Genomic DNA, 72089 nt, shown 5'->3' with positions numbered 1-72089 from the left:
GTGGAGGTTATCAAGTTAATTAAGGATTATTTAGAAACAACAAAATAAAATTTAAAAATAAATACTGACTAAGATTAGACGTATAGGAGAAATAGGTTTGGAGAAAAGAGAGAATGGAATTGTTTCTCACGTATATTAATCATATATATAGTTACATGTAGGAAACCCTAATCCTAACTACACAAGGTAACCTATTATACAAGGTAACTAGAATAAATAGGAATAATAATAATATACGTAATATATATATAATATATACGCTAATACACCCCCGCAGTCGAAACGGGAAATGAGAGGACGTGGAGACTGGAGACAAACTATTGGAACAGTTGAGTAGGGAGTCCTTTCGTGAAGATATCGGCAAACTGGTAGGCGGATGGTACGTGAAGAACTCGAACGTGTCCCAAAGCAACTTTGTCTCGGACAAAGTGGATATCGATCTCCACATGTTTCGTACGAGAGTGTTGAATAGGATTGCTGGATAGGTAGACGGCACTGACGTTGTCACAGTAGACAATAGTGGCTTTCGAAAGTGGGCAGAGCAACTCAGAAAGTAGGTTGCGTAACCAAGTCGATTCGGCGACGGCATTTGCGACAGCTCGATATTCGGCCTCCGCACTCAATCGAGAAGTGGTGATCTGTCGTTTGGAGGACCAAGAGATGAGGTTGTTGCCGAGGAAAACACAATAGCCCGATGTCGAACGACGAGTGTCAGGGCAACCACCCCAATCGGCATCGGAGTAAGCGATAAGGGAGAGGTCCGGATTGGGGGAGAGCTGAAGTTCGTGATCGAGGGTGCCACGAATGTAGCGAAGGATACGCTTGAGAGCAGCCATATGAGGTTCCCTCGGATCATGTATGAATAGACATATTTGTTGCACAACATAGCAGATGTCGGGACGAGTAAACGTGAGGTATTGCAGTGCACCGGCAATGTTGCGATAAAGAGTAGGGTCATCAACGGGGGGTCCAGTGGTCGAAGACAACTTGCTCTTTGTTTCAGCTGACCTAAGACAAGGGTTGCAGGAAGCCATGTGTGTACGCTCTAGTATCTCGTCGGCGTACTTGCGTTGAGAGAGAAATAGCCCATTCGACGAGCGAGTAACTGAGATGCCGAGAAAGTAGTGAAGATCGCCAAGATCCTTCATTGCGAACTCTTGATTTAGGGCAGCTATGATAGAGCGGAGCCAATTTAGGTGTGGAGGCCGTAAGTACAATGTCATCGACATACAGCAGAAGGTAGGCGTATTGTTGGGTGCTAAATACCTAACACGCAAGTGCACGTATCGCAAACAAGTAGTAAAAGTGGACTCGTGAGAGTCGGATGTCGATCCCACATGGGAATACTCAAATTATCTAATCCTAAGTACCAAATTCTAACAATTATGATTTTTATCCAGCCTACGCAAAGTTGTCAAATTTAATCAATTAAACTATTAAACTAATTATGAAAGCAATTAAACACGAAATAATATCAATAAAAACGAATCTTGGATTTTATCTTCCCCTATGCAAGAATTGCTCACTCAAAACCCCTCAATTATGAAATATATGATTCATGATTATTAACCCGAGACACTAATTTACTCATAACCCGCTGTCGCGTGTATTATGAGTCTATTAATCATAAACGGTTCACTATATGTCTATGCAAACCAATTATGAATAAAGCATTAACTAACAAGTCTCGTAAATGGCTACCTAAGGTGATATCTGTATGTCTACGACACCACATGCAATTGACACACTCATCCGGTGAAAACTACTCGAAGGTTCTTATACTTACCGTCTAATTATCAAAATAGCTCCGTCGAGTCAATCCCAATAATCACAGATAAAACACATAAATTGATCAAGTTCATGCACTAACAATCATAACAAGTATAAGAAATAATCATAAAATCATAATTGCATAATCTCAAGAAAACGGGTTCACCCTCCCCACATAGGGTTCCAACAAAATCCTAGATTAAAAACTTAGCTAGTCATGTTATCTACGAATAACATCATAAAAATATAAAAAGAAATAGATTAAGAAAAGATAGATGAAAGAAGAATTGTGATGAAGATTTGTCAATTCTCCGTCTTCGATTCTTCGTTCTCACCCTCTTCTAGCTCCAAGGTTGTGTCCAAAGTCCCCTAATTCGTGCTTGGTTTGAGCTTAAATAGATGTCCCAACTTGGTAGAAAAAATTAGGTTTCCTTATGTGATTAAAAGTCCAAAATTGTCTCCAGCGTGTTTCGGCACGGCCGCGCGAAAATCAGTGCAATTCTCACACGGCCGCGCGAGAATCGCCGAAACCTTCTGCCCCAGTTCTGCAATTGGCACGGCCGTCCCACTTTTAAGTGTAAATCTGGGACGGCCGTCCCGTGCCAAATTCTTCAATTTTTTTATTATTTCACTTTTGGCCCATATTTTCTTCAAAATTGCAGTTTTGACCCCAAACTTTTCCAATTCTTCAATTTGTACCTAAAATACAATAAATCAACTTTTAAACACCATTTATCGTTAAATCACACCAAAAGCTCAAATAAAAAGATACGATAAAGTGTAAAAATATACACTTAACACACCCCCAAACTTGATCTTTTGTTTGTCCTCAAGCAAAAACTAGCAACTTTCACAGCAACACTCTCAACAACTGCCACTCATCACATAGATTAATGGTCAACTTTTAATTTTTTCAGAACTTGCAATTATCATAACAATTCTCAAAAATTTACAAGCTCGTAATTCAAAGATACGTATTCACTCACCATTGCTAAAAACCACAAACCATGCTATCGCTTCAAGTATCCCATATTTGTACATTAAAAATGGAGAAAATTTATACTTACATAATAATATTCAACTCCAAAGACTCACCAAATTTCTTTACTCGGCTAGTATCAAATAATTGAGCTATTGGGATCATTGGGACTTTTTGGCTTTCAAATGTTGGGCTTTTTGGTTCGAGGTAGGAGATATGGGTATAGGTGGCTATGCTTCTTGAATTAAGGTGATTACGCCAAATTTTGAAAGATAGGCGTTTGAAACAATGAATTCACCTCTAAGGACTTTTAATAAACTCGATTTTTAAGAGTTCAAAAGTCTCCACTTTTGCTCTTAAGACAATGGATCGAGCTTTCAAACAAAAAAAAATCAACAACTAGTCCTTTCATCTCCCTTCTAGTTTCTTCTTCTCTTCTTTTTTTTTTATTTTTTTTTATTATATTATTATTATTACTTTTCTTTTTTAGAGGAAGAAGAAGGACCTTAGCTTATAAATTTTCCAACCGAACTCCAAAGGCTAATTTTTCAAGAATCTCCATTTATTCTACCTTATACACATTGGACAAAAGAAAGAACACCGTTTCTCCAAGGCTCAATCAAGGTTCGAATGATAAAAATTTAAAGGTAGGCTTCAAAGGCTCAAACGGTTCAAAGATGGCCCAAATCACTTCCCATATTGCTCAACAATTTAATATTTCACTTTGTAAATTCGTAAGGCAAGTTCTAAAACCGAATAGCATATAATATAGCATAAATTAATTCCACGTTTTAAAACACAAAACTTTCAACCAAAGCAAGGCATAATTCGTGATTCCTAACAATGACTCCTTCCTACGACACTTTGAATCAAAAGCTCACCAAAATTCAATCACAATCAAGATAAAGCAAGCAATTTCATCATTAAACATCAACCATCTTTCATCATCATGATTCATCGAAGCATTTATCTCAACACAATTTATTGTTTTTTTCGAAAACAATAAATAAACCAAAACAACTAAACATAAAAAAAAAATCCTAAGGCATGCAAACTAAAAAATTAAGGCACATAAAAGCAAGTAATTATCCACCCCCAAACTTAAAATTTACATTGCCCTCAATGTAATTAGCACGAAGTTCAAGGATAGAAAATACCTGACTAGTCGACATGGCCATCTCCGGGCTGTTGAAAATTTCGCGTTTTATTGTGCTTATATCCATCTGGCACGGACGTGTCAGTTTTTGAACTGTTTTCCGCACGGCCGTGCGAATTACCAAAATTGGGCAGTAGCTGTCTGTTTCTCGCACGGCCGTGCGAGATTATAGTGCGTTTTTCGCGCGGCCGTGCCCCAAGCTGAAATTGGGCAGTAGCTTCCCAGATTTTCCGGACGGCCGTATGATATTTTGCATTGTTTTGGGACGGCCGTATGAGCTCTAGAGCTGCAATTTTTTTGTCCTAAAAATTAAAAATATGCTTAAATTGTTAGCTTGCATGCTTATAAAATAAATAAATAAAATAAAACAAGAAAAAGAAATAATAATAATAAAAAAAACGAAAATCTCGGGTTGCCTCCCGAGAAGCGCTAAGTTTATAGTCTTCAGCCAGACTTTGTTCTTGCTCGTCAATTCCTTAGCTTTTGAACCCATCTCCTTACTTCCTTTTTGAGAAAGTCTTGAATAAATGGGTTGATCCGATTCTTCTTTCGACTGGTTCGCTTAGGAATGCCCTTGAATTTATTCTTCTTGATGTCATGAGGCTTGCCAACATCGTCTTTTATCACGGTGTTTTGAGTAGGTGTTGTAACCAACTCAACCTTTTTCTTTTGTTCTCCGACATGCACATTAGTATCCACCAAAAAAATTAAATCATGTAATTTAATAGGAAAAAGTTTAGAATCACTTACCTCATCAAGAAGATAACATCCATTAGCCGTAATAGGCTTTTCATCCACCCGGTACACCTTGAAGATCATTGTTTCTTCCCCCACACTCATTCTTAGCTCTTTCTTTCCTACATCAATAATTGACCTACCTGTTGCTAAGAATGGGCGTCCTAAGATAAGGGGAATATTTTCATCTTCCTCTATGTCTAGTACTAGAAAATCGGCCGGGAGTATAAACTTATCTACCTTGACCAATACATCCTCCACTATACCTAAAGGGTGAGTAAAAGATCTATCGGCTAGCTGCAAGGTCACGGAAGTGGGCATAATTTCTCCTAAATATAATTTCTCATAAATTGATAAAGGCATTAAATTTACGCTCGCCCCTTGATCACACAATGCCCGCCCAAAATACCTAGTACCTATTGTGCATGGAATGGTACAACTGCCCGGATCTCTAAGCTTCGGTGGAATTTTATTTGCAAGGATAGCACTACTTTGCTCATTGAGGTCTACGATTGCTGCACACTCTGGAAGCCTCATCTTCTTCGATACAAGTTCCTTTATAAACTTAACCCAATTCGGCATATGCTTAAGTGCCTCAACAAAAGGAATATTAACATGCAACTTTTTAAGATAATCCAAAAATAACTGAAATTGCATATCAAGCTTAGAATTTTGAAAACGTTGAGGGAAAGGTACCTTGGGAGTAGGTTCACTTACTGTGATCTTTGTGTTGCTTGGCCCGACCTCGGTCTTTTCTTTGGGCTCCTCTACAATAGGCGGTGGTGCAACAGACTTTTTAGGACCTTCCTCTATTTCCTCCCATTGCGCAAACATACTGCATTGCACTGCTCAATGTTGCTCTTTCGAGGATCTTTCGTATTCGATGGCAGTGCTCCCGACGGCCTCGCGTTTTGCTGGGTTGCAAGTTGACCCATCTGTGTTTCCAAATTTCGAATGGAAGCTTGCGTTGATGTCATAAATTGAGCTAAGATGTTTGCGAGATCTCCACCTTGAGGTGGAGCTTGAGGCGGATTTTGGAATCCGGGAGCTGTCATTTGTCCTTGCTGATTTCCTCCCCATCCAAAGTTGGGGTGATCTTTCCATCCCGGATTATAAGTGTTGGAGTACGGGTTCCTCTGTTTACGGTTGGTGTCATTCACGTAATTTAGAGACTCCGTTTCTTCTAAGCATTGGTCGGTACCGTTGACTGCATGGACTTGCCCAGTTTGCAAAGCTGCTACTTGTTTTGATAGCTTCTCTAATTGGGCAGTGATTGATGTGACCCCGTCTAACTCCAAAATTCCTCCCGTCTTAACGGATCCACTATTTGACCGATCCGATGCCCTTATGTATTTGTTCCTTGCGATCCGCTCCAAAAGTTCGTAAGTTTCGTCATAGGTCAAGCTCATGAACATACCGCCAGCTGCTGAATCGAGCACCGTTCTCGAATTATCTTGCAATCCATCATAAAATATTTGAAGTTGCCGCCACTCTTGAAGTCCGTGATTCGGGCATCTCCGAATTAATTGTTTGAATCGCTCCCACGTCTCGAACAACGCTTCACCGGCTTCTTGTAAGAAGTTTTGTATTTCTCTCCGGATTCTCTCAGTTTTGGTTGGGGAGTTGTACGTATTCATGAAGAGCTGTGCTAGCTGGGACCAAGATGAGATGGAATGTGGTGCACGAGTTTGTAACCATTCTCGGGCTGCTCCTTGCAAAGAGTGCTTGAAAAGGCGGAGTTGCAGTGCTTCAGAAGATACTCCGTTCATCTTGTGCGAATCACACGTTTCGAGAAAATTGACCAAGTGGAGATGCGGATCTTCATGAGCTAATCCGCTGAACAACCCATTGTTTTGGAGCATAGTGAGGAATCCCGCTCGAATTTCGAAATTGTTGGCTTCAATGGGGGGCTGCTGGATGCTCGATTGAAACCCATTGAGTGTTGGAACGGTGTACTCATGCAATGCTCGTTGACGAGGTGGTGGATTAATTAGCTGAAGTTGCTCTTGCTCGTTGACGATATTTCCTGCCGCATTCGGTAGGCGCCCTTGGTCATCTCCCCTACGGTTATTCTCTTCTTCCATTCGCATCAAAAGTACCTAAACAAAAAGAATAAAAATAAAATAAGCAAATAAAAAAATTAAATAAAATAAATAAAACGGCTGAAGTAAGAAAAATTGCTTAAATTTGATATTATAATAAATGGATAATATAGTCGTATTCCCCGGCAACGGCGCCAAAAAACTTGTTGGGTGCTAAATACCTAAGACGCAAGTGCACGTATCGCAAACAAGTAGTAAAAGTGGACTCAAGAGAGTCGGATGTCGATCCCACAGGGAATACTCAAATTATCTAATCCTAAATACCAAATTCTAACAATTATGATTTTTATCCAGCCTACGCAAAGTTGTCAAATTTAATCAATTAAACTATTAAACTAATTATGAAAGCAATTAAACACGAAATAATATCAATAAAACGGATCTAGGATTTTATCTTCCCCCTATGCAAGAATTGCTCACCCAAAACCCCTCAATTATGAAATATATGATTCATGATTATTAACCCGAGACACTAATTTACTCATAACCCGCTCTCGCGTGTATTATGAGTCTATTAATCATAAACGGTTCACTATATGTCTATGCAAACCAATTATGAATAAAGCATTAACTAACGAGTCTCGTAAATGGCTACCTAAGGTGATATATGTATGTCTACGACACCACATGCAATTGACACACTCATCCAGTGAAAACTACTCGAAGGTTCTTATACTTACCGTCTAATTATCAAAATAGCTCTGTCGAGTCAATCCCAATAATCACAGATAAAACACATAAATTGATCAAGTTCATGCACTAACAATCATAACAAGTATAAGAAATAATCATAAAATCATAATTGCATAATCTCAAGAAAACGGGTTCACCCTCCCCACATAGGGTTCCAACAAAATCCTAGATTAAAAACTTATCTACTCATGTTATCTACGAAAAAAATCATAAAAACATAAAAAGAAATAGATTAAGAAAAGATAGATGAAAGAAGAATTGTGAAGAAGATTTGTCAATTCTCCGTCTTCGATTCTTCGTTCTCTCCCTCCTCTCGCTCCAAGGTTGTGTCCAAAGTCCCCTAATTCGTGCTTGGTTTGACTTAAATAGATGTCCCAACTTGGTAGAAAAATTTAGGTTTCCTTGTGTGATTAAAAGTCCAAAATTGTCTCCAGCCTGTTTCGGCACGGCCGCGCGAAAATCAATGCATATCTTACACGGCCGCGCGAGAACCGCCGAAACCTTCTGCCCCAGTTATGCTGTTGGCACGGCCGTCCCACTTTTAAGTTTAAATCTGGGACGGCCGTCCCGTGCCAAATTCTTCCGATTTTTGATTATTTCACTTTTGGCCCATATTTTCTCCAAAATTGCAGTTTTGACCCCAAACTTTTCCAATTCTTCAATTTGTACCTAAAATACAATAAATCAACTTTTTAAACACCAATTATCGTTAAATCACACCAAAAGCTCAAATAAAAAGATACGATAAAGTGTAAAAATATACACTTAACACGCATGAACTGTTGCGACAGTCGAGTGAACTGCTTGAGACCGTCGAGTGCTTTGTTGAGACGACACACGTGAGTGGGGCGAGATGGATTGACGAATCCGGGAGGTTGCTCGCAGTAGACAGTTTCAGAGAGATTGCCATGTAAGAAGGCATTTTTCACATCAAGCTGGTGGATTGGCCATGATCCCGAGAGAGCAATACTGAAAACTATTCGAACAGTGGCTGGTTTGACAACTGGGCTAAAAGTCTCGTCAAAATCGATGCCAGCCTGCTGGTGAAAACCACGAACAACCCACCGTGCTTTGTATCGCTCAAGGGAGCCATCAGACTTGAGTTTCTGTTTGTATATCCACTTAACAGAAATAACATTAGTGAACGGGGGGCGGGGCACAACATTCCAAGTATTGTTTTTAATTAAAGCAATACATTCCTCAATCATGGCGTTTCGCCAATTTTGGTCAAGAAGAGCTTAGCGATAGTTGGTGGGAATGGAAGAGGTAGAGGACGCAACGAGAGAGAAAGGGACTTTGGGTTTGTGGATGCCCACTTTAATGCGAGTCACCATAGGGTGAGCAGGGGGAGGTGGGGGAGTTGTGGGAGTAGGAGAAGGAGATGTGAGCTGGCCGTGGTCGAGAGGTGGTGCTGCAGGAGAAACATGTGTTGGCTGTGTTATAGGACTGTTGGACGAACTGTTGGAAGATGGTGGTTCACTGTTGGAACAGTTGGACGAACTGTTGCAACAGTTAGACGAAGTCTGAGGGAGGAGGAACAAGGAGGGTGTGTTTTCATCCAAGGCAGAAGGAGGAAGTGTGTTTTTGGGGGAAGTGGACTCAGCAAAAGGAAAGTTGGTTTCGTCGAAGGTAACATGACGAGAAGTTATGATTCGGCCAGTGGATCTATCAAGGCAACGATAGCCTTTGTGAGAGGAAGGGTGACCGAGATAGACACAAGGAGTAGAACGGGGGGCGAGTTTATGTGGTGTGGTGGCGGTGAGGTTGGGATAACAGACACAGCCGAATACTCGAAGATGAGAGTATGTAGGTTTGATGAGGTAAAGAGCTTCGTGAGGAGTCCGGTTTTGTGTGGTTTTGGTAGGTAAGATATTGAGTAGGTGTGTGGCCATATGAAGGGCTTCGACCCAATAAGTAGGAGGAAGATGAGCTTGAAAGATGAGGGATCGAATCATGGTAGTTATAGTGCGGATCATTCGTTCTGCGTGTCCGTTTTGATGGGAGGTGTGGGGACACGAAAAACGATTTAGGATGTCGTGTATAGTGAAGTAGTTTTGAAAATCCGCATTTTTTAATTCACGACCGTTATCACTTTGTAAGGCTTTTAGGGGATGTTGGAATTGAGTTTTGAGAAGTGTATGAAAATTGACAAAGGTTGTAAAAACATCAGATTTATTTCGAAGAGGAAAAGTCCATAAATAATGGGTAAAATCACCAACTAACACAAGATAATATTTGAAACCCGTAAGACTAGAGACAGGAGAAGTCCATAAATCAGCATGGATAATTTGAAATGGAGCAACAGTAGTAGATTTTTGAGAAAAAAATGGTAGTCGAAAATGTTTGCCTAATTGACAGGCATTACAAAGAGACTCCCTAGGGTCTTTATTATGGGAAAGAAACGTGCTAGAAAATAAACGAGACATGACGTGTTTGCCGGGATGGCCTGGACGCCGATGCCAAAGAGTGCGAGATGAAGGTGTTGCGACAGTGAGGAAAGCAGCGGGAGGTGAGGTGGGGGGAGGGACGCGAAATGAATATAGGTCACCAGAGCTATTGCACCTGAAAATCTCGACTCGATTCCGAAGATCCTTCACAGAAAAACCAAACGGGTCAAATTCAACTGAACATGAGTTATCGCGGGTGAACTTTCGAACAGAGATAAGGTGTTTGACGATATTGGGTGTGACATAGACATTTGTGAGGCGGAAAGGAGTGGTGGGAAGAATTGTGTGGCCTGTGTGGTTTATGGGGAGGGTGGAACCATTACCGACGACGATATGTTTGGGGAAATTACTGCCAGGATTAAAAACAAAATTGAAATAACCTGAGTGTGGTGCCATATGAGAGGTCGCCCCGCTGTCCATGAACCACTGTTACTCGGTAGGCTGCTGAAGTGTCACCGTATTCAAACGGTTTGCGAGATCCACCACGTTGGCACTGTTGCAGGAACTGAAGCAACTGTTGATAAAACTGTTAGAGCTGTGGCATGGTTGTTGCTGCGGATGAACCTGAGTAGGAGTCGAGTGGCCGATGTAGGGTTCAGGTGGTCCAGTAAAGTAGACTTGAGCCGCTGGAGTGGATGAGTGGCCCGATGTATTTGGAGCGGATCCCAGAATTGACGGTTGTCAGTAAGGTGCGCGCCAGAGTTGAGATGCGCCATGGGCACTATGGTAGCCGTAGTACTGCATGGGGTTCCGGTTAGTGCTCCAACCTCCGCGACGGTTGGATCGACCACCCCCACGCTGATAGCGCGAAGAACTACCTCCGCGGGAACTGTTGCAGGAACCGTTGCAACTGTTGGACGGACAGTTCGCGTTGGAGGCGTAGAAAACAGCAGCGGTCTGCTCCGGTTCAGCAATTCTTGTTTCTTCCATCTGAAGAAGAGATCGAGTCTGTAGAAAGGTGGGAAGGGGATTCTGAAAGGAGATGAGGTTGGCGACGGTCCCGTAATTTTTCGGAAGGCCGTGTAGGGTTTGTAGGACGAGTTGTTTATCAGAGATTGGGTTTCCGACATCAGCCAAGTTGTCCGCCGTGGTTTTGATTATTTGGCAATAATCGTGAATGGAGAGAGCGCCTTTCTTGAGGGATTTGAATTTTTCTTCAAGTTGAATGGCTCGATAATCTTTGTTATCGGTGAAGAGAGAATAGATGGTGTTCCATAGATCACTGGCGGTGGAGGTTTTTTAGAGGACCATGCTGGACAGATCGTCGGAGATGGTGCCGTAGATCCAAGATTGGAGGAGATAGTCGGCGCGCTGCCATTCGTCGGCGGAAATCGAATCCAGTCGGGGTTTTCCATGTAGAAGATCGAAGAGGCAGAAACGACCGACGGTAATCGTGAAAAAGTGGCTCTACTTTTGATAATTAGGATTTTTTAGATCTAGAGTAACGGGGATAAGAGATTTGATATTAGAGATGGCGTGAGCAAGGTGAAAAGGATTGAGAGGGGCGGTGGAGGGAGAAGAAGCTTCGCCGGCCATGGAGAAGAAGGGGGAGGGGGCGACTATGCAGAAGAAGAGAAGAAGAGGTGGTGACGGCTAGGTTAACCTAGTGTCTGATACCATATAGGAGAAATAGGTTTGGAGAAAAGAGAGAATGGAATTATCTCTCACGTATATTAATCATATATATAGTTACATGTAGGAAACCCTAATCCTAACTACACAAGGTAACCTATTATACAAGGTAACTAGAATAAATAGGAATAATAATAGTATACGTAATATATATATAATATATACGCTAATAAGATGGTTTTTCAATGAAAATTCGAATGAGATTTTAAATTAGACGGTTTTTATTTTTAATTAGCATGCACATATTTTATTTAGTTAAAGCGGAATAAATCTAATCTATGGACTTACGTTTCGAAGAGCAGACCCAAGCTATATTGGGCGCACGAAAGATGACCTCCCACAACTTCTTGTTTCTCGAAAATTGCAGAGCTTAAAACCCCTAGTTCACCCCTAATCTTCTATTGTATATCCCGAATTTATTTTTCTATTATTGTGGGATAGTGCCTAGGAAAATATCTAACTCTATAAACTTAGAAAATAATGAAAGAGAAGATAAAATATTTTTGTATATTTTTCTAGCAAAAAATCGGTTACTACTATGTTATGGAACTAGAGTGATTTTTCTCTTCCATCAAGTACTATATATCAACTTTCGTTCTTTTTATCTCTAAAGATTCTAGGAGGAATCCAAGTAGGAAAAGAGTCCAAGGAAAAATTTCTTCTCTTCCTTTCCTTCTTGCTATGGCCGAAAATCATAGGCTAAAATTAGCCAAATAATTTTCCAATTTATGTTTCACCTTATTTACTTTATTTACTTCTATTTTCTCAATTATTTAGAATTTTCCATTAGGCTACTATAGGAACTAAAGGAGAAAATACAATACGGACAACTTAACAATTAATTAAATCCAAATTCTAAAAAGAATTCATTTAATTAAATATTAAATAATTATTTATTTTCCACTACCAAATAATTATCGACTCCCGATTATATTCTCAAAATTACATTTCGAGCTCCCGTTAATCATTATTTAATTTATCCTCGCATTAAGAAGATCAAATGACCATCAGTTAATTTATTCACTGAAATGTAAATTAGCTTGGCATATTATCTTGAGTCTTTCCCGCTTAAGTTATTTGTGCATGTCGGTTACGGAATCCACTCAGCCAAGTTTCTGACATAAACAAACCTCATAAGCTACTCGTCTTATTCAATCCCATATTTGAGAGATGCGAATTCCTTTCGATAATCAGTTTTCACCTATTAATTCTTGAGATTATTTTGTAAACCCCCCTCATTTCCAAATTATATAGAACTAACTACCAAGTGGATTACACTCTAGGGGAAACCCCCCTCATTTCGAAAATATTTTGACATACCCTCCTGGGCCACCCTGAAGTCCCTATAATACCCTTTTAAAATCAGTTTTAAACCCTAGCCACTACAATCGTCTCTCTCTTCCTCTCCCAGATTCAAAATCCCGCCTCCACAAACCTCCCACAGGCGAAATTGCTTCCCGGAGTTATAACTCTCTCTCCGGTGGTCGGAATTCGATGGTTTAACTACCGTTGGATTTCTCTCGCTGAGCTCTTTATTTTGATGGTGATTTCATTCAGTTTGGAGCGCTGATCTGTTTCTGCAATTTTTTTTCATTCGACAACGGTGGTCTTGTCGGAGGTGTATTTTATGTTCCACCAGTCGAAATTTGACGGGCTACCCACCGTTGGATTCTTCTCGTTGAGATCTATATTTTGATGGTAATTTTGTTTATTTTTATGTTTTCAGATTTGTTTTTAATTTTTTTTGCATTTGTGGGCGCACGGAATCGTGGGTGGTTATTAGCGGCGGCTAGGGTTTTGGTAGGAGGCGAGGGGGTGAGGAGTTACTGTCTGTTTGATTTTAAATATGTAGCAATTCCCAGTAATAACCTGTCTCTCTATCTCTTGATCTCTTAGTGTTTGTTGATTTTTTAGTGTTTTGATGTTTCTTCAAATTTTGTTGATTTACACTAAAGGTATTTTTTTTTTTTGATTTTGCAATTGCAGCGTAGTGGAAGCCATTGATCCTCATCTTGAAGGTGTCAAAAAATTTGGTTGAAGTTATATATGCTTCAAAGTTACTGTTTTCTGCAGACTGTATACATTACTATACATATAGTGACATGTAGTTACATATGCATATATTTGTGTATTTTCGATTTGTATTTTATTGGTTCTGAGGTGATTTATAATAAAAAATATTGAACACTGTAAATTTTTGTTGGTGTTTATGAATTTCTTTTGTATAAGCCAGTATTCGTGTATGTATACAATTGATCGACTAAAAATATGATGTAAAAAAACGAACACAACTATGAATTACTATAGATACTATAGTTACATGTAGTTATTTTAAGTACAGTAAACATATTGTTTTGAAAATTAAAAAAAAAAATATGTATATATATATATAGATATATATATATATATATATATATATATATATATATATATATATATATATATATATATATATATATATATATATATATATATATATATATATATATATATTTTGACAAACATGTTTATTATTAAAAAAAAAATAATAAATAGGGTAAATTACACCCACACCCCTGAGGTATGCTTAAATAACTGTAAGGTCCCTGTGGTATCGATAATTACACTCACCCCCCTGAAAGGTACTTAAAAACTCTAACGGGATAATGTATTGGATACATTATTCCGATAGGATTCTAATGGACTATTACTTTTAGCTAGTTCTGGAGATAACATAGAGTTATAGGGAGTTATTGGGTGACATGGCTCCCCCAATATTTCTTAAATCACCCATAACTTTTTGTTGTCTTCACCACTTCCTGAAACCAATAGTCCATTAGAACCCTATCGGAATAATATATCCAATACATTATCCCGTTAGAGTTTTTAAGTACCTTTCAGGGGGTGAGTGTAATTATCGATACCACAGGGACCTTACAGTTATTTAAGCATACCTCAGGGGTGTGGGTGTAATTTACCCTAATACATAAATCAACGAAAATGATAAATGCAGGACCAGAAATGCTGAATGCAGTTTGGCCGAAAACTGCATATAAGGGTAGTATAGTACTTTCACTTCTCCAGGGGGTATGTCAAAGGATGATTTGGGCTTGGGTTTATCCCTAGTTTATTTGGTGGCTAGGGGGGGTATGTATAATAACACCTTAATTATTAGTGTCTCTACCCAACGCACTAGGGCTCATTTGACTATGAAAGAAAAAATCTCAACTTTTCTTTGACTAAATCTCCACAATAACAAATGCTACTAGATACAATCCATAAAAGAGCACACCACCATAGGGCCCCTTCAAATGGTATCCATCAAAATCTCAAAAAGAGAGGGCAACCATTCAAAAATCCATCCCTCGGTGCAGCCAGTCCCAGAAAAAATCTTTTGAATGTTGGACCCCGAGGGGTTGAAAAAGCATTGTTTTCACCATGTGCAACGTCACATTGTAGTATGATGACACTACTTAATCTGTTGCACCATCACAACATATTGATTGTGTTTTAATGCACTATTTATAATAAAGTTTCATAAACAGGTGTTGTCGCTCCCCCGAAATAAAAAAATCGTCTTCACATTCTTAGTTAAAAACTGTAAATATAATATTCACTTGTTTTAGCAATTTTTAAAGAATCGCCCCCCCGCCCCCCCTTGGGGCAGACCATGTACCAAATTTAATGGACCTGTAATTTGTTAACTAAAGTTACACTGAAGCATATGTTACCAACAAAGGTTTGGTGTGATTACTAAGTTATTGTTCATATTGCCTCCAGTCCGGTATACCATAAAACGACCGTGCACGACTCAAGGTGATTGTAACTTTATCCGTCGGCGTAGCAAGGAGGTTTTGCGCGCTTCATGTTTTTTTATTTGTAATCTTTAACTTAATTTCATATGTTACAACTCTAAATTAAGAGATAAAGTTTATGTTTTTTATTTCCTTCCATTTTGTTTTACTTGAATTGGTATTGTTATAAAGAGATAGTCATTTACATAAGTTTATTTTTCTCATTTTGAAACTCACCTCCGTGCAACACACGGGTGAAATACTAGTTTACTTGATTTAATTATATTTTCTCAATTAATTAGAATTATTCATCGGGCTACAATAGGGACTAAAGGAGAAAATACAATACAAACAACTTAACAATTAATTAAATCCAAATTCTAAAAGGAATTCATTTAATTAAATATTAAATAATTATTTATTTTCCACTACCAAATAATTATCAACTCGCGATTATATTCTCAAAATTACATTTCAAGCTCCCGTTAATCATTATTTAATTTCTCCTCGCATTAAGAAGATCAAATGACCACCAATTAATTTATTCACTGAAAAATAAATTAGCTTGGTATATTATCTTGAGTCCATCCCGCTTAACTTGTTGGTTTATGTCAGTTACGGAATCCACTCGGCCGAGTTTCTGACGTAAATAAAACTCATAAGCTACCCAATGGTCATTATTCAATCCCATATTTCAGAGATGCGAATTCCTATCGATAATCAGTTTCCACCTATTAATTCTTAGTGTCTCTACCCAACACACTGGGGCTCATTTGACTCAATATAGGAATCTCTCCCATTGTGACATCAAAGTAGAGATCACCAATTAAAATTACGTTGATTATTTAGGGATTAAGAGGCTAAGTAATTTCTCGTAAACCTAGAAATAATACAGTTTCATGTTTAATCAGTGATGAAACAAATATTTCATTTTTTCATGTTCAACACATGCCGGGTGTGCTAGCACAATAAGTCAAAACGATAACTACAAAAGTTATCATCGGTTTACCGTGATCAAGACCAATCACTAAAATATTGTGCTACAATCATTTACCAATGGTTAGTCCAATTCTATCTAGATTGTGATCTTATAATCCTTATATTCTAAACGAACTTTCGAAACGATCTTTCCGTGCGCCGTAGCACACCATTTCGAATACTATTAGAATAATAGATTGTACGTTTAATTAATTGACAATTAATCAATATCTAATTAAAGGTACTAGAAACACATGCATTGATTCTCATAAATGACTCACATGAATAAACTTTATTCAAAATTAAATAGTTCATGTAGATAAAAGCAAGGCTTTCAGTCTACTATCCTAACAGCGACCGTTGGGCATTGATCGGAACGAGGAGGCGACGCCAGACGAGAAAGATGGTCGCCGAAATCCATGGAATGCCGATCGAGAGGCGGCGGAGCTTTCGGGCTAGGTGGTGAGAATAAACAAAGGGTCGAAATAGTTGACCCGAGATAAACCCTAAATCTACTATACTTTAGTAGACCAAAAATCTAAAAAAAATCAGACAAAATTCAAACTCAAAACCCAAAGGAATTAGGCTCTAGTACCATGTAGAAAGTTAATTGATATTTGATATTATTGTATTGAGTATAAGAATACAAGGGAATATATATACATCTAACTCTAGGTTAAACTAGGATGCTAAACCAACGTGGAACATTAATATATAGGGGTAATGGCAAATAGGCCCATGACAAGGCCACTTGATTAAAAGAGGGACATCCAATTTTTTTGTCTTTCAAATAAATCCAACCCATTCAAACTTATTTGCAAATAAAGAAAATCCTTTCATATATACCAAAATTACCCCCAATTCATTGAAACTCAATTCAACTCCAATTTCATGATTTACACCCCAATTTAGCCCAATTTCATCAATTAACCAATTTTAAAAATAATTTCAATTTTGATCCCAATTTTAACCCTAATTCTTATCAATTCCACTCATTACGCTCTAACTTCCTTAATATTACACATTGACCCCGGATTTAAACAAATATATCACATTAAACCCCAAAACTTTTTTTTTGCAGAAAATAATTTTTTTTCTGAAATATTTTTTTTTTCCGGCCAGATTCCGGCGTTGACCGCAGGAGACCGCCGGTCTCCGGTGTTGACTTTTTTTTTTTTTATATAATTTTGTTTTTTCTTAAAAAAAATATTTTAATTAATTTTACTGTCTTGGCTGCTAAATTACTGTCTCCGGCAGCTATTTAACTGTCGGAGACAGTAATTTAACTGTTAACTGTTTTTTTTTTTTTTCTTCAATTTTTTTTAATTAATATTACTGTATTCGTTGCTAAATTACTGTCTCCAGTAGTTATTTAACTGTCGGAGACAGTAATTTAACTGTTAATTGACTTTTTTATTCTTAAAAAAAATATTTTTAATTAATATTACTGTATTCGTTGCTAAATTACTGTCTCCGACAGTTATTCAACTGTTGGAGACAGTGATTTAACTGTTAATTGACTTTTTTATTCTTAAAAAAAATATTTTTAATTAATATTACTGTATTTGTTTGCTAAATTACTGTCTCCAACAGTTATTTAACTGTCGGAGACAGGAATTTAACTGTTAATTGGCTTTTTTTCATTTTTTTTCTTAAATTAAAATATTTTAATTAATAGTACTGCCTTAGATGCTAAATTACTGTCTTCAACAATAATTTAACTGTCTTAGACAATAATATTAATAATATTACTGTTCGGAAAAATAATATTCATAATATTACTGTTCGGAAAAAATAATATTCATAATATTACTGTACCAAACAGTAATATTACTGTCTGAGACAGTAATTTAGTAGTTAAAACAGTAATATTAATTAAAATATTTTTATCTAAGAAAAACAATTAAAAAAAAAAAGTCAACGGTTGTTGACCGGCCGGAAAAAAAAAATCAGGAAAAAAAAATCTCAAAAAAAAAAAAAAAAAGAAAAAAGTCAACGCCGGAATCTGGCCGGAAAAAAAAACATTTCAGAAAAAAATTATTTTCTGAAAAAAAAAATTTGGGGGTTAATGTGACATATTTGTTTAAATCCGGGGTCAATGTGTAATATTAAGGAAGTAAGAGCATAATGGGTGGAATTGATAAGAATTATATTATTGAGGGTATTTTAGACTAAAGACATGGGGATGGGCTTAATTGAGAGACTGTTTTTTTTTTGTGGACTAAAATGCATTTAAGTCCCATGTGATGGACCTTTTTGCCATTTGCCCTAATATATATACACTATGTATAACAATAAGTGAATAAAATGCTCCAAATATAATTATTGTTGCTATTTAAACTATAATAAGGTGGGCTAAAAATGAATTACATAGGCTAATTAGACTAAAATGATATTAAAATAGGATTAAAAAAAATTGAGTGAAGGTGGGCTTCAGCCCACCCAACACTCAACATAGATCCGCCCCTGCTAGCTAAAAAAAATGGCATTTCCTACTCTCGTGTCTTGCAGTGTTCAACCTTTTTACTATATTATCAGGAAGAATAATTTTCCACTTGTTTCTCTTTTCTCTTCTTATTATCAACATATTCATCAATTTTGCTCTAAGACCATCTCCAATGGAGATGGGGATGTGAGGATGGATGTGGGTTGGGTATGGGTGGGGAGAAGGGAGGGGAGAGTTTGCCTTGAGCTTGCCCCTTCCAACTCACTTGCTAGAAGGGAGAGTGTAATTAACTCTCTTCCTTTTCCTTTTTTTTTTTTTTCCTTCCTTTTTCTTCTCTCTTTTACATGTAAAATTTATTTATTTTTTATTTTCTTTGTATTTTGTATTTATTTTTTATATTATATTGTATCATTATTTTATTTTATTTCATTTATTTAATTACATAATTTAATATCACATAATTTCAATAAAATCAACACTTGTAAATAAAAACTTTTAATATTTTTTTATTTCTTTTCTTTTATTTTTTTATTTCTTTTTAAATTATATCTTTATTCGTAATTTTATTATTATTTTATGTTTCTTTATTTGATTTTATTTTGTTTCTTTATTTAATTTTATTTTATTTTATTTTTTAATATATTTCTTTTATAATCGTAAAAGTTAGAAAAAAACCCAAAAAAACGATTATTTACTTTGTATTATAAATTTGAAATAACTATATAATTTTAATAAAACCAAACACTTAATTCGTAAATCAAAACTTAAGTAAAATTATTACATACTTCCATTGTGTCTTGCCCACACATGAGCTATTAAATCACTTTTTTTTTCAATTATTGAATTAGTTGAAAACTATCTATTTACTTTTATTTGAATATTGCATTATTATAATTATATTATTATTATTATTATTATTATTGTTATTATTATTATTATTATTATTATTATTATTATTATTATTATTATTATTATTATTATTATTATTATTAATTATTAGTACTAATTATTATTGTTATTCTTGTTATTGTGGTTGTTATTATTATTTTATTATTATTATTATAATGGTGAGAGTGGGGATTGGAAAAAGAGTAATAAAAGACCAAACGATTGGAAACGATGTAGGTAGAGGGAGAGGGAGGGGGAGGGGGGAGGAGAGGGGGATGGGAGGGGAAAACCCCCTCTCCATTGGAGATGCTCTAAGTCATCTAACAAATGAAGAAAGGCTTAGGACTAAGCTCAACTATCGAGTTATTGAAATACTCGGCAATGTTATTAGTCACATGATCATGCTTCAATCTCCTATCATATCCATATCTAGACTATAACTCTGGTGGAATATACAAATGTCAAAATAAGCCCTAACACTAAGTTCTTTAATTTTGTACATGGCAAAGTTAAAGTTTAGTGTATGACCTAACAACTTTCGGATACCATTTTTTAAGGGACGCTAGCAAAAGAACTTCTAAAATTTGAACAAATGTGTGATGCACATTTTCTATTAATCGCATGAGGGACTATCTTTGTTATTGCCTCCACCGGCCCGTACAATAAATTAAACAATTAATTGGATCATCAAAAATAGTACATGAAGGTTTTACAAGAAACAGTGAAAATAAAACTGACCTTTTGCATGTCGGTCATTAAGTATTATTTACTTAATGGACATATTGTGAAAGAAAAAATCTCAACTTTTCTTTGACTAAACCTCTACTATAACAAATGCTACTAGATACAATCCATTATTTGAGTTGAACCCTATTGCTGAAAGGAGCACACCACCATAGGGCCCCTTCAAATGGTATCCATCAAAATTCTCGTAAAGAGAGAGCAACCATTCAGAAATCCACCCTTTGGTGCAGCCGGTCCTAGAAAAAATCTTTTGAATGTTGGACCCCGAGGGGTTGAAGAAGCATTGTTTTCACCATGTGCAACGTCACATTGTAGTATGATGACACTACCTGGATTGCTCTGTTGCACCATCACAACATATTGATTGTGTCTTAATGCATTATTTATAATAAAGTTTCATAAACAGGTGTTGTCGCCTCCCCCTAAAAAGAAATCGTCTTCACATTCTTAGTTAAAAACTGTAAATATTCACTTACTTTAGCAATTTTTAAGGAATCGATCTAAAAAAATCGGTGATGCTGCCCTTGAAACCTCGATTTTTTAAACTTAATTTTTGTTACATTTTTTTCACGAAAAATTTGCCCGCCCTAATGTGAAGGTCTAGATCCGCCCCTGGCGCAGACCATGTACCAAATTTAATGGATCTGTAATTAGTTAACTAAAGTTACATCTATGTTACCAACAAAGCTTTGGTGTGATTACCATGTCATTGTTCATATTGCCTATATATAGTCCGATATACCATAGAACGACCGTGCACGACTCAAGGTGATTGTAACTTTATCCGTTTGAGAAGCAAGTAGGTATATTTCTTTCCTTTTTCTTTGTCTTTTTCCTTTTTGAAGGGAGTGAGTAGGTATTTTCACAGCTTACCCTTATGAAGGCTCTACTCGATGGAAATCTCAACTCTCGAAGTCATTGACAGCTGGAAAGAATTCCTCACTCAATCGGACCAAACCACCTATTGGATGGCTTAAAGTGAATTCAGATTGTTGCGTTAAAGACGGGCTTGCCACTTCATCCTTCATTGTCCACAACTCCGCTGGTTCTATTATCTACGACCACTCTAACGAGTACTTTTGCATGAACGCGCTTGTTGCTGAAGTTTTTGCTCTGAGAGATGCATGTGTCTTTTTCAACGATGCTAAGCTGAAGAATGTTATTTTTTAAGACGACTCCCTCAACGTCATAATAATATATTCTTTTTCTTATCAAAAAACGAGAGTAGGTATTTTCACTAGGGCACAATACGTTTGACAAAGACTTTATTCCGCCATTGAAGACTTTAATCTGTAGATTCACCATTGACTACTGCTCCATCGAAGCTTTTGCTTTACCGAATTGCACTACCCATCACAAAATATCATTTTGAAGCATTCTTCCAAAATTAAATCGTGATAAAATGGGTCAAGTGAAACCCGAAACTTGTGAAAGTCAGTTTTCAATTTTTCATTTTCCACTAAATTATGTACATTACAACATTAACAAAAACCCTTAAAAATAAGCAGTTAAACATTATACTCAGTTCCAAAAAAAAAAAAAAAAAAAAAAAAAAAAAAAAAAAAAAAAAAAGGAACAATGAACTCTAAATACTGTATATCTTCAATGCATAAATTCCTACATCAAGATTAATGTTACAACTGAAAATTATGTTACTTTTTTCGGTTGGGCATAGATTAAAAGATCAACAAGGGCATATCCTAAAACTAATACATAAATACATCTCTAAAAGAAAAGAAAAAAAAAGTCATCTTCCTCTTATTTCGTTTTTAGGGAATCAAGCAAGGTATTTGCAATTACCAGTACCTGAAATAGAAAACAAAGAGGAGATTAAAAGAAATACGATGGGCAGAATCTACGGCAAAACATGATAAGAGTACGTTAACTACAAACCGCCCATCAAATTTTGTCCAAGAATTCTCTACTTCGTAGATATTTTTACATTGAACAACAATAAGTAACAAAACTTCACAGGTTTTCCACAGATTTTCACCAAGGAAACATAGACGCTACGATGAATCCACATAATTGAAAATTAATTAATTATAAAATATTGGTGCATAATCGTTAAACACTAAGAAATTTTAGAGGGAAAAAAAACATTTGAGCTTAGGCATATTTATAAAAGAATCCAGCTAAACATGCAAGCTATAAACATGTAACTAGATTTGATTAAAAAAAAAAAATGTGCCTCTCTGACAAGGGTCTTGTGAAACAACAAAATTTTTCTTTCTAATTAATAAAATTCACCCTAATAAACTTAGATTTATAATGCGGCGTCATTCCAAATAAGGTGGTTAGAATTCAAGAAGCACTGAAATGATGAACGAATTCTATTCACATAACTATTGTTTTGTAATGAGTTCAAATGAATTGTCAAATTAATAACTAGTCATTTATCTCATAATAAAGAAATTAGAGAGAGAGAGACGTACTGGGATCGGTAGAGGTGATTAAGCCGGAACCAGAGAAGTTGCAATTGAAGTCGTGACGGCCCTCGCGCTGATAAAAAGCATTCATTACAAATGAAGCGTGAGACCTAACGGTGTTTGGATCGAAGCAAGCACCGCCAGGCTGGATGGGCCCACAGTCCACTCCTTGGCTGCAAACATAGTCTATATTTTTCTGTAATTCACTATCAGATGCCTCTGCTTTTGGCACACACCACTTTTTCCCGTCTTGTGCTGGTGTTGGTCTTTTAATAGGCTGCACATTTATATATATAGAGTTTAACATCTATAAATTGATACAGTTGGGACGCGCAAAATTCTATTAATTTAGCGAAATATTAAATTATCGAATTAATAATTTAGCATGTTGTCACCGAGTCGGCACCAGAAAAAAGTTATTGTTTAAGTTAGGTTATTAATTTATGGAGGTTCTACTGTAAGTAGAATATATATGATTGTGTGTTACTAATCTATGATGAAACATACTAAATGAATGTCCCTTCTAATTATACCATGCTCAGTTTATTTTCATGCTCATATTAATTACAAAATTAGTGTTATTCATAATTTTATTTTATCTGAACATTTAAAAAAAAACTCAATTTAGGAAGATTTAGTATCATATAAGACACTTAAAATTGGTTATAAGTCTGAATATATATGTCGAACAAGCCCACTAATATTTTGTACACTACAACCTTGTTTGGTTGCTAAGATTAGCCGTGATTGATTAAATAGTTTGATCTAATTAATGATCAACTCATCTAAAAGTTTAAACCTTTTAACGAGGTATATCATTTAATATTTATATTTCAAACAATGAAATCTTAGGCAATGTTTGGAACCATTTCCATTTTGTTTTCATTGTTTCCCCAAAACAAAATGAAATTTATTACACTTTTCAAATCATTTTCTCAAAATAATTTCAAAAGTTTCTCTCTCCTTCAGACACTTCAGACATGATGTGACTGCTACAATAAAATGATGTGACTGCTACAGTAAAAAAATGTCTTCACTAAAAAACAAATAAACATCACTTTATCTTTCATTTTTTTTCTTCAAAAATACCTTTTTCTAACACATTTAAACATGATTTGACTTCTACAGTGTATTTTGTCTCCTTCCAAAATACAAACAAACATTACTTTCATTCTCAAATTATTCCCCCAAAACATATTTCCTCAAAATGAAATCAAAATAAGATCCAAAACGCTTCCAAGACAAAAATAAAAATAAAAAACAAATTTAGTTTAAAGAGGGTGAAGTGATTGAAATTGGCCAACCTATTGTGCATGAATTGGATTTTATGGAAAGCACAAGGCAAAGTTTAGAATAATATTAAATAAATGCAGAGGTGGTACACTGGCACATGCCACATGGTATCGGAGTTTGGAAAGATGACACAGAATAAAGCAATCTGCATAACAACTCCAACCACACAATATTCAAACCATCTTTTTTCATCTTTTTTATTACTACTTATATTTCTTTATTCTTTTTCAATGTTATTCTCTCAATTAAAATAATAAAAACTATGCCCACTAGTTCTTAACGGCTACTTTTACATAATTTTTATAAAATATATTTAAAACCTCGAATCAATCTAAATTCATTTGTCAATTTATGTATCTACTTAACCCCGTATGCACATTTCACTTCAGATAGTGAGTTTGCAGCAGGGCTTATTATATTAATCAGTGAACTTTTGCGATTATTAAATTTTTTTATTTTCATTTAGGATAAATTACTAAAAGCCCGTGAACTTAGCTAAATAACGAAAAACACCCTCACATATCCGTTATAACCAAAATTCCCCTCTGACTAACCAAAATGGTACATTCTATTATGCCTTATGTTAAATAGGTGTAAAAGAAAATAACTCCTTGGAATAAAAAAAAAAAATCGATGAAAAGTCACACCGTAAGTGATTGGCGTTGGTGTAAGAAGGTAAAAAAACTTAGGGGGTTTTTGGTAATTACAAATAGGTGGAGGTGGTTTTCGTAATTAAATCTAAGTTCTAGGGGGGTTTTCGTAATTTACTTCAATTTATTAGGAAATTGTATGTATTGGAATTATCTAGTATAACTGCACAAATAATATACAAAGATTGTATAATTGTTAACAAAGGAGACCTTTATGCAGAAATTGAAGAGTGACAATAGAAAGAAATACCTGTACAGGAGCAGCAGTAGATCCCACGCGCATAATACCAGCGTCATAAGCAGGGGTGAAATCGGGCCGAAAAAGCCCGAAATTCTTTTCGGACAAAGGGCCCGATTTAAGATTCTCATTGAACAGCCCGAATATGTAAGTCTCCAATCTCTTTCTAGGCATCAACGGTGTGCCCCGACCCGAATTGTACTTCCTAACAAGACCACCATTGTACGCCGCCGCATTCTCGACGGAGCATCTCGGCCGCTCGAAGCTCTCCCCGAGAGACGACCACCCAGTTTCACCAATGGCGATTTCTACATCGCCGTACCCTAATTTTTTCATGGAGATGTAGACAGCGTCCATCAGCATGTCGAACATGTTTCCGTAAGTTCTTTTTGTGTATCTGTCAAACAATCCTTTGTTGGATCCGAATACCGAGAAGTTCGCGTGTTCCGGGCTGTACCCGAAATACGGGTACGGGTTCACCATGAAGGGGGATTTCGTCTCCCGGTGGAACTGCAGCACCGGGGCGAGCACCCCCTTGTCCCAGCCTGGCCGGAACTTGGCCAGGCTCGGCGGCTCCGACGATTCGAGGATGCCTAACGAGTGGGCGGTGGTGACCTTGATGTCGGTGATTCCGGCGAGGGAGAGGGCGGTGTGGAGTGACCTCATGGCGGAGACGAGGTTGTCGACGAGGTTCTGTGGGCCCCAGTGGAGGATTTCGTTGCCGACTAGGATGTAGTTGATTTTGGTTTGTGGGTGGAAGGGCTGGATGTTGGCGGCGACCCAGCGGCGGGCGTTGCCGGGGTCGGTGAGGGAGGGGATTTCGCCGTTCGGGACGGTGACGGCGACGAGTATTCCGGTGCCGGAGAAGGCGCGGAGGATGTCGGGGTTTACATCGAAGATCTTTATTCGGTCGATGGTGGTTTTGTCTTTCAGGAACTGGGCTACCTGAGCTGGGGGTGGGAGGTTGTCCCCCATGGTGCCGTAGTTCACGCCGATGGACTCTACGGCGGCGATGGCCGCTAGGAGGAAGAGGGCTGCGGCGGCGTAAGGTGAAACCGCCATGGAAAAAGTAATTTAGAGAAGATGAAATGAATTTGGGGGACAAAAGGTGGCAATAGAGAACTGGGTTTAAAACTTAAAAGAGAGGACCCTTGAGGCAGAGAAAACGCGTATTGGGATTTGGGATTGAATGCGGAATTGGAAAAAACGAAGCACAAGTACATTATAATTTAGAAGCATGTATTAAATTTAAATGACATCCTTCGAAAATATAGATTCGGTGTGAAAAGTCGACACCAAATCCCTAATTTACGCTTTTTTAGTTTTTATTTTTGAAAAAAAACCAATTAGGGTGAATTTGACCTAGCCCCAAAAATTCAAGTTTCGTTACAAATAGACTCATTATTAATACTGAAATGATGTGTGGAGGCACAATTTAATCACGCAGGCAGTTTTTTTTACCATTCTTGAAAAATCAAAAGGTTAATTTCCACAAAAACTCTCTCAAGCTTTTGGACTTCGATTTCAGATCCCAACCGAGACGATAACAGATTGGAGGTAATTCTTACATTTTTTTGATTGTTTCGTTACGTAGATTACGATTTTTGAATTTTTTTTTATTCAGTTTTTTTGTTAAATTGTAGATGGCCGGAGGTAGAGGGAAAAGTTTAAATGAGTCAAGTTATGGGAAAAGGTAAGAGTTTAATGAAAGCTTTGGGTCGGTAGTCGAACAATCCGGATGATCCGGATCGTATTGGAGATTGGGGAGTTCTTGCATCCGATCGTAGAAGGAAAGCGACGACAAGAGAAGAAGCAAAGAGAGCGAGGGAAGAAGCTACTGCAGTCAGAGTCGGGCCATCTAATGATCTTCAAGTCGGTCATGTTCGTACTCAGTTGCAGTACGCGTCCGATGATGACAAGGAGATGGTGGCTAATGATGACGGCGATGATTACGAGGAGATGGTGGATAATGATGACGGCAATGATGATCATGATGGCGGGGAGCCGACACGTAAAGGTGGTCGTGGCATAAATTTTACAATTTTGGATGGTTCGCCGTATTTGGAGGGTCCGTGCGAGGGAGGGCCGGAAAATTTGGAGTTTATGCGTTGGTTCAAGTCGCATATAGCGATCTATGTTTGGGATGGACATGTAAGTTTATTTTCAAATACGTGTTTTATATATTTTTATAATTTGTGTTTTTTCGCTATCTAATAAATTCAATTAATTAGGAATATCGTGCTACTGGACGGGTCGAGTCAAGAAATAGAGCACTGGAAACCTACCTCGGCCCGCAGGCTGACATGATGATTAGCAGGTTGGAGGCAACCGGGCTTTACCACTTACGACACTGTTGGCTCCCCAATATGAATCAACAATTAATGTTAGTGTTCGTTGAGAGGTGGCAGTCGGAGACGAACAACTTCCACATGTCGTGGGGAGAGATGACGATCACGCTCCACGACGTTGCTTTCATCATGGGGGTGCGAGTCGACGGACCGTTAGTGGCAGAAGTTTCCCAAGCATTAGAGTGTTCCCAAAGTCTTGCATCTCTGTTGGGGCTCGGGGTTATGACTACGACTGACATGTTTCAAAATAATGGAATTAATTGGACAAAGGTGCAATAGCTCTTGAGCAAGCTATCTGCCACGGACGAGAAGAAGATGCAAGGATATCTGATGTTTCTACTGGGGTCGGTTTTGTTTGTTGACAAAACATCTTCGATGGTGAAGCTGTGGTGGATACATTATACGAATGATATCGACGGAGTCGGCCAGTATTCGTGGGCTGCAGCTTTCTTAGCAAACATGTACCGACAATTGGGTATTGCTACTCGCGCTGGGATGAACGGACTTTGTTGGTGCCCGATTCTCCTTCTGGTAATTATATTACTATTTTCTAACTTTTTGTTTTTTATTTATTTTTTGTACAACATTTGGTGTTTTTAGTACGAACTGTGGTTTTTTTTTTTTTTTTTTTTTTTTTTTTTTGCAGTGTTGGATATTTGAGTATTTCCCTTGTTTTCGACCAGAGGTTTCCCCAACGTATACAGAGTTCGAGCCTCGGTGCAGAAAGTGGGCCTTTGGCGGTAGTTGTTGGCAGAAATTGCAATATTATCGAAAGATGCTCGACGAAATGTCAGAAAGAGATGTAAGTTAGTTTGTAATTTCGATAGAGCATGCGTTCGTAATATGGTTTTTCTAACTTGTGCCAAACTTGTATAGGTTCACTGGACACCATACGGGGCTGATGCACATTACCAGATTCCTCGTAGTATGTATTACGGCACTATACAATTCATGGAGATAGTGGAGCCGTACATGCCAGACCGTGTTATACGGCAATATGGTAGAGTCCAGACAATCCCGTTTCACATTATCGAATCTGCTGAGCCCCACCACCGCGGTATTTATGCTAAGGGCTACAAGGTCACATTTCACGCACCCGGCGGCATGTGGGAGAATGAAAACACCAACTTCATTAACTTATCGAACTACGAGGAATCGTGGCCTCCTGAAACAGTTCATCCGAACTATATGAAGTGGTATGCGAAACGCACGCACCAGTATTTGTGCAACCCCACAAGAGCGTGAGCTTCAGTTCAGCCCATTGTTGCCCCCCACCAGATAAGCCGTTTGCGAACGAGATAGTTCGTCTCCTATTTCCGATCGTGTACGGACATAATGAGCTTGATGCGGCAGAACAATTTAGGTCAATCCAGCCACAGTTACTTGATTTGATGATGCCCTATGCTCAGTATCTCCATCTTGTATCCGGGAGGGGAAGGGGTCGTGGGGGACCGAGGACTAGGGGTAGCGGATCGAGGGTTAGACAGTAGGATGGTTATGACAGTTGTTTTTTTTATTTTGACTATCATTTTCCATTTTCATTGGTTCTGTACTAGGATGATTGTTACTCGTTTTTCTATTTTGATTGTTTGGAACAATTACTTTTTTTTCTGTTTTTATTGTTTTGAACGATTACTTGATTTTCTATTTTGATTGTGTTGGACGATTACTCGATTTTCTATTTTTATTGTGTCAAAAAATTACTCTATTTTCTATTTTGTATTTTAAATATGATTAAAAAAAACTTGTACTCGCATAGTTTTACGCGAACAGAGACCATGTACTCGTGTAATTCTACGCGAGCAAAAGCTCTCTGTTCGCGTGAAACTACGCGAGTACAATTTTTTTTATTATTTTTTTTAATGCAATTTAATTTATTATTAATTAAAAAAAACTTACTCACGTGATTTCACACGAACATGGATGTTTTGCTCGCGTGAAATCACGCGACCAAAACTTCTCTGTTCGCGTGAAATCACGCGAGTAAGATTTTTTTTTAATAATTTTTACAACTTATTATTACTATTATTTAAAAAAAAAATTGTGCTCGCGTGATTTTACACGAGCACCGACTCAGGTCTCGCGTGATTTTACACGACCACTGAAAAGGTTCTCGCGTAAAATAACACGAACAAAAAAAAGTTTATTTATTCTTCTCGTGTGATTTTGCACAAGCACATGCCATGTGCTCGTGCAAAATCTCACGAACACAAGAAAAAAAAATAAAAAATCAAGTACTCGTGTGATATTACGCGAGTACATGGCATGTGCTCACGTAATATCACACGAGTACTTGAAGATTCGATAAAAAACGAAAATATTACTTCCGGGTCTATATAGATTTGTTGGATTCATTTTAGAAATTGTTGAATATCTTATTTTTTTGCAGTGAATGTTGAAATTCGGTTTTTAAAGGATTATAGGATTTAGAAATAAAAATGTAAAATGGTAAAAACTTAAAGTAAAAAGGTAAAAAGTTATAGTAAAAAATGCATGTTCGCCAAAATAGCGCCTGCGTATATAACCACCCTTATTAATATTTCATTTTAAATAGGCCCACTTACACTTGAGTTCCCAAAAATATCCCTGCTAATTTCATTTGATATAAGCAAAACAAAAACACGTACAATTACATCGTCCCTCCTACACCGGTTTACCCCAGCATTTTCATTCTCTGCTGCAATTTCCTCTGAGTATTTTTGTATCTTGTCACTACAATTTTTTTCTCGTTTTTCTTCTAGAACCTTCCAGTGGTCGATACGATCAGTGGAAGTGCATTCTTCACCACTTCGCTTCGTCTCTACTGCGATTAGGGTTTTTATTCGAGTTTCTGTCACTAGGGATCTATATTTTAAGGCTCCTATTATATGTCCATACAACACATACACTATAGATATTTGAACCTCCGACCTCTCACCAAACACCAATATACTAGAAGACTCTTGATAACACTAGACTAAAGCCTAATTAGTTAAAATTGTTCCGAGTGACTATTATTGAAAAAAAAAATAAAAAAAAAAAAAATCTATAAGTTTGATATTAAAGGCTCTCCAATAGAGTAAGTAAAACGGGTCTCTAAATTTCTTTTTAGAAACCCAGTTAGAGACTCAGGTCTCTAAAAAAAATGTCATCTTCAGTAAGTAGTTCTATAAAATCAATTTTATGTATTAATTTATAAAGTATATTTAGTTATAACCAGATTATAGTTTAATTTTGTACCTTAAATTTCCGATGGTTATTTTTTATTTGCATTATCTCTATGTTTTAATATATATCTCATTTGGGAAAAAAAAAAGTTTTTTTAGTTTTTGTATTTTCAATAACAAAAATAAATATTTCCACCATAAAATGAAAGTTTTAATTTTCTAAACATTTTTTATTAATTTATCGTCGGACCACTTTAAGTTAGAGCTTATGCAATCCCAAATTTAGGAAAATAGTTAGAAACTTTTAAGAAAATATTTAAAAACATAGTCTATATTTTAGATACAGTTTAAGACCTCCATTAGTTTTGAGTTTAAAATTTCTAAAATATGGTGACTCATCTGTTGTAGGGACTCATCAAAGACGCGCTAAGTTTTTAAATTTATCATTAATTTGAGACGCCTCTAAAACTTATAGATCTTATCTACATTTGATAATTTGCCAACTCTTGGAAGAAATAAATTAATGAAAAAGTTTAAGAAAGACTACTACGTTACAGCTGTCCGATACGATTCTTGAAGATGATGAATGTACTGAATGTAGGCCAAATGAGTCAAAGTGTCAGGTGGCACGCATTAAAATATTTAGACAACAAAAAGGTAAAGATATGGTCGGTGTCCGGGAGTTGTGATGCGGTGGCATTTAGATTGCGCTCGTCTCATTTTTCACTTTATGTTCCCTATAAAAGAAAATGCTCTTTACGGTTTAATAACTGCTATTTACCGTTCAAAGTAAAAAACAGTTTATCTCTCTAAAACCCCTAAAATTCTAAATTCTCTCCAAAACCACCCCATTCCAAAATTTGCAGAATTTTTTTTTTTTTTTCGAAAAATTTCGAAATCAACCAATTTCTTGCTTGGGCTTCGATTTTTTCAGGTAATTTCAACACCTACATGTGTTATATGCAATGGGTAACTCGATTTTGCAACCAATTTCATGTTTAAAAGCCCTACAAATCGATTTGTAGAGCTTTTGAAATTTTCGGAAATTGTAGCCAAACGCCCAAGTCGGGCGCCGGCTGCATGAACGGACGCCCAAAGGGGGCGTCCGTTCATGCTGCCGGCGCCCGACTTGGGCGTGGAATCACAGTTTGGACGCCCGGTTTGGGCGTTTCCCGGGCGAACCGGCGCCCGGTCCAGGCGTCGGTTCGGCCGGGAAACGCCCAAACCGGGCGTTCGGTTTAATTTTTTTTTTTCCTGATTTAAAATAAATATTTTTTTTTCTGAATTAAAATAAGTTAGTAAATTTAATATAATTTAGTTAATTCAAAGACAATTATAATAATTTTATGTTTACATGATGTCTAATTGGGCGAAAAATTTCGGACTGGGAAAAGGGAAAGGACTCCTGATTTGTCCTCCTGCAGATCCGGTGGAGGAGAATACTGCGGAACGGGAGGGAAGGACACATAATAGAAATGTTACCGGTTCTAAACGTCGTGGGGAACGCACTGGTGCTTTTGTACCCCCACGTACGATGATTGAGGAGGAGACAGAGACAGAGGCCGAGCAGGAGATGGATGCACCCATGGATGCATATATGCATCCGCAGGAGTACGAGTACGATCCACAACTACGCTTTCAGCAGAAGTATCAGTTTCCGGTGCCGGATTTTCCATCCGATGACGATTACGAGGATGTTCCGACTCCGACTCCGCCTCCTGTCCCGATGGGTGGTACTTTCGGTGGTTCTAATCCTGTCTCGAGGTCCCGCACCGCTCCGAGAAAAAAACTTCCTTCTCAACCTTGGATGTTGACCGGTGAGACACCCGGTGGACCTAAATACGCTCACTTGATTCCAAGTTTTGGAGCACATATTGCCTACAACATTTGGGAGGGAAAGGTAATACTTATTAATATTAATAAATTTTGTTTATAATATTTACACTTGCTTGTGGTATACTTATATATGAATATATCTTGAACAGGGTCGACATATGGTTAAATTACGGTCGCACGCGAAGTGTACTTGGCCGGGCCCCGACGACGATGATTGTGTCTCACTACTGGAGAGTACCGGCTTGTATCACTTGCGTGATTGTTCGCTGCCTCAGCACAATAACCCACTCATAGAGGCTTTTATTGAGAGGTGGCAGCCGGACACCAACAGTTTTCACATGCCATTCGGTGAGATGACAATTACCCTGCACGACGTGCATTACATCATGGGTTTGCGAGTTAGTGGAACTCGCCCTAACGTTTGGATGGATAAGGCCGACGCGATCCAACTTGGTGCGAGAGCTTTCGGGGTCGCACCCGCACTTATGGAGCAGTGGTGGTATGGTGGCGGACCCCGGTTAGATGATTTGGAGGTGAAGTATGGCGACAATTCTACATTTTCTTCCGCGTATCGGGTACGAGCATATATTGCATACTTGCTCGGAAAGTTGTTGTTCGTGGATAAGAGTGGATCGAAGGTCAAAGCAGATTTTTTCCCACTGTTAGAGGAAATCAATCTCATTTGCGAGTATTCTTGGGGTTCGGCTACATTGGCCTATCTGTACCGACAGTTGGGCATGGCTACGCGAGCTGAGGCGGCGCAGATTGCTGGATGTCTGACACTATTAGAGGTATTATTATTATTATTATTATTATTATTATTATTATTGTTGTTGTTGTTGTTGTTGTTGTTGTTGTTGTTGTTGTTGTTGTTGTTGTTGTTGTTGTTGTTGTTGTTGTTGTTGTTGTTGTTGTTGTTGTTGTTGTTGTTGTTGTTGTTGCTGTTGCTGTTGTTGTTGCTGCTGGTGTTGTTGTTGTTGCTGTTGGTGTTGTTGTTGTTGCTGCTGTTGTTGTTGTTGTTACTGTTGGTGTTGTTGTTGTTGTCGGTGTTGCTGTTGTTGTTGTTGTGGTTCTTGTTGTTGCTGTTGTTGTTGTTGTTGTTGTTGCTATTGTTGTTGCTGTTGTTGTTGTTGTTGTTGTTGTTGTTGTTGTTGTTGTTGTTGTTGTTGTTGTTGTTGTTGTTGTTGTTGTTGTTGTTGTTGTTGTTGTTAATTATGCCGTATTATTATTTCCCGTACTGTAGTGTTGGATATATGAGTATTTTCCGTGTTTCCGGCCTCCGATGGTTAATGCACATGTTACGGGAGAGCCATGGTGTAAACGGTGGCAGGTGATACATCATATTCCTAAGGACGAGGATATACTTGTAGATTATCGTAGACGTCTCGATTCGATGCGTCCGTCAGATGTAAGTATCTATGTGTATTATATATGTAAGTATCATTTTATATTAATTATGCTTATTAATATATGTGTATAATTAAATGAATATAGGTGAATTGGACGCCATTTGGATTGAAAGTGTCATCTGAAGTTGAAAAGACGGTTCATCACGGGACTATTCGATGGATGGATACGGTCGAGCCTTATATGCCCGATAGAGTTTTGCGTCAGTTCGGGTTTCGGCAGATTAAACCGGCGGACCCAATTCGTCCGCTAAAAGGGTCTAAGAGGGAGAGAAAAATAGCATCTTACAAGGTTAACTATGAGCCTGGCGATCAGATGTGGGATATCCCCCACACGCACATGCTTAGTCGAGCTTACTATGGTCATCCGGCGCGTCCAACTTGGGAGTCGGATCCGGAGTATATGCCGTGGTTTCTAGACCACACCCACGTCCGTGTACATCCTAGTATCGAGCCGGTTGAAAGAGCGGAACCATCTGCAGTTCCGGCTATATATGATCTCACCCGAGTGTTGCATCCGTACTTCTACGATAACTTGCCTCCGTCTACTATTCCAGGATATCGGCATATGCCCGATGACTTCTTCAGGACGATCCAGGACATGTGCGCCCCATTCGCTGAGTATCTACAGTTGGACCGTGCTGATGCTGACGATCGGGATGCAGGACCCTCTCAGGGGCGACATTCTCACCGCAGGCGTAGGACGAGGGATACTTAGGTGTTCAGGACCTGATTTCCGTTTTTAAGCTAAATTTATGTTTAATAAAATATGGTGTAACCATAACCTGATTTCCGTTTTTTAAGCTAAATCTATGTTTAATAAAATATGTTGTAACCATAACCTGATTTCCGTTTATTATTATTATTATTATTATTATTATTATTATTATTATTATTATTATTATTATTATTATTATTATTATTATTATTATTATTATTATTATTATTATTATTATTATTATTATTATTATTATTATTATTATTATTATTATTAGAACATCATAACATAGTAATATTTATTATAACATCATAACATAATAATAATAACATACAATGTCAATAGTAATACATTCATTCCAACAAAATAAACAAAACTAAATCAAACACTATTAAGAATATCCCACATTTCACGTCGACTCCGCAACGCCTCTGGTAGATATGCAACACTATTATTGCTATACCTCGCCCACTGTCTATCAAACGGAGGAAGCGGACAATTGTCATTCATCTTCACATACACAAAGTGGCTTCCTGATTCAAGAAATAGTATAGTCATCTCGTAAGATAACTGTGAAACACCTTCGGGAGCCCAAAGTGGTAAATAAGTCTGATTGCCCAAGCTGCTAGCCGACAAGACCAACGCGTTGTAATATGTTGCCACAACCACGCCCACGTCCGTGATAGTCATCCACTTCTCATAGGGTGCTGGGGCGTTGTCCCAATAAGCGACACTCGCCAACACCCGATACACTAAATTACCACCACCGAAATAATCCTTGAAGAACTCTTCGTGTGTTTTAATACAGTTATAAACATCCATTCTAACATCCATCCAATCATCCTCGTGGTTCTTCACTGCACACGCGACGCTTCGATAACCACAATTACCATCCCCTTGAACGTCCGTCCACGTCACAACCTCCGGAACAAGGCATAAATGAAGTTGTCGCATCCAAGGGGGTCGGGGAATTTGACCTATTGCGGGTCCACTCACGGTCGATGAACGAGCACGACCACGGCTAGATCTCTTAGAAGATGAACCACGCCCTCTGTTGTCTCGTGATCGTCGTCGTCCTCGTCCTCGTCCAGACTCTTCACCTTCTCCAGGAAATAATGGAAACTCATGCCCTGACCAATCCCTCTGTGTAGAGTTCGTCCGCGGTCTACCTCTCGGGCAGGCTAGTACTGCTGGCGGATTCATTTCCATGGCCCCGGGATGCATTCGTTCAAAAATGACATCTGTCACGTCCGTGATCTCAATTTCTGACCGCTCACGCAAATCATTCATTAACCCTTCTAGCCTGCCAATAGCCTGTGACCTGTGGTCGGGAACAGAACCAACACTTTCATCTAGGGAATCCCCGAATCCCGAAATAAATGTCCTCCAAAAAATGTGGACATCCTCTGCATAAAACACACCACGTCGTGCATTCATCTTTGCACGAATTTCATGTCTGCATGGGAGTCCAAGACATTTCCTCATATAACAGACGCAACCGTCTATGTCTTCATCCTTCTCATCGTCCAACATCTGCAGAGCATTATGTGTTACAATTCCACTGGACAATATTTTAAATACGGGCACGTTGATCCTCTGGGCCCGAATCCTCTTTGATTTTGCAAAATCGGCTAGTATCTCGTTAAATTGATCTTTCATCATTGAGTGATACTGTGCCCAAAATGTGTCGAAGCCACCCGTGGACGATTCCAACCATCTCTTCAATGCTCTATGGTTGCTCTCCACCCTAATATGTTTAGAATATGCTATGTTTCAATAAACTACATGACAGTAAGTTAAGTATATGTATTTAACCACTTATAAATAAATACCTGCTTGTCGATGTATTACCCAAATGGAAAATTAGATCCGTCCATGCTTTTACAAATTTCTCTTTGTATACGAGACAAGTGTATTGGAGATACTCAATCAAATCTGGATAATTCGCGTACTCGTCAATCAAAGCTGTGTAATTCCTGGCGAAATCTTCTTCAGACACTGATTTTACCAAAGTTTGCCACATACCAAGTACAAAAGCCGTGCCGCGACGCCTACTATTGCCGAGATATCTTGAAGCACGACGCCCCACATTCATGTTAATGTGCCAAAGACATAAGAGATGAGGTACGGTCGGAAATACATTCTCTAGCGCCTTTATGAGCCCTAACTCTCGATCCGTCACGATGGCACTAGGTAGAGTCTGAGGGGGGAAAAGTCTCTTCAGCTTTTGCAACACCCATGTGTAATGGTCTTCATTTTCATGGCGCAAAAATGCGACTGCAACAGTAAAATTTTTCCCGACAGGAGTAACACCAACAATCTCCAACAAAGGCAATTTGTACTGATTGGTTTTGTAAGTACTGTCAAGTAGTAATACGTACGGAAACTTACTTAACAATTCGACAGATTGAGGGTGAGCCCACATCAAATCAGTAACTGCATGTGTTGTTTCATCAGTACGGAACCACTTGTAATAGTTATGCTCCTCAAGCAACCCAATCAAATGTTGCATCAATGTACGGTCACCCCTAGATAGTCTTTTCAATTTCGCCTTCTGATTGTATATTTGTTTCGAATAAGCATCGAGACCCAAACCATTTTGTCTCAAGTTAGCCAAAATCTTCTTGGGCGGCACATGACTTTGTGACAGATCACTAATGATCTTCGCCTCCTCCTGAGACAATGCACTCATCCCATGCCCGGACTTGTATATCGGAACATGATTATGCTTCCCGTATATTACTCTGACCTCCCATCTATCACCCATCGTAGCTCTCCGACAATATAAAAACCACAGCCTATCTTTTTGCTACCGGTCCTTCTCGGGCGCGCGTCTGGATTAGTTGATGGACATTCTCGTTTTTCCCCGAATAGGTCACAAGTCAAAAAAATCTTTTTTTAGGACTGCTTCTTTTTACTATTTTCACAAAAAGACCTCTTGCAACGAACCTCAACCAAACCACTACCTCATCCTTCGAGTCAAACAACTGAGTAGTGGTAAAATAATCGGTATGATCAACTTCAAATGTAGACGTATCGTCCTGAAAAAAACGTAAAAAAATTGATTTAAAAAAAAAAAAAAAAAAGGGTTTAAAACCCAAAAGCCCAAGTCGGGCGCCCGGCAGTGCAGTGCACGCCCATGTTGGGCGTGCAGTTGGCCTACAAACGCCCATAATGGGCGTGTAACAGCCAACTGCACGCCCAACATGGGCGTGCACTGCACTGTCGGGCGCCCAAGTTGGGCTTTTGAATGTTTAGCCCATTTTTTTCGATCGAAAAGACGGAATTTTTACCTCGCTGTGTTCGCTATCCCAATCTTCATCCGATGAACTCATTTATGTTCGTATATCACACCAATAAGAATGATTTGTGAAGAAATCGTCTTGAGAGCAATTTTTTTTAGAGAGAGAGAGAGAGAGTTTTTTTGAACGGTAAATAGCAATTTTCAAACGGTAAAAAGCAAATCCCTATTTTAAAAGGTAAATTAAAACCAACCTCCGAGGTGCTTTGTACAACTTACACTTGGTGAAATATACCATATGATTTTAAACTATAGATTTATATATAATAAAACACACACTCATGTGTATGTGTACTTAGTGGGTAGTTATTTATATAGATCTACGGTTTAAAATTACATAGTGAATTTTACCCGGTGTAGGATCTCAAAAGCCCCCTGAGGTACGGTCAAATTACGAAAATTTCCATTATGTTTGGGGAATTACAACCACCCCTCAACTATAAATCTTCTTACACGTCCACCATAGCGGTTGCAAATCTAATGGAATCTTTGAGATTATATGAAATATTATCACTTTTGTACCCATTTTATCCCATTCGAACTCCACATTTTGAAGCAAGATGATCATAATATGTGTTTTTTGGCTTGTATATATCAAATTGTGGTGCATCAGAAACTCTATTTTTATAAAAAAACGTGTACAAACTAGAGCACATTTTACGAAATCTAGATGATTATGTTGAATTTAACACCATAAGGATGGAGGTGTAAGAAAAAAAACATAATTAAGGGGGATAGATCTAATTATCCAAACAAGAGGGGTTTTTTTAGTAAATTGACCATACCTCAGGGTGGTGGTAATTTACCTTATTTCAAATTTTGTTTGGTTTTCAATTAGGGTTTCTTTCTATCTGTGTTCAAATTTTTAAAAGATTTTCTTTAAACAAATACAAAATTATCTCTTATTCAATTTTTTTATCTAAAATTCTATTCATGTTATTGCACATAGATTAAGAAAACAAATAGAATGCATGGACTACGTAAAAAAATAATTAATTACTAAAATATCGTTGGATCCAATTGCTTCTTAACATATTGTCTTTCAATTAAAATAAAGAATGATAAAGAAGGGTGAACTCCAAAACGTACTGTAGACGCATAAAATTAATTAATTGGTTAATTAAATTAGCCAATTAATTTGTGTCTAAATTAAATTATAATTTATCTTGTAAAATAATTTATGGAGATAATTATCAATTAATTATTGACCAATAGGATTATTTCTTATCTTCCAAGTTATAAGAGATAAATATTAATTTAAAGATAAAGCCAATCAAATCGCGCCACGTCATCAAGCAGACTTTAAGTAGGACTCTTATTCTACCACTATAAATAGGGACCCTCCCTACACAATTCAAAACACAACTCAAGAAGGAGAAAATCCGTAGAGAAAATTCTCTCTACAATATTCAAGTCGTTCTTCAACAAATTCAAGGCGTTCTTCAACAAATTCAAGGCGTTCTTCAACAAATTCAAGGCGTTCTTCATCAAATCGAGGGCGTTCTTCATCAAATCGAGGGCGTTCTTCAAAAAATCAAGATCGAAGGAAGATTGAAGGGCCAAATCCATCAAGAACTCCACGATCTTCAAGTCAAAACCCGTCAAAGTTTAGCGTTTGATCCGAGATTCAAGTCGCAAGACCCTTGGAAGACGTTATTCAAATCCAAATCAAATCCGGAGAAGATCAAGTCAACGACCCGACTCCGAAATTCAAAGTCAAACAAAAATTGTTCTTGATAGAAGAATCAGAGGATTAAATTAGAGTTTGTAATCCGCATATATTTTATTTTAATTCAATAAAATTATTTTTGTGCACATTTTTCTTGTTGGTCTAAATTCGCAGATAAGGATTTTGTTGCTACAAATTTTGGCACGCCCGGTGGGACATCTCTACCTCTCATCTCTTCTCTCTCTCGAAGATCATCAAAGTGTTGTTGGCTAAGAAGCTGCAAGCATCCTCAAAGACTAGCTCGACGCCCCAAACCGTTTGAAAAGGCTTACCACCTCTTATCAACACAAGGGCAGACGTGGAAGGCTCAAAACAAGAGATTGCACAGCCCACGCCTCATTCAACAACAAGCTACTCAGAGATGACATCTGTCATGACAACAAACGCCACAACCATGGAAGAGCAAATTGCAAGTTTGGCCAAGGCTATTGAGGGACTCACAAAGCATGTTCAACAACGAGATTCTCAAATTGCCAGGTTGATCAAGAAGATGGACAAAGCCGATCCTAGTCAAGTTGTGGATCAGATAGAGGCTCAAGACGAAGCTGCGACACCCACAAAGCAACAGCCAGTTGAAAACGAGAAGGCTTCAGCTCAAGATTTTCAAGTTTCTCCAGAAGGGATGATTCATGTAGATCAAGTGATGACGCTGATCCGTGGAACTATCAAAGACAAGTTGGAAGGAAGCTCGAAGTCGCCATCAACCTATGTCAAGCCATACACGCAAAGGATTGATGATCTATAGATGCCAATGGGCTATGTACCTCCAAAGTTTCAGCAATTTGACGGCAAAGGCAACCCCAAGCAACATGTGGCACACTTCATTGAGACTTGCAATGACGCCGGAACGTACGGAGATCACCTCGTCAAGCAGTTCGTCCGATCTCTCAAAGACAATGCGTTTGATTGGTACATTGATTTGGGGGCAAACTCCATTGATAGTTGGAAGCACTTAGAGGAAGAATTTATCAACCGCTTTTACAGCACTCGAAGAACAGTCAGCATGATTGAGCTCACCAATTCCTGTCAATGGAAGAAGGAACCTGTCATCGACTACATCAACCGTTGGAGAAATTTGAGTCTTAATTGCAAGGATCGACTGTCTGAGACATCAGCTATTGAACTGTGCATCCAAGGAATGCAATGGGGACTCCGATATATCCTTTAAGTAATTCAAACTAAAAGTTTTGAAGAGTTGGCCACTCGAGCACATGATATGGAGTTGAGCATACTAGCAAATCAAATTGAAGAATCACCATTCCAAAAGCCGTACCAGCTCAATGAAGAACATGTCGAAGAAGAACAAGAAGATCATGAGGATGGGGGCAAGTCTTTTGAAGAAGCAACACCCCATGCAATATGACAAGTCAAATCAAACGAAGTACTCATTGACACGAGTTTAAAAGGTCTATATGTCCAAATCAAACAAAGTACTCATTGACACGAGTTTAAAAGGTCTACATGTCCAAATCAAATGAAGCACTCCTTGACACGAGTTTAAAAGGTCTACACGTCCAAATGAAGCACTCCTTGACACGAGTTTAAAAGGTCTACATGTCCAGATCAAGTTAAATACTCCTTGATACGAGTTTAAAAGGTCTACATGTCCAAATCAAATGAAGCACTCCTTGACATGAGTTTAAAAGGTCTACATGTCCAAATGAAACACTCTCTGACACGAGTTTAAAAGGTCTACAAGTCCAAATCAAGTGAAATACTCCTTGACACGAGTTTAAAAGGTCTACAAGTCCAAATCAAGTGAAATACTCCTTGGCATGAGTTTAAAAGGTCTACATGTCCAAGTCAAACGAAGTACTCCTTGACACGAGTTTAAAATGTCTACAAGTTCAAATCAAATCAAGGCTCCTTGATACGAGCATAAATTATCTATATGTCCAAGTCAAGTCAAGGCTCCTTGATATGAGCATAAACTACCTACATATCCAAATTAAGTCAAGACTCCTTGATAAGAGCATAAACTATCTACATATCCAAATCAAGTCAAGGCTCCTTAATACGAGCATAAATTATCTACATATCCAAATCAAGTCAAGGCTCCTTGATATGAGCATAAACTATCTATATATCCAATTCAAGTCAAGGCTCCTTGATACGAGCATAAACTATCTACATATCCAAATCAAGTCATGGCTCCTTGATAAGAGCATAAACTATCTACATATCTAAATCAAGCCATGGCTCCTTGATATGAGCATAAATTATGTACATATCCAAATCAAGTCAAGGCTCCTTGATACGAGTGTAAACTATCTGCAAATTCAAGTCAAATGCTTCTTCAGCATGAGTTTAAACTGCATATATTTCTCCTTGTCCACATGAGTATAAACTGTGCACGACATCCCTCAAAAGGATATATTTTGAACTACTTGATCCATTTATAGGGTACGTAGGCAACTTAGAATTTCTCTAAGTTCAGTCATGATTTCAAAGATGTATGTGCTTTGCTAGATCGAGCTGCAATTGAAGTTGAGCAATTACCGAGACTCATTCACTCCAAGATGCATTGTCCGTGAACAAGTCTCGAGGGGGCATTTGTAGACGCATAAAATTAATTAATTGGTTAATTAAATTAGCCAATTAATTTGTGTCTAAATTAAATTATAATTTATCTTGTAAAATAATTTATGGAGATAATTATCAATTAATTATTGACCAATAGGATTATTTCTTATCTTCCAAGTTATAAGAGATAAATATCAATTTAAAGAGAGCCAATCAAATCGCGCCACGTCATCAAGCAGACTTTAAGTAGGACTCTTATTCTACCACTATAAATAGGGACCCTCCCTACACAATTCAAAACACAACTCAAGAAGGAGAAAAACCGTAGAGAAAATTCTCTCTACAATATTCAAGTCGTTCTTCAACAAATTCAAGGCGTTCTTCAACAAATTCAAGGCGTTCTTCAACAAATTCAAGGCGTTCTTCAACAAATTCAAGGCGTTCTTCAACAAATTCAAGGCGTTCTTCATCAAATCGAGGGCGTTCTTCATCAAATCGAGGGCGTTCTTCAAAAAATCAAGATCGAAGGAAGATTGAAGGGCCAAATCCATCAAGAACTCCACGATCTTCAAGTCAAAACCCGTCAAAGTTTAGCGTTTGATCCGAGATTCAAGACGCAAGACCCTTGGAAGACGTTATTCAAATCCAAATCAAATCCGGAGAAGATCAAGTCAACGACCAGACTCCGAAATTCAAAGTCAAACAAAAATTGTTCTTGATAGAAGAATCAGAGGATTAAATTAGAGTTTGTAACCCGCATATATTTTATTTTAATTCAATAAAATTATTTTTGTGCACATTTTTCTTGTTGGTCTAAATTCGCAGATAAGAATTTGTTGCTACACGTACGACTAATGTATCATTCATTTGGATTCTAAAGTTATAAATAATTTGGGAGAAAAAAATATTGTAAAATGAACATAAATTTTGGGGAAAAATCATTACAAAAGAGACAAAATATTTGGGGACAGATGGATCGCCTTTTTTTTTTTTTCAAGATCTTTCCATACAATTTGACTATTATCGTGTTTTTTGACTTCTCTCAAAATAAACTAATATTATTTTCATTCTCGAATTCATTTTCTAAAAATAATTTACCAAGAAAAATTGAAATTAGCCCAAAAAAGCCTCTTCAACGTTACCTTAATATTATTTTGTTTTTCTAATACAAAATTACTTTCATTTCTATAACTTTTAATATATATATATATATATATATATATATATATATATATATATATATATATATATATATATATATATATATATATATATATATATATATATATATATCATCTCGTATAAAAGCTATAAAGTAAAATAGACAATTTGAAGCAAGTCCGTGAGATATAATATTATTTGAGGTTTGTTCAAAATTCATCACGCTCTTTTTTGTTTAAAGTATTCGTGAAAATATTGGAGTTACCTACCAAAACCCTTTACCTATTATTATTATTATCAAAATTTCGGCAGGGTCAATTTCATACAAATGCTCTACCAAATGTTTAAATTATACCGAAGATGAACTTGTCAAATACTAGGTACCACACGCACGGTATAATATTGACAATTACCAAATACTTATGGATTATTTTTTGGAACAAAATTAGACATATTTTTTTTCAAAAAAAATGAAGTCAAAATAAGATTTTGAAATTTCAATATACAAATGAGCATATAAAAAATGGAGAACGAGAGTACATGCAAAAGTAGAGATACAATCAATGACCTAAGTGCAGTGTATTGTTGAATTTTTTTTTTTCTTTTTATGGAGAAATTAAATATAATTAGGCAAAATTAAAAGAGTCAACAATGGGAAAACCCCCATCACAAAAACAAGAAAGAGGCAGAAAATTAACATCTAAACTACCAACAAAACACCGCTTAAAGCACCATTTAGCAAAGGCGTTAGCTGCAAAATTTGCGGTCCTCGGGCAGAATTTAAATCTCCAACGGGGCCACATTCCCAAAGGCTTCTGATTTCTTCGATAATGATAGAGGCAGACCAGTGCATTGAAGCAAAAGGGGGTCATGGATAAATTTTATAGCATTAAGGCAGTCCATCTCCAAAATGATGTTAGTCAAACGAGCTTTAAAGATGAAGATGCATGCATCTCTGATCGCAAGGGATTCAGCTACAAGAGCATCATGGCAATAGTAGACGTTGGCTTGAGCATGAATGATGGAACCATTTGAATTGCGGATGATAAAAGATGAGTATGATATTCCATTCACAAATGAGCAATCTGATTTCACTTTAAGCCAGTCGAAAGGTGGTTTGAACCATGTCTGGAAGGAGGAGGAACCAGCTTTGAGGGAGGAAGAGAGTTGGCTGTTTCAGTGAGCAGATGCCAGTGAGAAAATCCTTCTAAGAGTATCCTGCACAGAAGAAGGGGAAGAGCCATGAGTGATAAGATTTCGATTAAACCAAATATTCTCAAAAAACACTGCCATGAAGACTGTGAATTCTTCCATTCGGGTTTCATTAGCAACTAAACCACCATTTTTCTTAAGGATAAGACTGATCCATGATTTCAAAGACTCACTATGATAAGGAACAGTGCAGAGGTTTCACTTAGAATTAAGCCTTAATTGAGAAATCAAGGGACAAGACAAGAATAAGTGATGAGGACTCCATATGCAGCCCACAGAGAGGGCAAAGGCAACAAGTGATAGGGAAAAGAAAGGAGAGTTTAATCTTGGTGGGCAAGATGTCACGAATCAGCTTGCAAATGAGAAGTTTATGTTTGTTATGGATTTTAGAGGACCAGAGATTCTTCCAGGGAAAAGTTGAAGCAAGAAAGCATTATTAAAACGGGAAGAATTCAAAGTTTGGAGAGCACTCCCAGATGAGAATTTCCCTGACTTGGAGGGAGTCCAAAAAAGATTTTTAGGTTTGAAGACAGGAATGATGATGATTTTCCTAATCTCGTCGACCACAGAGGGTGGAAACAGCTCAATCAAGAGACTTATGTTCCATGTAGAGGAGTTATCGAACACAAGACTTTTAACCAGGTTGTAGTTGGGGGAAATATGGGGGAGAGGAGAAGGTTTGAATTTGGGCAGGGAAGGGATCCATGAATCGTGCTAAATAAGAACATCAGAATTGACGGAGATAGAATCACATGCCCCTTTAAGGATGATAAATTTAGAACGGGAGATACTTCTCCAAATCCAAGAAGCTTGTGAAGGAGTAGTGGAGTGGTTGAGGAAGTTTTGATGCCCTAAATATTTTGCTTGAAGAATTTTGGACCAGAAGTTGTCATTGGGGGAGGTAAGAGAAGTGTTGATATCATCCATACGTTTGAACCACAAACCTCCCACAGATTTTGGGAGGCAAATAGCATCCCAGGATTTCGGCATGAAGAGTTACCATTACTATTTTGACCCCACCAAAACTTCCTAAAAGCAGCATCAAATTTAGAAGTTAGGGATTTAGGAAGATAGAAGACAGACATATGGTATGAAAGAAGAGCATTTGCCACAGCAGTAACAAGGATAGATCTACCGGCCTGAGACAGAGTATTAGCTTTCCAGCCACTAAGTTTAGAGGAGATTTTTTGGGAGAGGTCATTGAAAGCTTTTTTTTTGGATTTAGGAATGCAGAAAGGGAGTCCTAAATGCTTCTTCTTATGATTACACTCTTTGAAACTGAGAAGATTCAAGATATCAATTTTGTCTTGAGGGGGAGTGTTGCTACTGAAATGAATGGATGATTTAGAGGAATTTGGGAGCTGACTAGAACAATCCGCAAATTTATCCAAAAAGTGTTTCGTGGCAGCAGCATCTTGAAAGGAAGCCCTACAAAAAATGATAAGATCATCAGCAAACAAAAGATGAGAACAAGAAGGGGCAGTTCTAGAGATCTTTATACCCTTGAAATGCCCTAGAGATTCCTCATGGATAAGGAATCGAGAGAGAATTTCTGTATAAATGACAAAAAGAAAAGGAGAAAGAGGGTCTCCCTGTCTAATTCCACGAGTTGGTGTAAGGTTGCCAGAAGGAGCTCCATTGATAAGAAATGAGAAAGAAGATGTTGAAATACACTGCATAATCCAGTTAATGAATCTTCTGCAAAAACCAAGGTTAGTTAAGATACATTCAATGAGTTTCCATTCGACCTTGTCAAATGCCTTTGCAAGATCCACCTTGATAACCATAATGCATTATTTTTCCCTTTTTTTGTGTGAAGATAATGCATGATTTCATGAGACACAATGTTATTATCATGGATATTTCTTCCAGAGACAAAAGCCATTTGAAAAGAGGATATAATATCAGACATGAAAGGTTTGAGTCTATTTACAAGAGTTTTTGAAATCACTTTATAAGAAACATTGGAAAGACTAATAGGCCTAAAATGATCAACTTTTGAAGAATGTTTTATTTTAGGAATCAAAGCAACAAAAGTGTGATTAAGAGCTTTTAAGAGAAAGCCAAATTGAAAGAAATGTTGAACATCAGCAATAAGATCTTTATGGGTGGTTTTTCAGAATGATTTATAAAAAAAGGGTGGCATGCCATCTGAACCTGGACTTTTTGATGAAGCAAAAGAGAAAAGGGTCTGCTTGATTTCTTTAAATGAGGGAATGAGACTGAGCTCCATATTATCGGAATCAGAAATCAAGGGAGGAAGTGGTTATCCAGATTCGAGGGAAACGGGGGATTAAGAGGGTGGTAGTCACTTCTAAAGTCAGAGCTGTAAAATTCAGAGAAACAATTACCAATATGATAATTAGAAGAGACAATATTATTCCTAGAATCTTTGATGGGTAGGATTCTATTGGCTCTGGAATGAATCAGGGTGGTAATGTGGAAAATTTTGGTATTAGCATCTCCCTCTTTTAACCATTTTTCCTTGAACTTTTGTTTCCAGAAAGTTTCGGTTCTAGTAAGCCAACGGTCAAGATCAGATTGGAGGCTCTTTTCAGTAGCAATGTTCTCAGTGGTTTGGTCTAAAGCCTAAATCTCATTGATTTTAAAAGTGAGGTCTTTAGAGGCTGCATGGCAGTTGCCAAAAGAGTTGAGGTTCTAATCTTTCAAGGATTTTCTCACATTTTTGAGTTTTGAGTGAATTTGGAATGGAGGGGAACCAATGACAGCAGTATTCCATGCAGAGTGCACAATATCAAAACATGAAGGGTCATCAAGCCACATGGCCTCAAACCGAAAAGGTTTAGGGACCGAGTGTGATGCATTTGAAGTATGGAGAAGGATAGGGGCATGATCAGATGCAATGGCGGGTAAATGGGAGACAAAAGAGTGAGATGCAATGGCATGATCAGATGCAATGGCACACCAAGAGAAATTTGCCACACAACGGTCAAGTATTTCTTGAACATTTCTAAGACTGGGCCTTTTGTTGTTCCATGTAAATGGATAGCCAGTGAAACCAAGGTCAATGAGAGCAAGATCATCAAGATCATTGGAGAGAGTATGAGTAGAGGAAGAGGCAAAGGAAGAGCCTCCTTTCTTTTCATTTTGGGAGAGAATATCATTAAAATCTCCCATCAGCAGCCATTGACCAGGGAAAGCAGAAGAAATAGTAGCAAGGTGATTCTAGAAGAGAGATTTTCCTATAGGATTGCAAGGGCAATAAATCCCAGAAAATTGCCAGGAGGTAGAGGGGGAATCAAGAGAGAGAATGATATTAATGCAGAGATTGTTTTGGGCAGTAATGGAGACCACAAGGTTGGAAGACTATGCAAGGCAAAGTCCACCAGAGAGACCAACAGGAGGGACAAAGACAAAGTGAGGTAAAGAATGAGAAATACGAGCTTTAGTGGTATTAGAGAATGAAGAATTTTTAATCTCGGAAAGAAAGAGAAGGTCAGGCTTATAAGAGAGGAGAAGAAGCCTGAGAGCACGAATTGCCTTAGGTTGAGCCAACCCTTGGCAATTCCAAGATAGGATTTTCATGGGAACTAGTTCCCTGACCCCATTGGGTCAGTAGAGTTTGGGAAGGAGAAAAGGTCCGAGAAAGATTGATCATCCAACATTTCAGAGATAGTAACAAAGCTCTTGTTATCTTTGTGGATGATAGGGGCACCTGAAGATGATCTCCTAAAGTGGAGAATTTTCCTTTCACCAAGTCTTGATTGTGCTGATAATACGGACATTTCTAACGAAGCATGTATAGGTTTAGAGCAGGAAAGGTTATGAACTGGTTGAAATATGAGGAGATTTCCAGGGATAGAAAGAGATGGGGGAAATTAAGTTCTTCCAAAGAGAGAAGAGGGGCAGGGATTTTAGAGGTATGTTGGGTCAATTGGTTTTCTAGGTGAAGGTGAGAGAAACATTTTCCAGAGGTAATTCGGGAATTTAGTTCATCGGGACTAATTTGGGACTTTCCTGATTGAGTTCTCAATTGGCTTGGGTCAGTTTTTTTCTTTTTTGTAGATGGGCTGGGGGAGAATCCGATTTTCTTTTTTGGGGTGAGTATAGAGGCCCATTTGTTTGATTTGAATTTCTTCCCAGAAAAGCCCATGGGTTCTTATGAATATGTTTAGGGTAAAATCCCAATTCCCCAAGTGAAGACACGTTGGGTGGTCTAACTGAGGCCTTTTTTTAATTATAGGAAGCATAGGGTAGTTTATATCCTCATAAATGTCCACTCTCATTAATGTTGGGTTAGAATTTGCATGAAAAGGGATGGTTTTTGGGGATGTGACCGTAATAACTTTTTTCAGAGCATCAGTTTTGGCTATTGGCGACTCAGAGATTGAGAGGGTAGGAAGGTCTTTTGGGTTGGACGGGTAGCTAGCGTTTCCTCCGCCTAAGAATATTTCCGGCGAAGGAAGGTTTTCTAATGGAGGATTAAAAAAAGAAGGCTTGTAAATGTGGGAATATTCTTGTTTAAGCCAGGGACCAAACATGCATTGAGATTTGTCCTTATTATCAGCCAACAAGGATGAAGAACAATTAACCATCTTATGCCCTAATAATCCACAAAAATAACAGAACTCTGCCAATCTATCATACCTTATATATGTCCGAAGATCAGCTCCTCCTGGCCTTGGAATGACAACAGAGTCAAGCAGGGGTTTGGTGATATCCAGAAGGATGTTGATACGTAAGGCCTTCTTCCATTTGTGGCTAGTGGTAATGGTGTCGGTTTTGATAAACTCTCCAATGGTGTTGCCAATAAGTTTTGCAGTGTTGATGTTCATGAGGCAGACGAGGAGGTTTGAGCGTGAATCCAAAAAGGAGTTTTACAGAAATCAAGGTCAGTAAGGGCTTTATTCGGTTGCCAAATCAAAAGGATGACCTGAGCATCACGAAAGGTCCATGACAGATTTTGGATTTTGGATAAATCAGAGCGGCATTCGAAGATAAATGCCACGAAATTCTGCTGAAGCGAGTTTGTGAGTGTTCTGTATTGGGGGTTCCATGCTTTCAGCATAGTCGCTTTGAAAGCATTTAAGTTGATGTTTTTTTTGGGTAAGGATTTTGGCAACCAATGTGTATTCTTCTTTGAAAGGTGTATTTAATGTGTCGGGATTTCCAGGGGTTTCGGTAGCATCGGGGCATTGAAGGTTAACTATGTGGGAAATGAGATTATTTATTGCAGATGATTGATCCATTGGAAAGATGGGGGGATAGAGAAGAAAAAAAGAAGGAAAAGAGAGATGAATACCAATATTCAGGATATGAACAAAGTCCAAAAATAGAGCTTTCCAGAGAGAGAGCAAAGATCTCTAATTGATATGCTTAGAAGAAGGTGCAGAGGAGTTTTTTAAATTAAGTGTACTGTTGAATTAGGGGATAGAGTTTAAGAATTCAGATTTTATATTCGAAGTTAAGAAACATAAATGAGATTTCAGAATTAATTCATGGTCTTTAAATATATTATTTTAAAGTCTTATATTATTTTATTTGATCCGGGCTATTTTGCCCAAGCCCAATAGGCTTACCAATCAGCATATTTACCTCTTCAACCCTAGCTCACTAAACACATATTTTGGGCCCAACAAGATCGGCCCATTTCCACTCTCCTCTATCTAGGGTTAGTATTAATAAGAAGATAAGGAAGGAGAAGAAAAGGAGGGATCATTACAAAGGAACCACACAGGGAAATAGGACCATTTTTTTTTTCTTTATAATATTTCGTTTTTTTTTTTTGTTTGAAAATTGGGGTGTTTTTCGGATGAATTTCATTAATGCAATAAAGTGTCATTTGAAATGACGCTCTATAAGGACCGTTGGATTGAGCTTGGATCAACGGCCAGCTCTCCAATTTTGTCCTCTTAATCGGACGGTCACGGATTGATCAGAGGATCGGACGACCCTTAAAAGGCGTCGTTTTGAACGACGCGCTTTGACCTGTCAGATGGGTTGAACGCGTCAATTCAAATCGCGCGTTTTAAGGACCGTTCGATCCTTCTCGATCATATATATATATATATATATATATATATATATATATATATATATATATATATATATATATATATATATATATATATATATATATATATATATATATATATATATATATATATATATATATATATATATATATATAGAACTAAGGTACTTCACTGAAAAGATATGTGCATAATGCACAGACCACTTGCACGTAAGTAAGAAATCCAATCATCGCAGCGTTAAATTAATTATGTAATTTTCACTACAAGAAAATGAAAAATAGGCAACGATTTCTTTATCGACGAAATTAATTTGGTTGTCAATAGTTATATTTTAGCAACGAAATATAATATTTGTGGCTAAAGAATAACGTTTTTGTAACAAGATATTTTTATTGCCTTTGAATCTCATAGGCAATGAAACATGTTGTTGTGAATAGTATCGTATGTATTTTATAACGAATTTAATGTAAGACAACAACTTTGTTGTTGCAAAATAGTATTTCTTTTTGCTACGACATAAAATTGTAGTTAATATATATATTTACAACGGCAACAAATTTATTTTTGTTGTGAATAAGTGACGGAAGACAACGAAATATGTTGTTGTAAATGCTCCAAGTGATTTGACAACAAAATATAATCGTTATAAATTTTAGAACCAACTCTTTTTCTTAATTTTAATATATATATATATATATATATATATATATATATATATATATATATATATATATATATATATATATATATATATATATATATATATATATATATATATATATATATATATATATATATATATATATATATATATATTCCTTAAACAATTGGAATTCACCTCACATTTGCTCCCTTTGCTCCCTTCTTCCCAACCGTGAGTTTTTTTCTCTCTCTTTTTTTTTGTTAATTATTATTGTTTAATTTGTATTTTGCTCATTTATATTTTAATTAATGTAGGTAATTTTAATTAATTTCAGCAGAGTACTTGTTGAGGTAAATTTTTTCACTCTTTCAATTATTATTATAGTTAAATAGAATTTTAACTATTAATATTATTTTGTTAAATTTTTATTAATGGTGGATTAATGGAATTTTTTATCTAGTAAATTATCAATTATTTGGAGATAAATTATTTCTTGTATTGTTAAAATATATATAATTTATTATGAAATTCAAATTTTTATTGTTGTTTTTACTTGTTATTATTAGGTTAAACTTTAACTTGCGGTGGATTTAAGAAGGAATGTTTGATTGTGTTTAAATAATTTCTGAAATTTAAATTTTTTAATGGTTTAAATATGATACTAGTAGAATAATTAGAAGGATAAATTAATTAATTATTAGTGAGTTAGTGGGTAAATTGTTAGAATTAGTCATGGCATTAGAATATGTGTTATCCTCAACAAGGCTACCAACATTAGAACTTAGGTTCAAATCTTACCTTATGAACTATGATGTGGTTTTGTTCGTTTGTTGTCTCTTTTTCAACAAGAGTTTTGTCTGTTTGCTTCTTCCATGTTTTATAATTTTAAGGAGACGAATTTTGTTGTGTGTTTATCTGTTCAAATTGTTGATGTTATTGGTACTAATAATCACTGTAAATGGTGTGTGCCATTTTCTTAGTACCATTAATTTATGACCAGAAATTGTCTATTTTATCATGATTAGGGTTTAGATTTCAAATTTATGATTGCAAACTATTTGAATTTATGGATATTTAGTCAAAATTCAATATCAATGACTTTAAAATTCTTATTTTTTCCTTTTTAATTTATGAAAATGGTAAAATTACACTTTTGCCCCTCAAGTTTACATCAGTTTCACTTTTGATCCCATGTTTTAATAATTTCACATTTTTTCATCTTTTTTTTTTCTTGTTTTTAAATAACGGCTGGAATTTAAATTTTGTTGTGGTTTGATTGTTATAATTAGGTGAAATATAATTTTTGGTTGATTGAGAAGGGATTTACGTTGCTAGCAAATAATAATTATTTGGAGGTATTTATTTGTTATATTGCACAAATTTTCTTGTTTTTTATTGCTGATATTTTAATTTTGTTGTTTTTTTTATTGGTATAACTAGGTGGAAGTCTAATTTGTGGTGGTTTGAGAAGGGATTTTTGTAGGTAGCAAATAATAATAATTTGAAGGTAATTATTTGTTATATTGTACAAATATAGTACAACTTGGGGTTGGAGCTGTTTTTTTTTTCTTTTTTAAATAATTGCTGAAATTTTTTTTGATGGTTTTTTTTTTTTATTTTAAGTTATAACTAGGTGGAAGTCTAACTTGTGGTGGGATTGAGAAGTGATTGTGGGTGCTAGCAAATCTTCAATTATCTTTGAGGTAAATTAAATATTTTATTGGTTAATTAAAGTATTACTTGAATGATAAGTTTGCTAATTTATACAAATTGTTTGTTTTGTAACTGGTTAGTATTATATGAATGTGTCAAAAAATTACGAGTTACACAATTTGTTTAGGATTTATAATATACAAATTAATAGTTTTCGAACTATCAAATTCTAAAAGAAATTAGAAAATATTAAATATTAATTGTTTGTTTTAACTGATTTATAATCTAACATTAGTGCTTGTAGCTATAAAAAGAATTAGAAAATATTAAATATTTCGAAATAAAAATAATTATCTCAAAATATCAAAATATAGGGTTTTAATGGCAACTTCGGGTAGGAATACTGTCAAAGTTTTCGTGTACATAGGAGGCTAGATTGTTCATGATGGATTGTCAGTGAATTATGATCAATCTCATCATAAAGTCGTACGAGTTAAACGCGATATATCTTTCTCAGACTTCTTGGCCAAAATATACTCACGTTGCCGAATAGATAGAAATGAATTCGTGTTATCGGTGTCTGGCAAAATATCAAGATGGTATCAAAATCAATGGAGAAAAATAGTTTCTGAGATAACAAGTGATGATGCTTTATAAATCTATTTGCACCCGAATGAAGGAAACGATTTCATAGATGTTTATGTTGACTCTCAACCTTTATACAATCCTTTGATGCCTTTACAATTCACTACATCAGAACCTCTCTACTCCCCTTCAAGACCTTCACAATTCAGTACATCAGAACCTCTCTACTCCCCTTCGAGACCTTCACAATTCACTACATCAGAACCTCTCTACCCCCCTTCGAGACTTTCACAACCTTTTGATTTGAATGAAACGTACAATTCCTTTATGCAAACAAATCCTGAGTTAGTTACGGTTACACAAGGGTTTTCTGATATGGGCTTTGAAGCGGGCCATTGATGCCTTCTTATCATTTTTTGGGGTATATATTGGGGAATAAAGTGGCATGAGAAATGCTCATGAAAATTTTGATCTTCATAATGAAACTAGTCATTGTATAATAATGATTACGAGGATCCTTTCGGAGACGCACATTGGCCAAATGTTCGAAGTGACTCCGAACCCTCCGACTGTGGAGACGATAATGAGAATGGTGAAGAGAACGATGATGAGAATATAGAAGTCGTTGATGACGTTGTACAAACAATATCGCAGGCAGATATTCCATCAACTCCCCATGTTCATGTCAATATTCCATTATTTGCAGAACCTCCTACTCAGTTTTATGATCCACCTTCGTTCTACTCTATGTCATTTCCTGAAATCCCAGCCGATTCCATTGATGTTACGTCGGGTATGTGGTCAAAATTTTATGATAGCAGCAAAGGTACTCTCGAAAAGGGAATGATTTTTGATAGTAAAGCACGGGTCATTTCAGCCGTTAGAGACCACTCCATTCGATTTGCCAAAAGAGAGTTTAAAGTTATCGAAAGTATAAAAAGAACTGGAAAGTTATCTGCAAACATGGCACTGAAGCAAGACCTTGCAGATGGAGGCTAAGAGAATCAAGAATTGGGGGTAGAGGACAATTTAGAATCGGGATCTACGATGGCGATCATAGTTGCTGTATGCAAGGGATGACAAACAATCATGGCAACTTGAACATCAATTATTGCGCCGCAATTCTATTGAACAGTGTTCCTGAAAATCCAGTTTGTGAGATTTCAAAGGCAAGAGAGATTATGACCGCGCAAATAGGATATGAAATATCCTACATGAAGGCATGGTACACTTTGAAGCGATGCAGAGAAAATGTATATGAAACATGGTAGAGTTCGGTCAAGAAGTTGGCAAAATTTATGAAAGCACTGCAACAAAGGAATCCAGGCACATCTGTTGAGTGGGAACATCACGCGACAAATCATCCATCGAAATACATAATCAAATACGTCTTCTGGGCCTTCAAGCCATGTATTGGTGGTTTCAAATACTGTCGTCGGGTGATCAGCGTGGATGGAACTCATTTATACACTAAGTACAAACATAAGATGTTGCTTGTTGTGTGTTTGGATGCGAATCAACAAGTTTTACCACTTGCGTATGCAATTGTTGATGAAGAGACCGCTAGTGCATGGAAGTTGTTTTTCAAATGCATCAACAAACATTTACATTCCGGCATATCAGATGGTATTTGCATAATTTCGGATCGGGGTTCTGGAATTTTTTACTGTTGTATTGTTTAACAGATATGAGCATGGATGTGAATTCCTCCATCGAGGCACATACCTACTTTGAAAAAATGGGGCACAATACTTGAGTATGGGGATATGAGTTTCCCGTACCACCTTACGGTGCACGGTAATGGTTTCAAAATTTATGTTAAATTAATTTTGCATTATTTTTTTACGGTGCACGGTAATCTGCGCATTATTTTTTTGTGCCTATAAATATAAGGGTTTGTTTGAGTCATATTCCACTATATTATTTAACATTTTCGGTCAATTTGACCTGCTCGAATTTTGATATGTTTGTTTTTTTCTTCAAAAAATTTTATTACTTAGATTTATTTTTAATTTTCTAAATAAAACCTTTTATTTTTGTCATTTTTAATTTCTTCATTTTTTCTTAAATGTCTTCTGGTAGTTCAAATTCTCAACAATAATAGGATTGTAAAGATGTTTGTAATATTATTATATGTATATGCTTCAGTAGGGGTATTATAGTCGTATTTTGAAAAAAAATGTAATGTGAGGGGGGTTTTGCATTTATGTCTAGTACGAGGGTATATGTTACAAAGTTCATAGTACTATGGTGTTTTTGCATTTAACCCTTATTTTTAGTTTAATATATAATAATACATCACAGGCGGACCAACCATGTCAGCTTCATTGAGACTGATGCACATGTTCTTCGTATTTTTAGGATGATGTTGGATCAGATGCTCCCAGATCAGTTTATATGGACGCCATATGATCTAGATGATCCAGAGTATCAGGCTGTTGTTGGTAACTCGACGATCTCCTGCTTTGATGCAGAGTATCGAGAGTCCCCCTGATATGCCACGTAATTGTAGAGATGCATCGACCAGACAGAGTAGTACGCCAATTCGGGATGGTACAACCCATACATGAACCTCCTAAAAATACCGAGGCAGATTTCCAGATGCACGTCAATGCTAACCGTACAAGTGCTACCAACCGAGATTGAAGTCTTACAAATGTTTCTTATGTTACTGCTTGGAATAATAGAGTCAATTATATTATTGATTATCCATATGCCAGTGACGGTCCTACTACCGAAGAGGGTTATTTTGAGTGGTATGAACTGCACACGCGTCGTTTCATATCACCGATTACCCCATCTGATCGTACAGGATTTCAGGTTGGAGGTAAGATTTCAATGGATACAGTAGTACGTATTCAAATTTGTTTATTATAAAATTTTGTTTGTTATATAATTTTTATTAATGTATATCTTGTAAAAATAAAATATTTCTTATTACTTATTTCAGATTCAGCGTCTTCGATCGTTGATTGTTTCTGACGATGGCGGAGACACGCCACGGGATGGCTATCGTTCGTATCTACCAACTCTCATAACATGTCTTAATGTCTTGGAGTCTCGACACGGACCTTCAGATATGCCTCAATCTGAGATGACTTATACTCAGACTCACCCTCAGACTCAGACTCAGATGCCACTGTCTCAAATGCCTCAGTCACAAACTCAGATGCACGACGGTGAGGCAGAAACTTCTTCTCGTGCATATTATCCGGCATTCGATAATTATCCAGATCCTAGATCATACTGACATCCATCCGGTATGTTTAGTACCTTTGATTTTATTTTTAATACTATCTACAAATGTGAGTATAATTATAATCCCGTTGATGCAGATCTGTACACCCCATACCCCTACTATAATCCGAATATGAATTCGGAAGACCCAGTTCATTTGGGGTCTACGCATCAGTTTTCGTCTACATCACGACTGGTAGATCGTCAGATGACACCCGATCCTTATTCTCAATCCACAGATTCTTTGAGTGATAATGAAAATGATGAGGATGAATAAGTTGGTAGAGGGCACATGACTAGAAGGCCCCTGAGATGTGGCACCGGAGGTCACCGTCATTGATGATATTATTATTATTATTGTAGTTTATGTTGGTTAATTATTAAAACTTTTTAGTATTTTAGTTATTCAATAAAAACAAGTTAAATAAACTAAAGGATTTGGAGATAAAAAATATTTCCTAATAATTAGGCATTTTATTATTTTTATTTAATAAAATATAAATTTAAAAAAAATAATGTATATAATTGACAAAATAGTTCTTTATTTATAACTTATGTAAAAAAGTTCTTCATTTGACAAAAAAATAATATAACTGACAAAATAATTCTTTATTTATAATTTATGCAAAAAAGTTCTTCATTTCACAAAAAGTAATATAATTGATAAAATAGTTCTTTATTTCTTAATTATTTTGTTAGGTTAATTAATTAACTTTGTATTATTTTATAGTAAATTATAAAATAAATTACATAAATAAATGAAGAAAAAAATTTAAATTACAATATATAATTAAATTAAAATTAAACTTCAATTAAGTATTACAATTCAATAATAAAAAAAATTAAGTAAAATTAAAAAAAATCTCAGCTCAAATCCAGCTGTTGATATAAACATAATCCGACGGCTGCTAAAAGGCGTCACTATGAATGCCGCTTTAATCCTGTGTGGCAGGTCAAATGGCGTCATTCAAAACGACGCCTTTTAAGGGCGTCGTCCTGATCAATCCCGGACCGTCCGATTAAGAAGACAAAACTGGAGAGCTGGCCGTTGATCCAAGCTCAACCCAACGATCCATATAAAGCGTAGTTTGAAATGACTTTTTATTGTATTTATGAAATCAATCCAAAAAACACCCCGATTTTCAAAAAAATAAATCCGAAATATTGTAAAAAAAAATGGCCCCAGGGAAATACACACACAACCTCAAGAACACACATTCTATACACTCTATACTCACAAAATACATTCAAATACATGAAATACGTTGAGGAGGTCCCACATCATTATTTATTTTATTTTGGTATGGTAAAATTTGAGGCAATGAAACTTCGGATATAATTTCGGTAAGATACGTTGGGGCATTTGATTAGTAGATCATTTTGATAAACAAGTCCACCGGGCCCTACATGCTCAAAGGTGTCCTTTTATATATCTAAAAATTGGTATTTTTTAATATGAAAAAATATAAAATCTTAATAAAAATATATAAACGGGTCGGATACGAGGTTGGTAAGGGTGCATATGTTCATAACCCGTACCTCCCCTGTAACTGCTACTAGTGAAATTTTTAAAATCCGTATCCACCACATTAGCTGATAGGCGAAGCTTACCCGGTAATTTCGGGGCGGGTACCGGTGGAGCGGGTTAAATTGCCATCCCTATTTTTTTCTCTCTTTATACACTCTCTTATCTCTCCTCTCTCTTCTCTTCTCTTTCTCTCTCCTCTCTCCTTCCTCACATTCTCCGTTACTTTTTTCTCTTCCCCGACGGCAAAAAAAACAACTGAAAAAATCTCACAATGGCAGCTACTGGTGAACCAACCCCTAAAATGGGAAGTCATTGGCCTGCCTTTGAGCCTTGTGTAGGGTTTTTATTGTTTTGGCTATCAACGTCATTTTATCAAGATAGCTCATGCGTTTGCAAATGAGAAGTCGAGATAGTGCCTCGTCAATGCTCATTTCGAGTTATTATGTTTAATGTAGTCAAGATAGACCTATTAAAATATTTATGCTATCGCGACTGACGAACTGGCGGCGAATCTCTGAATAATCCTCCTCTTCCAGATGTAACTGCTACAAAATGCTGTCTTGGAAGTGAAATGATTTTTCATAATCAAATTTCAAACACCTGAATCTTTTTGCTTTCATATTCCCTATATTAATTGTCATATATGTTTAGAATTTATTAATTAACAAGTCCTGCTTCAATAACAACTAGTTGGACTTCAGGACTACACCAGCTGAGGAAGTTTGCACCAATGACAAAAACAATGAAACAAAATGAAACTCATGAATCAGAAAAGTAATCTGCCACTGTGGTTCATACAAAAACAAATGCATAGAAATATTTTAAATAGTCTCTAGGATATCTAATTTGATTTTGTAATATATCATATAAGAAGAATAAAAACGAGGCAAAGAAGAGCCCTCGATACCTCAGTCATGTTCTATACCCAAAGTTTTCCGACAGAAAATAACATAAGGAAACCCACGGTACACTAACTAATCGAATTCAAAAGAGAAAAAAAGGTGTTCTTTATTTTACCCAAAATATGTTCACGTCACATGATTTCGCCCCCCACGTTCAAATAAATCATCCATCACAATTGTTATCGACAAAATCAAATAAATTGCCAAATATATATATTTCGATCTCAAAACTCAAATATGCAAATTTTTGCTAATTAAGAAAAAAAAAAAAAAAACAACTCTTTTTCTAGAAAAAATAGTAATCAACAACCACATCAGCAAATCCTCCATAGCATAGAAAACTCTCAGTTCTATTCAGTTCAAAAGAAAATATTAAAGGAGGTTCTCCACCAACTCGACCTACTACTAGATAATAAATGAGCTCCCGAAAAATGAATTGACATAACATAAATCATACATAAGCTTCTCAATGAACTCTCAAAAACTTAACAAAACAAATAAGCACCACAAAATTTTTGCTCAACTAACAAAATTCCACAAGGAGAAAACGAAGTTCAGTCCCACTCTATATTGACAATTGTTCCCGGCGAATCATCCCTAACGATCGCATATAGTTTGCAGTCCCAAAAAATACGAATGAGTGTGCGCGCAGCTTCAGATGAATTTATATTTTCCCAAATATTCTGAGTTCTAAAAAAAAATTAAAGTATGACCGAATGAATCTGCCATAGTTGAAAGAATTGGAAAGTTGGAATTTATCCCCGACTATTGGAAAGACGAACGCCTCCGCTTGTCAAGTTTCTCCCTCCTACCACGGTTAAAGGGCCGAAGGGTTCGCTCGATTTCGATCTCAGACAAAAGCGAAGAATGCAGTCTTCGAAGATGCCCAGCACAATTCTTGTGTTCAAGAGGAATGGTGGTGTTACGGTTACTGTTCTTTTCGTAAGGATAAAAATTCCTTTGATACGGAGACTGCCACTTGGCTTCCAAATAAGCGAACGATCTCCATGGAGGGAGAGGCATCGAGTTCTGTTTCAGAGAAGACCTAGCTGCTTCCACCATTACTTGAAGAAACTGTTTGAGCTTATTCAAACTTCCCACATAAATAACCGGTACCGATTTCAATATCTTATCATAAGGTTTCACGGCTCTAGCAATCTCGAAATGGCTTCTGAAGTCAACATCGACAATCACACGCTCACTACTTCCCATATCGTTACTGTGGACTACATCAATATATTCATGATCACCTGCATTGCAAGGAATACAAGTACCGTATCAGTACGCATTAATTTTCTTAGTACCTCTCTACGACAAAAAAAAAAAAAAAGAAAAAATTGGCTGGTGAAAAAAATATTCAAAGAAATATATATATATATATATATATATATATATATATATATATATATAGACGCGCACACACACACACACACATTTACAAACATATAGTTATAGAAAAGAGATATTTACCTCCTGGAACCTTGCCGATTCCTTGCCACCTGGATGTGCAGACAGCGGCATCATAACCAGATAACCTAAGAAGCTTAACTAGGGCGAACCTGATGCAGCTAGCATTGCACAAATCTGAATTTCCAGCATCAAGATCTCTTTCATTAATTGAAAGTGCAAGTGAATTGATAACCGACAATAAGTCACTTTCATATTGATTCTTCGCCAGCTTGAAATACTGAAAGACGTAAAAAACTTAGTTAGGGAATGTAATAAATTAACAACCGCAAGAACAACTAAGAAAATAGTTAATGCAATCATTATGTAGAAGAACCACGAAGTCTTACGTAGTGACATGAATTATTACACGGAAATAAGCTCCAATTGTTGGCGGCTAAATTTGCTTATATTGCGAAGATGTAATAAAGATGCAAAAGAAACACTAACAGAGAAGGTACGATGCTTTAAATAAAAAAAATGTGAATTGTTATATTCGAGAACCATTAACATTATGCCGCTAGCTAAGAACCCCCCAAAAGTCAAAAGATAAAGCTAATCTGGCTTGATCGTTCTTGGAGTTAAACCTAATTGAAATATTCTAGAACAGAGTCTTTGGTATTTCAGACAAAAGATGAAGAACCCCTGGTACTGCAATGAAAATCACAACACGATAAAGTAACCTATTACCAATGGACTCTGACAATGGTTTCATTTTAAAAACACTTGAGCAGGAAATGTACGATATTAACTCCCCATTCCCGTTGTACCAACAAACACACGCTCATGATAAGAGGTTGATTACTACCTTCGTACGCATAAGCAACAAGCTACATCGAAACCATAAAAGTAACAGTACACATCTATTTGCTTCCACCTAGTGGTGCTTTATAGTGCACTTATTACACTTCCGCGATTCAAAGTAAGACAAGAGAAACACGAAACAGAGCCATCCCATAATTCAGCCTACATACACCACAACTCCGTTATTTCTCCACCAACCCGTAAAGTAGAATCAGTTAGCCCTATCAACCATAGATGCAGTTGGAAGCTTCTATTAACCTTTTTCTACGAGTATAAAACAATGAGTTAAGCCGAGCGTACTATTGCTCAAAGCTTATGTTCAATCTTGATTCGATTAGTAATTGAACAACTTTTTATCGAACCGAATACAAATCAAGCTTGGGTAACTTGATTTAGTTTTCACATAGTTTTTGATTCATTACAATAAAGAACCTAGCTTAAATCAGATTTTAGTTCAACCTCAACCCAGTCTTATCCTTCAAATTGTTTACTATATGAGCACACGCCTAAACATACCGGGATAAATCTCCGATCAAAATGATCCAGCAAAAGCAATGGTATAACAAAAGATATTGTAAAGCCAGAGAGAGAGAGAGAGAGAGACAAACCGAAATTTTATCAGCAAGAAGAAGGAGATCAGAAAAGCTGGAATCGCTGTCGCTGCTGTATCTTGTTAGGTCAGTAGCACCACCGCTATTACCATTCTCCAAGAAATCATTGACCATCATTGCTAAATCATGCTCACTCTCATGGCTCATTGCACCTGCCCCACTCAAATGTATCCCCCTCAGCACCTCATTCGAAGACGACGACGTATAAACCCCGCCGCAGCTCATTCCACCTCCAATTCACTTACACCACCAAACTCCAATAACCGATGATACCCTTCTTTTCAACTTACAGAAACAAAAAACAAAAAGCAAAAAAAAAAAAAATATCCTCAATTTTTCGTTTATCTTAAGAATTCATGAATTAATTTACAAAAAAATCGAAACTTTGAATGGTCGATCCCAAATAAACTATAAAAAATTCGACTGCAACAAATTGTATTGAAAAATCATCATATATCAATCAGCAACAATAGACCATAAAAGAAGAAAGAAAAAAAAAAGGTGAATTTTGAAAAGAAGATAAATTGGAAGCCCCAAATTCGATGTCAATCAAATTCGAAGTTTCCGAACTTTGTGAATCGGAAAAACAATTGAATCATTTGATCTCAGTGATGATGAAAAAAATCAATTAAAAAAAATATGAATACGTACATATATGTATGTGTGTATATATGTGTGTGTGTTTTTTCCCCCAAAATCTAGAAAGAAAGGAAAAAGGGAAAAGGTTAGAGATGAAGAAGGCAACTGGGAGGCGGAGTTCATGGTAGATATAATAATGGGGGAGGTGAGACTGCCGATTTGAGTGAAATGACGAAAAAGGGCTCCGCTGGTTCCGTAATGCCCAAGTTAAACTGTTCACGGGAAATCTGTGGGAATGAAAAAATGGATGAAAGGTGAACTTGATGGGAGAAGGTGAATGTGGACGGTAAACCTGTGCTCGTGCATTTATTTTTATTTATTTTGGATATTCGCATCTCCCTCCGCTGCCTTAATTGAACCCATCAAAATAAAATATGTTTTTTTATGAGAAAATGCATAATTAATTTTATTATTCTAGATTTATGTGTTATATCTCTTTTTTAATTTAATGTTGTTATAACAGAATTGATTATGCGGTATCGGATTTTTTTTTTTTTTTTTTTAATATGTCATTATTTTATTAATTTTAATATTTTATAAATACTATTTTCTTTATATTTTTAATCTCCCACCAATTATTTTAATTTGTATCTACCTTACCCCATTTTTTACTATATTTTATATTTTTTCATTCTTCATTCTCCAAATCCGACAATCGCCCACTTCTATTTGATCAACGATGGCCATATTTGGCAATCCTTTGACTACTCATGACTAGATCTGGCCTCCCACCACTAGTTCGTGAAGGTTCACTCAAATCTAGCCACAAATAACTAAATTAATGGAGGTTTGAGATGTTTTGACCAAAAATCGAGTTCCTTAAATCACTCGTCGGGTCACGGGTTTGAGCCGGTCGAACCGGGTTTTGGTCATTTGACCCCGGTTTTAATTTTTCCGGTCTTAGAGGTCAGACCAGACCACTTCGACGTCGGGTTACGGTCGAACCGATCTGACTGGCCGGTTTGATCCGGTTCTAACAACTTTTTTGTCAATAAACTTCTCCGTTTAATATGTCTTATAAATAAAAACAAATTTAATATATATGATACAATTACCCCTAACCATTTACATATAATTCCTAGTTATAACCCAATTTAAATTCAATTTCATCAATTTTGGACCACAAAAATCCAATTTTGATTTTTTGTTTTTCAGATTGTTTTTCGGATTCCGATTTCTGACATTTTTTTTGTTTTTTTATATATATAACTCTTTTCTATTTTTTTCTCGATCGCCACTAAACGATAATAGTAATATTACTGTCGTTACGGTAAACACAATAATATTATTGTTAACCACATCAATTTTATTTATTTATCTTTTGCTTTTTTTTTAATTTGTTTTGTTGACCGGTCAACATAATAATATTATTGTCTACTATTGTAAGATTACTGTGACTGACAGTAAAATTACTATAAACATAATAATGTTTTTGTCAACGATAGTAATATTTGCCTTTGTTGACTGGTCAACATAATAAAATTATTGCATTACACAATAATTTATTATGTAACATAGTGATTTTATTGTGTTAATATTAATGTGCTAGATAGTAATTTAACAATATGACTGTGTTAAATAGTAATATAGTTAATACATTGTCAACAACAGTAATGTTACTTTTCTTACAATGGTCAAAATATGTTTAGGAAAAAAAAAGTCAACGCCGCTGGAGATCGCGTCGATCGGCGCGACATCAAGCAAAAAAAGAAGAAGTCAACGGCGGCTGACTGGTGGCGATGGTTAAAATTAGAGTCATAATTTGGGTTTGGGGTCAAAATTGCATACGTGGTGAAATTTAGGGTCGAATTGAGGTTAAATTGAGTTAAATAGATGAAATTTGAGCATATTTAAATGTGAGAGGGTATTATAGTCTTTTACACATCTTGAGACTTTGTCTAGAATTTTTTGTAAAAAGTATTTTGGTATGATACTCTTTATGAATAAATAGCTCATAATGGGTATATTTGCAATAGCCTCAAATAAAATGAGGTTATTTGACAAAACCTCCTCGTAGAATTTCTTCATAGGGATATCCGTGAATGCCAGATTCGTATTCAAGGGTTTGAGGATAACCTTTAGCAATATTGGAGCGACTTGGTGGATGATCATCTTATTGCTGAAAAAAATAGCTTGTCCAATTGGAGGAATGGGAAGCGGAGATGCTCAGATCTAAGGCTAGGATTGCATGGGTGAAAGATGGTGATCGGAATACGGCCCTTTTCCACGCGAGCATTAAAGTTCGGCGAAAACGATCATGTATCCAAGTTGCTCGTCAAGATGGCTCACTTACTACACATCCTCCAGATATTGGTCCCATTCCTGAAAAAAAATTGGCCAATTTATTTTCAGTTTCAGATTACTATATGGACGAGGACCTTTTTCACGGAGTGCCTACTTTGGTTAATGATAATCTTAATGTTGATTTTTGCCGAATTCCGAGTATGGACGAAATCTATGATGCCGTCAAAGGTTTGAATCCATCAAGCTCTCCAGGTAATGACGGATTTACAGGCCACTTTTATGTAGCCTGTTGGGAGACCATTAAGTACGACTTAAATAACATTATTGGCGACTTCTTCCGTGGAGGTTATATGCTTAAGGAGATGAATAGAACCATCATGGTTTTGCTTCCAAAGACTGAAAGTGCTCAGAATATTGCCAATTACCGTCCCATTAGCTTATGTAACTTCTCTGAAAAAATTATCTCCAAAATTCTCGCTACCAGATTGGGGAAAATTTTACCATTTCTTATTTCCGATGAACAAGTGGGATTTGTTCAGGGTCGGCAAATCACCTCTCATATTGTTTTGGCCCAAGAGCTGATTCGCGACATCAATCGTAAATGTAAAGGAGGGAATGTTTTTTTTTTTAAATTGGATATGGCCAAAGCTTATGACCGATTGGAATGGCGGTTTCTCTTACGATCCATGCGCTCCTTTGGTCTTTCACATGCAGCGTGTGACCTTATCTAGCGGAATATTTGTGGTATCTGGTACTCGTTCCGAGTCAACTAAAATATTGTGGGTAATTTTAAATTGACTCGAGGGGTCCGCCTAGGAGATCCGCTATCTCCACTCCTATTTATCCCGGCGCAGCAAATTCTAACGATCAATATCACCAAAAAAATTGAAGCTAATCAAATTCGACAGTGTAAATTGGGGAAAAATGAATTGGCGGCTTCCCACTTGCTTTATGCGGACGATATCATTGTCTTTGCTAATGTGGGGCAGCAATCTATACAAGCGCTTATGACCGTTTTTACGGCCTACGAGAAGTCCTCTGGTCAGTTAATCAACACATCAAAGAGTCATCTATATGTGGGAAAGTGGACAGAGTCTGAGTATACACGTATCGAGCAGTTAACTGGGATACGTAAGAAAGAAGACCTATCTCTACTGTACCTTGGGGCGCCAATTTACTCGGGGAGAAGTAAAATCGAGTACTTTGAATATCTTGTTCAACAAGTCCGTCGAAAACTCCAAGGATGGAAAGGCAAGCTCCTTTCTTTTGCGACCAAAATTACGCTAATTAAATCGGTGCTTTCCGATCTTCCGATTTACACATTAGCATGTTCGAAAGTCCCAATATTAGTTCTTAACCGTCTCGAATAGCTTATGGCTTTCTTTTTATGGAGCTCAGGTGGTGATGTTTGTACTTATTGGCTTAAATGGTCCATGGTTTGTACACCACTTGAGGAAGGTGGATTGGGTATTCGTCCAATTAAACAAGTTATGAGATGCTTGCATGGAAAACTTTTATGCCAAGTGATGAAAGGCGACTCGTTATGGGCTCGTTTTGCCAAAGCCAAATACTGCGATAAGAGGATTAATATTAATAAGCTGATGGCGTCTCCCCTTTGAAACTCAATTCACAGCCATGTTGATACTATGGAGGAATGCACTCAGTGGATCGTGGGTTAAGGAGCGGTCAAATTTTGGTCAGATAATTGGCTTGCTGAACAACTCACTGGACCCTTGCCATGTGATGCTCGTCTCATGTTAGCTGAAGCTCTCACACATTTAGAGGATTATTTACCGATAATCCCCACCCATTGGCATGACAAGATTCGGCAGATTATTTTAGACGTTAATTGCCCTGATCGATGGATTTTTACTCTAACGCAAAATGGTGAATTCTCAAGCAAAGCATACTGGGATCATATTAGGGTCTTAGGTCGTCAACATCTATGGGCTGATCGTATTTGGGGCAAGTCCATAACACCTGAAACTAGTGGTCTTATGTGGAAATTGATACATCATGCGTTGCCGGTGGATCAACTTATAATATCGAGGGGACTTCCTATGGTGTCCAGATGTGTTTGCTGCCAAACTCCCAAACAGGAAGACATAAATCACTCGTTCTTCAACTCCGAGGTGGCTAGGCAGGTGTGGCAGCGATTTGGCTCCCTCTTCCACCTTCAAGATCAGTTCTTGTCGGCACAACACGCATTAAATGTGTGAATCCCAATGCCCAAGAATCTGTCTTTCTACAATATGGTTCGTGCCTCAGTGGCCTGTAATATTCTTCGAGAACTTTGGGTTGCTCGACGTAAGGTGGTGTATGATAGCGATAAGATGACAAGTGCATATATTATCCGTAGATTTTTTTATCATGTCTAGAGCATGAGCATGGTACATGTGCCAAGGCAGCCTTCCACGAAAAATAACGGTTACAACTGGAGGCTGGGGGTTTTCGATTTTCTCCAACACCAGTGAAACGAGGGGCGTGGTATAAATGGGAATATCCGAGCATTGGAGAATACAAACTTAATACGGATGGTTCGGCTATGGCAGAGCACTGTACTGGTGGAGGTATTATTCGAGACTCGGGAGGACATCTTGTTGCTGGCTTTTCTACCTTCTTTGGCATGGGTTCAAATAACTATGCGGAATTTCTAGCAGTAGTTCATGGGCTGAGATTATGTAAATTGTTGGGAGTTACTTTGATTACGGTTGAATCAGACTCCTTGTTGGTCATAAACTCCATTGGGACCAATACGGTTGCTTGGGATCTTGCATACGTTCATTGACTTTGCATGCAAGAGGTCGATGCTACGTTCTGGTTTTAGCATATATTTCGTCAAAAAAATATGGCTGCTGATCGTCTTGGAAACTGGGCGTATACTCACAAATCAAGTCAAGAGTTTTTGCCGCCTTTAACCTACTGCCGGAGGTGAGGGCTGCTATACTTGTGACATATTGGGAATAGCGAATTTTCGAATTTGATGAGCGATGTAAACGAGATTGCATAGTTCAATGGAGAATCAAACACACTTCTTTCATTTACATAGCTTGTGTTTATATAGATACATACAGAGGCTAATCTATGGGAAAATAATGTACAGTAATTGAATGCTATACAATTACACAGATGCTAATATTCAGGGAATGATTTGGAGCTTAATATTTATCAATTCCAATGGCTCCTCAAATGGCTTGACATAAGCCTTGCAATCTTACGTTATTAGTTGATAGAATCCTTTCCTTTTACACGTCCCCGCAAGATGGAGGTTCCATCGGTAACTCCAATCTTGGAAAGCAGCCAATGATGTCTTAACCGACTCATCGGTTTAGTAAGTAAATCTTCCAACTGATCAATGGTGTAAACGTGGGAGACACAAAGTAAACCTCTAGTAACATAGTCACGAACAAAGTTGAGGTCAATTGCTATGTGTTTCATCCGAGAGTGATGAACTGGGTTCAGGCTTAATTGAGTAGCGCCAATATTGTCACATAATAGCAAGGCTGCATCAGGAAGAATGACTTGGAGCTCACGAAATAGGAACTGTAGCCAAGCGAGCTCAGAAGTTGCATTAGCAAGGGCTCGATATTCAGCCTCCTTGGACGAGCGGGCAATAGCTCGTTGTTTTTTTGTGCTCCATGATATAGGACTAGTACCAAGGAAGATTATATCAGCAGAGGTATAGGATCTATCATCACGATTTCGTGCCCAATCGACATCGGAGTAGGCACGAAGATTTAACGAAGTAGACGCTGATTAGAATACCATAATTGAGAGTAACTTTAAGGTAGCGAAGTAGACACTTCGTGGCTGTCCAATGTGTGGTGTTGGGTTGATGCATGAATTGTGCAAGTTTGTTGATTGAAAAGGCAATGTCAGGCCGTGTGAAGGACATATATTGGAGAGCACCAATAACACGGCGATACTCGGTGCAGTCCACAGGAGGTGTGCCATTATTAAGGTGAAAATGAGTGGAGGTACACATTGGTCTTGAAACATCCTTAGCTCCTTCTATCTTCATTTTTTGCAGCAAGTCTCGAATATATTTATGTTGGGTAAGAAAAATACCAGTAGAGGTGGGGAACACTTCAATACCAAGAAAATAATGAAGATCACCAAGGTCATTAAGAGAAAATTGACTCCCTAGTTGTTGAATAAACTGCTTCATAAATTCAGATTTGTTTCCAGTAATGATTAGATCATCAACATAGACCAAAAAATATGCAAGAACACCACCAGAATTATTGATAAATAAAGAGGAATTAGCCTCAGAATTATGAAATCCCATAAAAAGTAGAAAAATCTTGAGGGCATGATACCAAGCACACGGTGCTTGTTTGAGTCCGTATAACGATTTTCTTAACTTGCAAACAAAAGATGGGCGTGCATCATCAATAAAACCAGGTGGTTGAATCATGTAAACATCCTCTTCAAGTGTGTCGTGAAAAAAGGCATTGTTAACGTCGAGTCGGCGAATGGACCATTCTTTTGTCACGGCTAAAGCAAGAACAGTTTGAACGGTTGCATGTTTTACAAGTATACTAAAAGTCTCCTTAAAATCGAGTCCAGGGCGTTGGTGAAAGCCCTTCGCAACAAATCGAACTTTAAACCTGTCGATTGTGCCATTAGATTTATACTTGACACTGTATACCCATTTACACCGGATGAGATTGTAACTAGACTTGTGGGGAACGAGATCCCATATTCCATGTCGAACTAGGGCTGTAAATTCATCAGCCATAGGCTGACGCCAACGAGAATCTTTAAGAGCTTGAGACAGACATGTCGGTTCAATAGATTGCGACAATGGATGCTTGGTGACAAGGAATAATTGTTTTGGTTTAAACACATTATTCATTGAACGTGTGGTCATGGTGCGGACCCGAGGTGGATTTATTGGGATATGAACTGTGGGATCAATCTCATCAGTTGAGGTCTCAATATCTGATATTTGTGAAGCAGGTGTTGGTTGGGGCGAAGGGTCATCCATACTAGAAACGGTAGTAGTGGGAATAGAAGTATTAGATACAAGGAGAGACAAATCTTGAGTCGATGGAGAAACGCCTCCATTAACGCTGATGAACGTCGGTTCGGCGGGTCTTGATGCATGCTCAGTCAGTGCTTGAGTAGAAGAAATAGAATCTGGGTGATTGGTAAACCGAAATGAGCTATTTTGAGCAAAAGGAAAAATAGTTTCGTCAAATAAAACATGACGGGATATATATAGTGTTGAGATATAGGATCATAACATCGATATGCACTTTGACTAGTGGAATAACCAACAAAAAGACAAGGACGAGACTTAGCTTGTAATTTATTTGTTGTGTATGGACGAAGCCAAGTATAACATATACACCCAAATACTCGAAGTTTCGTTTAATTAGGTGTAATTAAAAATGGACTCATAAGAATATATATAATTAAGAAATGGGGTGGGCAACCTATTAATGAGGTACACCGCCGTGAGCATGGCATGTGTACAGTATATGTTCGGGAGATTGGCTTGATGAAGGAGGGTTTTACCTGTTTCGATAATGTTCCTGTGTCGTCTCTCTGAACTACCATTTTGTTCAGGGATATGTGGGGCAGATGTGAGATAGCTAATGCCGTGATTAGAGAGATATGGGCGGAGAGCAAGAAATTTCCCACCATTGTCTGTGTATAAGTGCTTAATCTTGGTGCTAAAACGATTTTCAACAATTTTGTGGAATTTGGAAAAAATCGTTAGAACCTTAGATTCGATGCAAAGTATACAACCAAACATATTTAGTGTGATAATCAATAAACATAACATAATAGCGAAAACCGTCAATAGAAGGTGAGGGAGTTGGTCCCCATACATCTGAATAAATGTACTTAAGAGGCTTTGTGCTCGTAAGACTTGTACCAGCAAAAGGTAGTTTATGTGATTTATTGCATGAGCAGGATGTACACAAGGAGAACGACAAAGGCAAAGGACTAACAGGCAACGTAAATTGTTTGACTAACTGGTTAACAATTTTGTGAGAGGGGTGACCAAATCTATTGTGCCAACCAGTAAAAGATGTACGAAGACTGACATGCGCTTGAACATGAGACCCGGAGAGTCCTAGATGAGCAGAAAATGGGTAGACGCCGTTCTCACATTGGCCTAGAAGAAGTGTCGTCCCCGTGATCCGATCCTTCACAATGAAAAAGAATGGGTAAAATTCAAGATACACATTATTAGCTTTAGTAAAATGATGAACATAAATTAGATTTTTTCTAATATTTGGAACACAAAGTGTATCGGACAAGAGAAAATTTTTGTGAGAGGACTTTAAATTCATGGACCCAACATATGTGATTTTCAAACCTGACCCATCACCGATCTGAACTTCACTGTACCATCATATTCAGAATTGATGATGAGATTGGTCATATCAGAAGTGATGTTGTGAGATGCGGCAGAGTCAACGAGCCAAGGCTTGCCTTTTCCTTTAGCTGTAGATGTGTAGTTGGCAGTGGCATGGGATGGCTGAAATAACACGCATTGCTTTGCACTAAGACCAGAATTGTCACATATCTGACAAAGAACATTTTTTTGTCCAGTATGGTGGTTCCGACGATATCCTTTTTGAGAGTATTGTCAATTATTGGAAGAGTTGTTCCTCGAATATTCCTTCTTTGGTTTCGACTTGTTGTTATTCCACCGTTGAGTTGAATGTGCTGTAACAACAGGAGATATGTTGTTAGATTCCAACCTCTTCAAGTAAGACTCATGACCAACAAGAAGATCATGGAGTTCTTCGAATGACAATGATGTTTCTCGAGCACGAATTAGGGCAGCAATATCACGGAAGTCTGGACCAAGGCCATAAAGAGCGTAAAGAGTAATATCGTCGGCTGACAAGATGCTATCGATTGCAGCAAGGTCATCAGATATTAACCTCATGGCATTGAGGAACTCAGACACGGTTCGATTTCCGCGCTGAATGAGGGTAAGCTCTTCCTTAAGCTGCATGACATGAGTGCGAGATTTACTCGCATAAAGGCGAACAAGTCGAGACCAAGCTTCACCCAAAGTCTTGGATGTCGCAATCATTGGCATGATGGACTCCGAAACCGATGCAAAAATTGCATTTAGAAGAAGTTTGTCTTGACGAACCCAAAAGGAATGGGGATGTATTCCATCAGAGGGAGTGGCACTAGATGGAGACGGACAACGTTGCGACCCATCGATGTATCGAAGTAGATCGTAACCAATTAGGAGAGACTCAAACTGAGGTTTCCAAGACGAATAATTAGATGGTGTAAGCTTCCATGGTAACTGTGATGCAGCATTAACTGCAATTAGTTGAGGCATATTTGGAGAAGAGGTAGGGGCATTGGACAAGGTTTGTGAGTTAGAAGGCATTTTGCGGAAGCAGGTTTAGGATCAAATCTCGAAGGAGAAAATGATATACTGATACCTAGGGGTGGAGATCGGACCATCGGATCGGAAATGGGC

At 37.1% G+C, this 72089-nt stretch overlaps 3 protein-coding genes across 3 annotated transcripts; all 3 read right to left on the bottom strand.

Annotated features, from left to right (window-relative positions):
• Positions 1-21922: 21922 nt before the first annotated feature.
• LOC105962741 (glucan endo-1,3-beta-glucosidase) lies at positions 21923-26201 on the bottom strand. Its single transcript, XM_012987067.2, has 3 exons — positions 24966-26201; positions 22779-23049; positions 21923-22149 (listed from the first exon to the last, which is right to left on the bottom strand). Exons 1-3 carry the CDS (start codon positions 26013-26015, stop codon positions 22121-22123), a joined length of 1350 nt encoding a protein of 449 aa, XP_012842521.2. The 5' UTR covers positions 26016-26201; the 3' UTR covers positions 21923-22120.
• Positions 26202-34694: 8493 nt separating this feature from the next.
• LOC105954244 (protein FAR1-RELATED SEQUENCE 11-like) lies at positions 34695-36929 on the bottom strand. Its single transcript, XM_012977916.2, has 2 exons — positions 36240-36929; positions 34695-36154 (listed from the first exon to the last, which is right to left on the bottom strand). Exons 1-2 carry the CDS (start codon positions 36917-36919, stop codon positions 34789-34791), a joined length of 2046 nt encoding a protein of 681 aa, XP_012833370.2. The 5' UTR covers positions 36920-36929; the 3' UTR covers positions 34695-34788.
• A 22229-nt stretch (positions 36930-59158) lies between these two features.
• LOC105962742 (uncharacterized) lies at positions 59159-62656 on the bottom strand. Its single transcript, XM_012987068.2, has 3 exons — positions 61736-62656; positions 60348-60564; positions 59159-60127 (listed from the first exon to the last, which is right to left on the bottom strand). Exons 1-3 carry the CDS (start codon positions 61961-61963, stop codon positions 59643-59645), a joined length of 930 nt encoding a protein of 309 aa, XP_012842522.2. The 5' UTR covers positions 61964-62656; the 3' UTR covers positions 59159-59642.
• Between the last annotated feature and the right edge of the window lie 9433 nt (positions 62657-72089).

Source organism: Erythranthe guttata, chromosome 6 (assembly GCF_056151865.1).
Source record: "Erythranthe guttata isolate IM_541 chromosome 6, IM_541, whole genome shotgun sequence".
NCBI classification, from domain to species: Eukaryota; Viridiplantae; Streptophyta; class Magnoliopsida; order Lamiales; family Phrymaceae; genus Erythranthe; species Erythranthe guttata.
This window is presented reverse-complemented; position numbering and strand designations above follow the sequence as displayed.

Bases quoted from the DNA above. Each gene is read 5' to 3' on its own strand.
- LOC105962741 (XM_012987067.2), bottom strand. From the start codon at position 26,015: ATGGCGGTTTCACCTTACGCCGCCGCAGCCCTCTTCCTCCTAGCGGCC. The intron at 23,050-24,965 runs GTATTTCTTTCT...ATAAATGTGCAG, and splicing joins CTACTGCTGCTCCTGTACAG to CCTATTAAAAGACCAACACC. The intron at 22,150-22,778 runs GTACGTCTCTCT...TTTCTATTTCAG, and splicing joins AATCACCTCTACCGATCCCA to GTACTGGTAATTGCAAATAC.
- LOC105954244 (XM_012977916.2), bottom strand. From the start codon at position 36,919: ATGCAACATTTGATTGGGTTGCTTGAGGAGCATAACTATTACAAGTGG. The intron at 36,155-36,239 runs GTATTTATTTAT...TAAACATATTAG, and splicing joins GGTAATACATCGACAAGCAG to GGTGGAGAGCAACCATAGAG.
- LOC105962742 (XM_012987068.2), bottom strand. From the start codon at position 61,963: ATGAGCTGCGGCGGGGTTTATACGTCGTCGTCTTCGAATGAGGTGCTG. The intron at 60,565-61,735 runs GTTTGTCTCTCT...TACGTCTTTCAG, and splicing joins TTCTTGCTGATAAAATTTCG to TATTTCAAGCTGGCGAAGAA. The intron at 60,128-60,347 runs GTAAATATCTCT...CTTGCAATGCAG, and splicing joins AATCGGCAAGGTTCCAGGAG to GTGATCATGAATATATTGAT.